Source organism: Macaca fascicularis, chromosome 5 (assembly GCF_037993035.2).
Source record: "Macaca fascicularis isolate 582-1 chromosome 5, T2T-MFA8v1.1".
Classification (NCBI taxonomy): Eukaryota; Metazoa; Chordata; class Mammalia; order Primates; family Cercopithecidae; genus Macaca; species Macaca fascicularis.
The window spans coordinates 65,501,906-65,562,853 of NC_088379.1; the positions used below are offsets into that span (position 1 = coordinate 65,501,906).

Genomic DNA, 60,948 nt, shown 5'->3' on the forward strand with positions numbered 1-60,948 from the left:
AACACACACACACACACACACAAAGAGAGAGAGAGAGAGAAAGGAGAAAAATTGTTTCCAAGCTGTGATATTTGTAAAATTTATCAGAATTTGATAATTCTGTCAAAAATATACAATGTCTTGAGCACCATTCCCAGAGTCAAATACATTGGTCTCGGGGGAACTTGGATTCTTTGTTTTAAATAATCATTTGCTGGTGGATTACTCTGTTAAACATGACCTGAGAAGTACATATGACAGAAATCAATCATTTCCAAAGAAGTTCTTGGGAGGTTTAGTATTTATGAATTTTCCTTCAAAAAAGGAAGGATGGTGACTGTCAGGCCTCTGAGCCTAAGCCTGCACTTATACATCCAGATGGCCTGAAGTAACTGAAGAATAACAAAAGAAGTGCAAATGGTGGGTTTCTGCCTTACCTGATGACATTACCTTGTGAAATTCCATCTCTTGGCTCAGAAGCTCCCCGACTGAGCACCTTGTGACCCCGCCCCGCCCCTGCCCGCCAGAGATTTAATTTTCCACTACCTACCCAAATCCTGTAAAACGGCCCCACCCCTATCTCCCTTCACTGACTCCTTTTTCGAACTCAGCCCACCTGCACCCAGGTGAAATAAACAGCCTTGTTGCTCACACAAAGCCTGTTTGGTGGTCTCTGCACATGGACACGCATGACAGTGGCAGTGAGACAAATGATTACACACTTGAGAGACATTATTTAGTGCCCAGTAAATGAACAATTTACATAAGATAGGTGAACATTTGAGGAAAAAAGGGAATAGAGGGAGCAGATGTCTCAGGGAAAGGTGAAGGAATTATTAATCTCATCTTACCTTTGTTCTATACCTGGGAAGACGAGTTAGCAATCTTTTGAAAAGGCTGATTTCTCTTTAGTTGATTTATTACCTAGTACAATGCTTTTGTGACATAGCTGAACTTCTACCTTGCTGTAACTTTGCTTATTTTTAGAAACAGGAAGGCATGCAGACAGAAGTTCCTCCTCAGGAGAATTAGTCAAAAACCAGTTAGAATCAAGATGGCTGACTGAGTGGCCTTAAAGAGATCTCAGACTTCATTATAATCCAATTTTCATGCTAAGTGACACTTCCAGCAGAGTCATGATAGTCAACAACCGCCATGACAATGACCAGAAGAAACCATAAAAGAACAACAACAAGGTTGGACTCTGGTTCTGATATCACTGCCCATTTCCAGAAAGGATATGAATATTCCTCCCCTCACTTTTAACGTCCAAGCCTTTCCTTAAAGAGACCCTACATTTTAACATCTCATCTCTCAGTAGGTGAGAAATTGATCTGTGAGCTATGTTTCTGTTTCTCCTTTCCATGGCCATCAAATAAAGCTAGATCCGCTTGTTCTCATTTTTGGTTTCATGAGTTGGCTCTGCAATACCAAACAAGGAAAGATCCCACTTTTGGGACTACCGAGTTTATTGGTAACACTTAGGGAAGAAAACCTAATGACAGTTAGCAAGGGAGGGGTTATGATGAGGCATGACTGAGCTCCCATCCCGTTGTGGTTGTGAATGCAGGTTTTCTCTGTGGTTCCCTTGGTCAAGAGGAAATCCAGTCAGTCAGTCGTGGGGGCTTAGAATTTTATTTTTATTTCTCAAGTCACAACTCTTTACTGACACAAAATTCTTTGAAATTTTTTCATAGAGAAAACTTACTAGTATGAAAGTGATTATTATATATCTGGCATTCACCTACAATGGTAGTTGTGAAAAAGAACTATCACAGCCTAGCACAGCTCTGAGCAAATGTACTGAGATTCTTGTAAATCAGAATTTTGTTATATTCATATCTATATCACTCAAAAGTATACATAGCTTTGAAATGAGGTTACCACCACGGCTGACAATGTAAGCTCATTTTTGTTCTCTGTTGATGAATCTCTGATACACTGAAAGATTCTAGTTTATCTGGCTGTGTTAGAATAAGAAATATGTTTGGCATTCTGGTTCCAGGCACAAAAGCTCTTAAAACCCTTGGAATTTTTGAGTGACAGAAGTTTCTTTTGTTATTCATAATGAGCTCCTTAGATTCCTGAGGCTGAGTAATTTGAGTGACCTTAGTTACCCAGTCAGTACAGCACCAAAGTGTTTGTATCTTCCCTTTATCTTCCCTTTTCGCCCCGATTCATTTATAAAGTACTATGCAAATACATATCAATAGGCAACCTTAACTTCCTTTGGTGCACAAATTCCGTATGGGCATATGGAGATGCCACTCCTGCAAAAAACAAGGTTCTAGAATTCCCAGGGGAACTAAGAAAATAAAATACTAACTCTCAGTTTGTTTGTTTTACTTTTTGAGCGAGGGAGTTTTGCAAAAATCAATTACAGAGTCATCTCAGTTAAGTCAGTAAAATTCTTGTTAGGTGACACGATCCAAAAGCATTAACAGCATAAGCATATCAAGCAAATACCACCTACATTGTTTCTACCTCTATTTTGTGGAAGCTGAATCCTGGTAGTTCCAAAGAGTAGAATGACCGACAGCTAGCTGTTCCTTACCGTTCTGTCATTTAAGGCAGACACAGCCATCAGCGAGCCATGACCTAGAAGGGACTGAGTGTTTCTCAAAGAGCAATAAAATTCCTCTGTAGATGGTTGCTAGTCAAAACAGCAGCCCACATTTTCTTCCCTGTCTCAGAGGTTGCTAGTGTTGCTTCCTTTTGCCTTCTCATCTCTATTTCTATGCATGCCTCTGACAGAAAAGACATTTATGTTCAATGACTCGAAAACTTTTTCAAAAAGTAATTTTGGTAGGCAAATGCCATAATTTTTTTTTCTTTCTTTCTTTTCTTTTTTGAGATGGAGTCTCGCTTTGTTGCCAGGCTAGAGTGCACTGTCGCGATCTCGGCTCTTTGCAACCTCCGCCTCCCGGGTTCAGATTCTACTGCCTCAGCATCCCTAGTAGCTGGGACTAAAGGCGTGCGCCATCACGCCCAGCTAATTTGCGTATTTTTAATAGAGACGGGGTTTCACCATGTTGGCCTGGATGACATTAAAAAGGTTTTCTTTAGTATAGATCTTTCTCAGTTGTTTTAGAGTAACTGGAATTACAAATGTTAAAATCCAGAGAAAATTCTCAGCTCTTCACTTAAACACTGTAGTCATATCCCTCTAAATTCTTTTTTTTTTTTTTGATTTATTTTTTTCTGTCCTTACACACCATCTAGTGGATACATGGGGTAATGACTAAAATGTAAGTGGTAAGAGCAAAAAGTCCTGAATCGTCAGTGAGCCAGTTTTTGAGTAATGAAATAATCCAAATAAGCTTTTACAACTGACCATTAGTTACTTAGTTTGGATTAAAATATGTTCCCTTTTTTCCCCAAATTTCATAATGAGAGGAATGCTGACATTTTAATCAACAATGAGAAATTTGTAATGAATGTAACACATCCTCTAATATTTTCTCAAGGTGCATCCTTTGCTAAAGATGATAGTACATTGATTAATTGGTTTTAAAATAGTAAGTTTAAATAAAATATTTTTCAGAAAAAAAAAACTGTAATACCTTTTAGTTCACATGACTTTACTTATGGATTTGGACTTTTGAGTTAATGAGTTAATGAGTTAAGACACTGGCGGACTGTTGGGAAGGCAAGATTGGTTTTAAATGTGAAAAGGACACGAGATTTGGGAGGGCACAGGCGTAGAATGATATAGTTTTGCTCTGTGTCCCTACCCAAATCCCATCTCTAATTGTAATCCCATGAGGTGGGAAGAACCTGGTGGAGGTGATTGGATCATGGGGCGGTTTCCCCTATGCTGTGCTCATGATTGTGAGAGAGTTCTCACAAGATCTCATGGTTTAAAAGTGGGTTTCCCCTGCATGCTCTGTCTCTCCTGACACCATGTGAGACGTGTTTTGATTCCCTTCAACCAGGATTGTAGTTTCCTGGAAGAACTGTGAGTCAATTAAACCTCTTTTCTTTATCTTAGGTAGTTCTTTATATCAGTGTGAAAACGGATGAATACAGAGAATTGGTACCAAGAGTGAGGTACTACTATAAAGATATTTGCAAATGTGAAAGCAACTTTGGAACTGGGTAAGGGGGAGAGGCTGGAACAGTTTGGAGGGGTCAGAAGAAGATAGGAAGATGTGGGAAAGTCTGGAACTTCCTCGAGACTTGTTGAATGGTTTTAACTAAAATGTTGATAGTGATATGGATAATAAAGCCAAGCTTAAGGTGGTCTCAGATGGAGATGAGAAGCATATTGGGAACTGGAGCACAGGTCACTCATACTATTTTTTTTTTTTAGCAAAGAGACAGGTGGCATTTTGTCTCTCCCCTAAAGATCTGTAGAACTTCGAACTTGAGAGAGATGATTTAGGGTACCCGGCAGAAGAAACTTCTAAGCAGCAAAGCATTCAAGATGTGACCTGGCTGATTCTGAAAGCGTTCAGTCATATGAGTTCACAAAGAGATGGTTTGAAATTGGAACCTATTTTTAAAAGGGAAGCAGAGCATAAAGGTTTGAAAAATTTGCAGCCTGATCATGAAGTAGATAAGAAAAATCCATTTTCTGGGAAGGAGTTTAAGCTGGCTGAAGACATTTGCATAAGTAACAAGGAGTTGAATGTTAAGAGCCAAGACAATGAGGAAAATGTCTCCAGGACATGTCAAAGATCCTCACAGCAGCCCCTTCCATCATAGGCCTGGAGGCCTAGGAAGGAAAATGGTTTCATGTGAACTGGGCTTAGGGTCCCACTGCTCTGTGCAGCCTTGGGACACAGTGCCCTGCATCTCGGCTGCTCCAGCCATCATATAGCTTGGGCCATTGCTGGAGAGGGTGCAGGCCCCAAGACTTAGTGGCTTCTATGTGATGTTGGGCCTGTGGGTGCACAGAAGACAAGAGTCAAGGTTTGGGAACCTCCATCTAGATTTCAGAGAATGTGTGAAAACACCTGGATGTCCATGCATAAGTCTGTTGCAGGGGCGGAGGCCTCATAGAGAACCTCTACTAATGCAATGCTGAGGGGAAACATGGGGTTGGAACCCTCACACAGGGTCCCCACTGGGGCACTGACTAGTGGAGCTGTGAGAAGAAGGCCACTGTCCTCTAGACCCCAGAATGATAGATCCACTGACAACTTGCATTGTGCATTTGGAAAAACCACAGGCACTCAACACCAGCCTGTGAAAGCAGGCACAGGAGCTGTACCCTCCAGCACCACTCAAGGCCATGGGAGCTCACCCCTTGCACCAGTGTGCCCTGGATATGAAATATGGAGTCAAAAGGGATTTTGGAGCTTTAAGATTTAATGAGTGCCCAGTTGGGTTTCAGACTAGCATGGGGCCTGTGGCCTCTTTGTTTTGGCCAATTTATCCCATTTGGAACGGGAACATTTACCCAATGCCTGTATCCCCATTGTGTCTTAGAAGTAACTGGCTTACTTTTGATTTTATAGGATTATAGGTGAAAGGGACTTGCCTTGTCTCAGATGAGACTTTGAACTTAGACTTTTGAGTTAATGCTGGAATGAGCTAAGACTTGGGGGACTGTTGGGAAGGCATGATTGGTTTTCAAATGTGAGGACATGAGATTTGGTGGGGGGACAGGGTCAGAATGATATGGTTTGGCTCTGTGTCCCCATCCAAATCTCATCTTAAATTGTAATCCCCACATGTCAAGGCAACCTCATGGGAGGTGACTGGCTAATGGAGTCAGTTTCCCCATGCTGTTCTTGTGATAGTGAGGGAGTTCTCAAGAGATCTGATGGTTTAAAAGTGGCAGTTTCCCCTGCATGCTCTCTCTCTCCTGACACCATTTAAGACGTGCCTTGCTTCCTCTTCTCCTTCCACCAAGATTGTACATTTCTTGAGGCCTCCACAGCCATGTGGAACTGTGAGTCAATTAAGCCTCTTTTGTTTATAAATTACTCAGTCTTGGGTAGTTCTTTATAGTAGTGTGAAATGGACTAATACATACATATATCTTTTAAAATAGTGCAACAGACATTTCTGGAATCCTTTAGTCAGTTACTGTTCCATATAACACAGAAACAAAGCAATGGTTAAGAGAAGTAGAAGTGAGAGCTGTCATATCTGAATAAAATAAAATAAGGAAACAAAAGAGGAATTGAGAAGTCAAAGAAAATAAAAACTAATCTTTTTTTATAGAAAGAATAAAATAAACTAGTAATTTTATAATGAATTACCTATACAATATCATGTTGCTCATGATATATATTCATCTCAATTTGTACTATGTGTAAGACACTATGTGTACTATGTGTAATTCTTACTTGGGGTACCACTAAATAGGAGTACGGAGCAGAATAGCATAAAGCCCCCAATCTTAAATACATTATTAATCTATCAGGAAAGATAAAATAATTGGTTGTTAACAACTCAGCGTATTGCAAAGGTAGCACCTGCTTAAGAAATCTAACAACAAAACTCTCCCAGCCCAGAAATTCTCTCCACAAAGGCAGTAGAGAAAGTAGGCTGGGCACGATGGATCATGCCTGTATTCCCAGCACTTTGGGAGGCCGAGGCGGGTGAATCACAAGACCAGGAGATCAAGAAAGTCCTGTCTAACATGGTGAAACCCTGTCTCTACTAAAAATACAAAAAATTAGCTGGGTGTGGTGGCATGCACCTATAGTCCCACCTACTTGGGAGACTGAGGCAGGAGAATTGCTTGAACCTGGGAGGTGGAGGTTGCAGTGAGCCGAGATCATGCCACTGCACTCCAGTGTGGGTGACAGAGGGAGACTTTGTCTCAAAAAAAACAAATAAATAAATAAATAAATAAACACTTTTTTAAATTTAAAAAGTATTAAACCAGAATGTGATGCACATCACAGGCAATCAATTAAGAAGTTGCAAAGACCAAGAGAAATCTCAATGTTTAATATAATTGATACAACCCATTACATACAAGTTTTAAAGATAAATAGTAACTAGTTCTGAAGTAAGTAAACTTAACACCACCATTTATTATGCATAGTTCATCCTAATGTCACATGGTAATTGCAGACCTTTAGTTGTCTGCTCAGTTCAGGAACTGACAATCTCACTCTATCCCCTCTGCCAGAAATGTTGGGGAAATATAATTAGAAAACAAATTGTCTCTCAACCAAGAAATCTCTCCACAAAGGTAACAGAGAAAGAAAACATTTTTATAATTGAATTAGCATTAAACTGAATGTGACATGTATCACAAGCAATCACTAAGGAGTTGGCAACCATTAAGAGGTTTCAAAGACAAAAAGGAACTTCACTGTCTTATAGAGCCAAACTGATACAACCCATACATACAAGTTTTCAGGATTAATCCTCAAGTAAGAGGACTTGACACCACCCTAGTTCATTCTAACTTTACCTGGTAATTATATGAGCACCTGTTTTAGCTAATTGGATTTACTCAGACAAAAATCAAACTTCTCACACCTTTATGGTAGGAGGTAGTTTTGTAACTTGTAGCAAGGTATCAACTGAGGTTAAGCTCATGTCCTTGCACAGAAATTGGGAGACAGGGGCACTATCTCCCATTAATTACATTTCAAAGAGGTGGCTCCCAGGTCTTGAGAAAGACATTCCCGGCTATTTAGTATTCATAAAGATTACATACATTTCAAAGAAAGATGAAAATACTTACAATTACTGTTTTTCTAAAATAAATGCTGAAAGAGGAAGAAAGGGAAATTTCTTCATTTTCCAGGGAGAATTAAGCCTCTTATTTTTAATTATTATTTGTCTTTACACACCTTACACTAGGATATGGGGCTAATATTTATTGTAATGTTCTCTCAGCTTTTGGGACTTTGGCCAAATTTGCACAGAGGAAACCTCACAAGTAGTTATGGTTAATATAAATGTTAATCAGAGTACTTTGCATTATTAATGTAAGTGCTGATTTGCAGTCATGAATATGTAATAGAAATAGATAAGTCTGCTCTTGGAGTTGACAAGCTAACCACTTTTTTTGCCAGCCTGTAGGTGACAGTCATCATCAGACACCAATTTTGGAAAACCTGACTGACTTTTGACTGGGAGGAGTTCTGTACAGCGCCCATGGCCATGGCAGGCCAATATATGACCGAGAAGCCAACACCACTGTGGAGCCTCTCTGATCAGCAGGCAGTGGCTGGTGAATGTAGCTTCTTGTTTTCTTGAGTAAATTTATAAGCTTGGCTCAAGTTCAGAAACATTGAGTATTAACCTAAACAGTACTCAACCCAAACCAGTTCTGTCTGTTGTACTAAAGCTAAAAGGCTAAATGTTAATTAGAGTTAAATGAAATTCACAAATGACCTCTTAATGGAAGAGCAGATAAAACATGTTGACTTGTTTTTATAAAAAAGATGAAGGAAGGTAAAGATGTAACCACCCAGTGGGTTTTTCTTCCCTGTTTCCCAGATAAAGTTGATTTATCAAGACAGGGGAATTGCAATAGAGAAAGAGTTTAATACACATAGAGCCAGCTAAATAGGAAAGCAGAATTTTCTTATTACTCAAATCAGCCTCCCCTCAAATTCAGATGCTAGGGTTTTTTACAGATACTTTGGCAGGCAGGAACTAAGAAATGGGGAATGTTGATTAGTTGGGTTGGGGATGTCCTCTTGTGCTGAGTCAGTTCCTGGGTAGGGGCCACAAGATCACATGAGCCAGTTTACCAGTCTGGGTGGTGCCAGCTGATCTATCAGAACATAGGGTCTAAAAAATATCTTGAACACCAATGTTCGGTTTTACAATAGTTATGTTATTTATAGGAACAACTGGGGAGGTTAGGAATCTTGTAGCCTCTAGCTGCATGAATTCTGAGTCATAATTTCTTATCTTGTGTCTCATTTTATGAATCTTGTGTCTGCTTTATGAAGGCAGTCTGGTCCCCCGAGCAAGAAGGGAATTTGTTTAGGGAAGCGCTATTATCACCTTTGCTCCAAAGTTAAATTATAAACTAAATTCCTACCAGAGTTAGTTTGGCCTATGCCCAAGAATGAACAAAGGCAGCTTGGAGGTTACAGGCAAGATGGAGTCAGTTAGATTAGATTTCTTTCACTGTCATAATTTTCTCACCATTATAATCTATGCAAAAGCTGTTGGCTCTCTTTGAATACACAATATGTAACACTTATGTGCCTGGAAATTTAGATATATCTTTTTAACTTCATCCTCACAATTGTCTATTTTTTAAAAACGAAAAACGAGACTCTGAGAGTTTAATTTGCTCAAGGTCATATAGAATGTAAACAACCCAGCTCAGATTTGCAACCAGATTTTCAAAGTGTATCTTCTTCCAATTTACCATATTTTCTTCTTCTCTAGGAATTTAGAATAATTACAATAGTAGAGCAGGCAATGGCAAGGACTCTGGAGCAGATCTTCTGGGTCTGAATTTCACCTGTCACATACTAATCACGAAATGCTTGGCAAGTTATTTAACCTCTTCATGCTTCAGTTTAACAATCTATAAAATAACAGGTAATAATACCTACCTCATAGGGTTGCTGTGAGAATTGAGTTGATATATGGAAGAATCACAGGCAGTTAAGGTGCTTAAAAATGTTTCTCTAAAAAGCTAAAATCTGAGCTAGATCTTGAAAAATGGGTAGGATTCATTGACAGGAAAAAAATAGGGTGTTTTATGAGAACTGTAAACTAAAAGTAATATCCTAAGCCACTCCCTTGGCCGAGGGGAGAAAAACCTTAAAAGCTGAATTCCTAGCCTGACTCAGTGACTCATGCCTGTAATTCCACAGGTGGATCACGAGGTCAACAATTCGAGACCAGCCTGGGTAACAAGGTGAAACCCTGTCTCTACTAAAAATACAAAAATTAGCCAGGTGTGGTGGCGGGAGCCTGTAATCCCAGCTACTTGGGAGGCTGAGGCAGGAGAATTGCTAGAACCCAGGAGGTGGAGGTTGCAGTGAGCCGAGATCACACCATTGCACTCCAGCCTGGGCAACAGAGTGAGACTCCATCCCAATATCAAAACAAAACAAAACAAAACAAAAATAAGACAAAACTGAATTCCTGGCTATGACGTGAAGGAAGGTCAGACATGCCACCTTATACTCTCTCCCTTTTGGAGTTTAGGCGTAACAATTGACTAGCATTAATGTTAAAATAGAGATCTTAAGACTGACATAACAGACACTTTGCTGCAGTAAGATAGTAAATTATAAACAAGACCAAACGCCATGCAAGGCAAGTGTGAAGCCTCACCCGCAGGCCATCAGTCTTGCCATATCCTTATCTTCTACATCTTTATCTTGACTTAAAACATTTAAAACACTCTGTTCTGCTGACTTTAAGTTTTAGACAGAGCCTTACTCCTTTAATCAATTGCAAATTAAAGAATCTTTGAATCCACCTATAAACTGTAAGCTGCTCCTCCTTCAAGATGTCCCACCATTTTTAGGTCAAACCAATGAATACCTTCCATGTATTGATTAATATCTTTGCCTGTAACTCCTGCCTCCTGAATATGTATGAAACCAAACTTTAACCACCTTGGGTGCACTTTCTCAGGACTTCTTGAGATTGTGTTTTCTCTGGGCTCATGGTCACTCAAATTACCTCAGAATAAACCTCTTTAAAATATTTTAGAGTTTGATTTTCCTGTTAACAGAAAAATAATAAGAACTTATAACAATGAGAAGTAAAATATAAAGTAAGTGAAGGAGAATAACAGTATCATATGTCTTAGGGACATTGAATAAAAATATCATCTTTTAATGAAGTAAAGTAGGTTTTTGTTGGAGAACTACTAATAAACATGATAGAAAAAGCAGGTTGTAGACAGTTATGGAGAACCTTGAATGCTATCCTAATGCATTTGCCCTCTGGAATATGAGGAACTTTTTTTTAAGTGAAAGCTAGTTTATTAAGAAAGTAAAGGAATAAAAGAATGTCTACTTCATAGAGCAGAAGTTTGGGATATTAGACTAAGGATACTTACAGTTATTTCTTGATTATTTGCTAAACAAGGGGTGTATTATTAGTGAGTTTTCTGAGAAAGAGGTAGGCAATTCCCAGAATTGAGGTTTTCTCCCCTTTTTAGACCATATAGGGTAACTTCCTGGTGTTGCCATGACATTTGGAAATTGTCATGGCACTGGTGGGAGTGTCTTTTAGCATGTCAATGCATTATCATATGTGTATAATGAGCAGTGAGGATGACCAGAGGTCACTCTCGTTGCCATCTTGGTTTTGGTGGGTTTTGGCTGGCTTCTTCATTGCAACCTGTTTTATCAGCAAAGTCTTTATGACCTGTATCTTGAGCGGACCTCCTATCTCATTCTGAGACTTAGAACGTCTTAACCTCCTGGGAATGCAGCCCAGTAGGTCTCTTAGCCTTATTTTACGCAGCTCCTATTCAAGATGAAGTTGGTCTGGTTCAAATGTCTCTGACATATTTCCCCCCTTCCCTTTTACAAGGGAATCCTTAATACTAAGGGTTGCAGAGGGATGAAGATTCACCTTCTGTAACTTCTTCACGGTGAACAGGGGCAATGACATTCCTACCTAACTACTAAGGTCTCTTGTATTCAGGGTAGAGAGCAACTCAGCTAGAAAACATCAGTATGTTAAGGGCCACTCATAACTCTTGAGTTCTAACAAAAGGTGATATCTGGAAGATTAATAAGTGTTTAGTTTAAGAAAACATTTGGTAAGCTTATCCTGCATTCCTACGCAGAGAGTAGAACAGCAGTATATTCCACAATAGTAAAGCAAAATAAGTAAAATTATCCCAAGTAAATGAAATAAGAAGGCTTATCATGAACTGGGCAATTGTTGAAACCAAGTTGATATGGGTTGCTAGCTGATTCCAACTGCCCAGAATTAGAATACTGATCCAGATTTTTACATTATGCATCTCTCCTGTTTCTCCTGAGCAGCCGCCAGAGATCACTGGTTGGTTCACAGGAAAAAGTAGGGTCAGTTTAAATCTCAGAAAAAAAACTCCAAAACAACTTATGAGACTAGGATCTAGTAACAGATGTACCACAATTTTTGAAACATGATTTTTTTATCTCTCCAGTTTCCCATTTTTACTAAAGACAAATCACGGTAAGACTGATTTGCTTTATTATACTTGGCCTGATTATTTATTTATTTATTTTTTTGAGATGGAGTCTGGCTCTGTTGCCTAGGCTGGAGTGCAGTGGCACCATCTCAGCTCACTGCAAGCTCTGCCTCCCGGGTTCATGCCATTCTCCTGCTTCAGCCTCCTGAGTAGCTGGGACTACAGGTGCCCGCCACCATGCCCAGCTAATTTTTTGTATTTTTTTTTTTTTAGTAGAGACGGGGTTTCACCATGTTAACCAGGATGGTCTCGATCTCCTGACCTCGTGATCCTCCCGCCTCGGCCTCCCAAAGTGCTAGGATTACAAGTGCGAGCCACTGTGCCTGGCCTTGGCCTGATTATTTGTATAAAGTTCACTAAATACTTTTTTTTTTTACATAGGCTTTAAAAAATTTGCTTTGATGGAAATCTGTTCCATAGACATAACCTCAGATAAGACTTTTAAAACCGAGCCCAGCCATGGGTTTGTACCCTCAAATACCCATGAGTTGGGTAAATTTCTCTCCTCTTGAGGTCCCAAGGTAATATGGGGCTTCTGAGCCTGTGAGAAAGTGACATTCTTGACTTACAATATGTTGCAGGAAGTCAGGGACCCTGAACGGAGGGACCAGCTGAAGCCGTGGCAGTAGAACATAAATTGTAAAGATTTCATGGACATTTATTAGTTCCCCAAATTAATAAAGTATTAATAAAGTATTAATTTGAGGGAACTAATAAATGTCCATGAAATCTTCTTTTATAATTTCTTATGCCTGTCTTTACTGAAATCTCTGAACATAAATTGTGAAGATTTCATGGACACTTATCAGTTCTCCAATCAATACCCTTGTGATTTCCTATGCCTGTCTTTACTTTAATCTCTTAATTCCGTCATCTTCCTAAACTGAGGAGGATGTATGTTGCCTCAGGACTCTGTGATGATTGCATTAACTGCACATATTGTTTGTAGAGCATGTATGTTTGAACAATATGAAATCTGGGCACCTTGAAAAAAGAACAGGAGAACAGCAATCTTCAGGGAACAAAGGAGATAAGACTTTGGAGTCTGACTGCTGGTGAGTTGGAAGGAACAGAGCCATATTTCTCTTCTTTCAAAGGCAAATAGGAGAAATATCACTGAATTCTTTTCCTCAGCAAGGAACATCCCTGAGAAAGAGAATGTACCCCTGAGAGTAGAGCTATGAACAGCCCCTGTTGGGGCGGCGTCTTTTACGGTCAAAGCCGAAAGGATGCAATAAGCTCCAGTCTCCCATAGTGCTCCCAGGCTTATTAGGACGAGGAAATTTCTGCCTAATAAATTGTGGTCAGACAGGTTACCTGCTCTCAAACCCTGTCTTCTGATAAGATGTTATCAATGACAATGCATGCCCGAAACTTCACTAGCAATTTTAATTTCACCCCATCCTGTGGTCCTGTAATCTCACCCTGCCTCCACTTGCTTTGTGATATTTTATTACCTTGTGAAGTATGTGATCTCTGTGACCCACACCCTATTCGTGCACTCCCTACCTTTTTGAAAATCGCTAATAAAGACTTGCTGGTTTTACGGCTCAGGGAGCATCATGGAACCTGCCGACATGTGACGTCTCCCCCGGAAACCTAGCTTTAAAATTTCTCTCTTTTGTACTCTTTTCCTTTATTTTTCAAACCAGCAGAGACGCTTAGGGAATAGAAAAGAACCCATGTTAATATCGGGGGTGGGGTTCCCCAATATCTGGCACGAACATGCTCTTTCTTTTTTCCTAAGTGCATGTGGGAACCTGATTCCCTTTGGTAGGTGTGGAGAAACAGCATTGGTATGGTCCATAGATACCCGTGTTCAACTCCCTGAAGACTGGTGAGTAGTCTGTGTGTGGTCCGGGTTAACTATTGGTCACACGGAGTATAAAAATTATACCTATCTCTTCTATATTAAACTCCGGTTAAAACAGGGAATGATTCAAGTGCCCATGGAAAATATGGCCACTCTATTTAGGGCAGTGGTAAAATTCTGTCTTTGCTCTCCTGAAAAAGGAACCTTAGATGTAGACCTGTCAAAACAGGGAAGGGTCCCAGTAACCATGGAAAATATGGTCACTCTATTTAGGGTGGTGGAAAAATACTGTCCTTGATTTCCTGAAAAAGGAACCGTATATGTACCAAAAGTACATATTACTTTCCTTACACATGTTGCATGTAAAACTGTTTTTATTTCCAAAAGATTGCTAAAGCCATGTGAACTAAAAGATTTTACAGTTTTTATTTTCTGATAGAGTATTTGATTTAAGCTCTTATTATTTTTAAACCAATTAATCAAAGCTCTTTCATGTCACATACACGACATATAAATACACAGACAGAAGAAGATTCAGTAGTTTTAAGTAGTTTTAAGAGCTTTCATTTCCTAGTTCTTTAACTGGATTATTGACTTCAGGGTGGAGCCCTTGGAGGAACAGGGCCAGGAAAGCATGAAGTTTCTATGGCCTTATAAGCAGGCACAACTGGAAGTTAAAACATATCTCCCAAAATTAAGGATCCCATTTTTTATATCATAACTTAAATCCCAAAACAAAAAAACTCTACAGAACAATACAGTGCAATGATTTTATTGCAAGGGAAACAAAATCCAATCAGCCCATTCTGTGATTAGCCCATCCTACATGGGAGTCTTTTCTCTCCTTGGGGGTTTGGGACATCTTTATACCTTCCAGGTAGCCAAGAGCATGCTTCTCTTATCCAAACATGCAAAGAGCTGAGGATCTCCAAAACTATCTTTTCTACCTAGTTATTACACATCAAAGTTATTAAACAAAATGCAAAGTGGTTTCAGATACCCCCAAGAGTAAAAACCATCATATAACGCATTGCAAAACAGAGCCTTACATTTTCAGAGGGATCTATCTACTTTTAATTAAACTGACTTTTAACCAAATTTCTTGATATAGTTTGGCTGTGTCCCCACCCAAAGCTCACCTTGAATTGTAATAATCCCCACATGTCAAGGGTAGGGCCAGGTGAAGATTATTGAATCATGGGGGCAGTTTCCCTCACACTGTTCTTGTGATAGTGAATAAGTCTCATGGGATCTGAGTTTTATAAAGAGAAGTTCTCCTGTACATGCCCTCTTGGCTGCCACCACTTAAGAAATGAGTTCTTTTATAGCAGCATGATAATAGGCTAATACAGTGTTCTTTAAAGAAAATAAATCCTTTTGAATTTCTTTATTACCCTTGGTTAGCCACACCAAACTGCCAACATTTCTGGCTTTTGAACTTTTCCAAAGGTATCCTCCCAGGTGCAAAAAAAAAAAAAAAAAAAAAAGCAAGATAGTTCATGGAGGGGAAGAGAATAAATAAATGGCAAAGTTCACACAGATATCAAACAGAAAGGACTCATGCTTTAAGTCAGGAATCGAACCCTGAACACATGCCGCCATTGTGAAAACACAAAGCCTTAGTTACTAAGCTACAGCACTGGGCAGTTCCCATTGCCCTTCCTAAAAGGAGCCTAGAGTGGCCAGTTTTGAGCTTGCAAAGGCTTTTAACTGCTCAAGATAGTTTTTAGGGCTAACTATGACATGAATTCCAAAATTCCTGTCTGCTGGATAGTGGAAACCAAGAGAAAGTACCACCATGTCTTTACAAGGTCAAGCTTCTAAGGACATGAAACAAAATGAAATGAAAACTTTATTCAATTTTTTTTTTTTTTTTTTGTCCAGGGATTTGCAGCAAAGTTTGTAACTGACCAGTTTACTGGGTTAATTTGAACAGCAGGCGTATAAGGTCCTAGCCCCGTGTTCTATCCTAAGGTACCCCTCTTTATGACAGAACAATACAGAAAGACAAATTTATGGCACAAGGTACACGAGATTTGCTACAGTAGCCACCCTGCTTACCACCCAATATCAAACTGGCATGACTCCAACATTCCCCCAGATGGCCCCTGTCATTCTTAGCCAGGAGGGACTGTACTGAGATGGGCCTTTAATCCCGTAAGCCTCAGGAAGGACTCTAACCTTCCTAAGTTGGGCCTCAAACCTAAGTTCAGTCAAGCGTACTTGCCTTTTATTAAGTGGGGCCTTTAACCCTCTCTGTCTTCGGAGTGACTCTAACTCATCTAAGTTGGGCCTCTAACCTAATCCCATCCTTTACCCAGGTATATGCACCCCACTTACCCAAAATCAGCCAATTAGTGCTGCAGTCTATTTCCTTTGGGTTGGGGGTCTCCTCTGAGTAGTCTCTTCACGGTTCACCAGGAAGGTGTTACCAGGAAGGGATGCCAATCTACATTTCAAGAGAAGGTTCTTGGATCTCATGCAAGAAAGGATTCAGGGCAAAGACTAAAGGGAAAGCAAGTTTTTTAAGAAAGTAAAGGAATAAAAGAATGCTTACTCCATAGGCACAGCAGCCGAGGAACTTTTGAGCAGGAGAGTGATAACTCTACAAATGAAGGTTAATAATACTGAAATCTAATGTAAACTCTTCCAGAAAGTAAGACAAAGCCTTCATAATGTGCTGAATTCCATGGTACTCTCTATCTAAAGGAAAAAGCTGAGACAAATTTAATATAAATAGGGACTTTATTTGGACCAAGTTTGGGGACTGCAACCTGGGAACATAGATTCAAGTTGCCTTGAATATACATTGTGATTAGCAGCAGTTACAAGTGGATTTTTAAAGAAAAAGAAGCTGTTCCTAAGTTGTTTACTAAGAATTTATATCATATTAATATAAGCTACAGAGTGGCTATATATTGCTCTTTGTATCACAAATTCCAAGAACATGAAGATAATGGATGAGGCAGTTAGTCAGAAACAAAATGCCTTAAACAATTGCTATGCTCGTGTCTTTCTGATCTCATTATGTTTTGCAGACCTCACAAAGCCCAGACTGCTCTGAGCTATTTTTCTTTTCTCAGTAAAGACTAATTTGAATTAGTCATACAAATTTCTTCTAGGAAGAATTCTTTCTCATATTGATGTGTTGGGTTTCTTTATATATTATGAATATTAATCCTCTTACATATTTAGTAAGTTTTTTCCCCCTAATTAGTCACTTGCTTTTAACTTTATATAAATGACATTTATCATATTGCAGTTTTACATTTTTTAAGTTGTCAAACTGATAGGTTTTGTGTCCTAATTCTTCCATACTCAATAATGTATAAAAAGCTTTCAACATTCTTTTCTATTCTTTACATTATTTTATGTTTTTAATGCTTAGCTTTTGGAAATTATTTGTGATGTGAGTGGGGCTTACACTTATCATCCAAGTGTTAAAAATATGTAGTTTAAAAATAATTAAGGTACTTTAGAAAAACTATACCTGAGACCAAAGTAAGAAAGATTAAAAGGTACCAGAAAAACTTTTACCTTGCAATTTTATTTCCCATATAACATGAAAACAAACAAAAATTCTAAAGTTAAAATGCCAGATTATTTTATTTTATTTTTTATTTTATTTATTTATTTATTTATTTATTTATTTATTTATTTATTTTTTTTTTTGAGACGGAGTCTTGCTCTGTAGCCCGGGCTGGAGTGCAGTGGCCGGATCTCAGCTCACTGCAAGCTCCGCCTCCCGGGTTTGCGCCATTCTCCTGCCTCAGCCTCCTGAGTAGCTGGGACTACAGGCGCCCGCCACCTCGCCCGGCTAGTTTTTTGTATTTTTAGTAGAGACGGGGTTTCACCGTGTTAGCCAGGATGGTCTCGATCTCCTGACCTCGTGATCCGCCCGTCTCGGCCTCCCAAAGTGCTGGGATTACAGGCTTGAGCCACCGCGCCCGGCCCAGATTATTTTAATAGAAGAAGGGAACGGATGCTAAAATTCTTCTCTTGTAGATACTATTAGCCCTAGATAATGATAGACAAATATGTTTAAATTTTTGTTAGAAACTGAAGGCATACATTGAAATAAGATAATTACATTGTTATCATTATATAAATTGAAAGAATATGCAATTTTTCAACTGCCAGAGATTACAAAAAATAAAGAAATATCCTTAATTCATTATAAAGAAGAAAATAACAATAAAAACAAATCAACATAAGTCATAAAATAAATGGTAGAAGCAAGTCTAAATATATGCATAATCATAATAAACATAAATGAGTTAGATTCATTTAAAAGCCAGAGATAATCTGCCATAAATTACCAGCAAATAGACTCTGTGACAGACATTTGCATATTGGGGTTTACTGAACAATGCTCACAGGAATAATACCTAGAAAAAGGTGAGGAAGCAAGATTTGGAAGAGGAAGAAGTTGCCACAAGGGCCTCAATCAATGTCACACAGAGCTCTGAAGCTGAGATGGCCTCTCAGACATGTCTGGAATCCAATCAAAGACCCTAGCTTTTAAAAATTTAATTTTTACTTTTTGTGTATTCAGAGGATACAAGTGCAGCTTTATTGCATGCATATATTGTATAGTGGTGAAGCCTGGGCTTTTATTATACCCGTCACCTCAATAGTGAACGTTGTACCCAATAGGTAATTTTTCAACCCTCATGCCTCTCCTACACTCCCACCTTTTGTAGTCTTTAGTGTTTATTATTACGCTCTATATTGTCCTTGTTTAGCTCCAATTTATAAGTGAGAATATGTGTTATTCGACTTAGTTTCTGAGTTATTTCACTTGATGCTCGGGCTTTAAAACCAACTTCCTCCCTCCCCAGTAATTAGTCATTGAATGATGGCTGCCGTTTTGGTTGGGCGCAATTTCTGTGTAGGGAATGAGCTGTAAACTACTACCTAGTACAATTCCTGGCAGCTAGAGGAATGACTGCTTTGATCTTGAAGGGGAACCTGGGCAGCACATCACTGTATCCCGTACATTCTGAGATTGTGATTTAAAAAAAAAACAAAACAGCCAGATTCTGTTCATGAGAGCCACACTAAAACAAAAATTGGCCAGGTATAAGTCATTGAGAAAATTATAATTGATTCCCTAGAGGAGAAATCTTACATGCCACGTTCTTTAACCACTAGAGAATTAGAAAGCATCCTTTCTCAAGAAACTCTGGTACTCCAAACATTTATGGACTGCTTAACTAATACTACATTTTTGTTTTGACTTATTTTAAAGGAGTAATTGGCAGAGAAATAAATACTGACCTAAAGAGTCTTTTAGAATGACCATTACATCATCTTTGTGGACAGGTGAGAAGGTTTATACTTGAAAAGATGGTCACAATCTAGTAGTTCAAATGTTGTATTAATATAAGTTAAAACATAGTATTATCCTCAAAATAAGAAGTTGGCCTATGAATCTCTTAAGTTGCATAGCTTAGAAAGTGTGACATTGGAGGAAGAAGATGGGAAGTACTCTTTGCTCATAATGGATCATAGCCTATCAGAAGTCAGAGAGAAGAAAAAAAATTGTAACTTAAAAAGTAAATACAAATAAATACCAAAAAGAAAATCCAAATAAGGAAAAAGTGACATATCATAAGTCATTCAATATATATTGATCAAACAGGTATGAAGGGCATGACTGTAATCTAGCTACTTTAAAAAAAAGAGTAAGACATCTCTCTGTCTCCCCTGCCTATAATCTAGCAAGGAAGACAGACATTGAATAATTTTAAAAACCACGTGAATAAAATTACTGTTGAAGTCATAATTGAAGCAAAGAAGGTCTCTAAGGGGACTTAACTTAGCTTGGAATATAGGGAGGAGGTGGCCCTGAAGAAGTGGCCTTTAAGATGAGACGTGAAGGGAAGAATGTTCTGGTCAAGAGTTTAGCTTATGAGATTAGCACGTGAGAAGGCCCAGAAGTGCATAACTTAACCATAGGAAAATTGTGAGGAAGGCCACAGTGACTTTAGCTTGAAGAGTGAGAAACAACAGCCTGAGATAAGACTGAGAAGTTGTCAGGGACTAGATTCTGTTAGGCCTGGTAGGTTGTGTTGAGGATTCTTTCATCCTAAACCTGATGGCCACTGGAATTAGGGGAAGGACCCAGTCAGGGTTGTGTTTCAGGGATCCTACCCTGTCTAGAGAAGAGTTGTTACATGCAAGGCAGCCAAGTGTGATGTGGAGAGCTCAGGTACAAAGCTTTTGCAGAAGTTCAGGTAGTAAACGATGGTGATATCAACAGGAGTAGTAGTAGAGGTAATAAAAGGAAGCAGATGAATTTTAAAAATACTCAGCAAGAAAATTTGGCCATGCAGACAACTGGTGGGTCATGGGAGTGGATGAGTGAGGAGTCTTTAAGAATGGACCCTCATTTCTGATATGCAAAATGAAACCCCCAAGGAGCTGTTTACTGAGATAGGAAAAGATGAATAAAGAGGAAGGGCTTGTTTTGGGGAAGAGATCACGAGCTTACTCTTGGATATATTCTTGAGATGTCTATGAAGAATGTGAAAGGAGCAGGTGAGTAGGGGGAGTTGAACAAGTAAATCTGGTACCAAAAATTGCAGTTTGATCTTAAGATATACATTTTATTATTGTTACCATATAGGTGGTATTTTAAGCTGGGTGAGTGGATAAGCTCCAGCAGAGAGAGATGGTAGAGCGAGAAGAGAGAAAACTTTGGACCAAACCTAAAAACTACAAAATTTAAAGTTCTTTTGAAAAAGTAAAGGAGATTAAGAAGATGTGTTCTTTATTATTATTATTATTATTATTATTATTATTATTATTATTTTACTTTAAGTTCTGGGATACATGTGCAGAACGTGTAAGTTTTTAACATAGGTATACACATGCCATGGTGGTTGGCTGCACCTATCAACTCATCATCTAGGTTTTAAGCCCCATATGCATTAGGTATTTGTCCTAATGCTCTCCCTCCCCTTGCCCTCCACCCCTCAACTGGCGCCAGTGTGTGATGTTCCCCTCCCTGTGTCCATGTGTTCTCATCGATCGACTCCCACTTATGAGTGAGAACATGCAGTGTTTGGTTTTCTGTTCCTGTGTTAGTTTGCTGAGAATGATGGTTTCCAGCTTCATCCATGTCCCTGCAAAGCATATGAACTCATTCTTCTTCATGGCTGCCAGAGATGTGTTCTTAAGAACATTGAGGAAGAAAGTATCTGGACAAAGAGAAAGTGGACAACTGCATTACAACTAATAAAGTAATTGAAAGAGTGAAACAGTTAAGCAATTAACACATTAAAAAGACTAAGAAAGAAAATGATGCATGAAAATAACTTAAAATAGAAGCAAGTTATTAAAGTTAAATTTTACCATTTTAAAACTTCACTTATTTAGACAAAAGTCTTTTTTCCCTGACTTGATTTTGGCTCTAGTGCCCACTACCTTTTATCTGGATGTCCTTAGACTGGCAGCATTTAGACTATTGAGAATAAGTACCACACTCTACAATTAATCTGTTTTTGTTTTGTTTTGTTTTTTCTTTTTTTGAGACAGGGTCTTGCCCAGGCTGGAGTGCAGTGGTATGATCATGGTTCACTGCAGTCTCGACCTCACAGGCTCAAGCCATCCTCCTGCCTCAGCCTCCTGAGTACGCAGGGCTACCAGTACATGACACCATGCCCAGCTAATTCTTGTATTTTTTTGTAGACACAGGGTTTTGTCATGTTGCCAGGCTGGTCTCAAACTCCTGGGCTCAAATGATCCACCTGTGTTGGCCTTCTACAGTGTCCCACCTAGATTTGATCTTTCAGCTTTAACCTTTAAATTTGAAATCACGTCATAAATTGCTGATCTCATACTGAATGCATTTTTTACTTACAGGTTAGAGAAATTATACATATAATTATCTCCTATGAGGAAAAACAAAAGTTTTGCTTACTGAAGAAAGTATCAGAATATTTTCTAGTGATAAATAACTTGTGGTGATAAATATTATACCACCAGCCAATAGACAAGGTACTTGAGAACTATCTGTTAGCTGCTATAAGTACAGATAAAGGCAAATCTAGAAAATGATGGTTCACAATCATATTATGTGAAGTCAAAGTAAATACTTTTTCCCTTAGGCCTGCAACACCTTATTCACAGTGCATTTTTTGAGTTCTCTCATTTCTCAATTAACATATCTGTCCTGAGTAGGGCTTCCTACAAAGTCACCTTCAAACAGAACTTCAAAAGTGTGGGAAATATGTTAGACATGGTGGCTCATGCCTGAATCTCAGCATTTTGGGAGACCAAGGCAGGAGAATCACTTGAGCTCGGGAGTTCAAGACCAGCCTGGGCAAAATAGCAAAAACCTGTCTCTACAAAAAAATACAAAAATTAGCTGGGTGTGGTGGTGTGTGCCTGTAGTCCAAGCTACTCAGGTGGTTGACAGAGGAGGATAGCTTGAACCTGGGAAATTGAGGCTGCAGTAAGCTGTGATCATGCCACTGCATTCCAGCCTGAGTAACAGATGTGAGACCCTGTTTCCAAAAAAAAAAAAAAAAAAAAAAAAAAGAATTATTTATTGTGCATTTCCAAATAACTAAAAGATGATAATTGGATTGTTTGTAACACAAAGAAAGGATAAATGCTTGCTGTGATGGATATCCCATTTACCCTGATGTGATTATTATGCGTTGTATGCTTCTATTGAAGTATCTCTTATACCCCATAAGTATATACTACTATGTACACAGAAAATTTAAAACTTAAACAAAACTAAAGTACCGTGGTCACATCACTCCGATCTCTGTGTTTACACTGCCTGCTCCTCTTTTGAGTATCTATTTATTGTCTCTTTACCTCTCCTTTATAAAGACACTTGTGATTGGATTTAGAGCCTACCAGAACAATCAAGAATAATCACTTTGAGTTAATTTTTGTGTGGTGAAAGGTAAGGATCCAGCTTCAATCTTCTGCATATGGCTAGCCAGCTATCCCAGGATCATTTATTGAATAGGAAGTCCTTTCCCCATTGCTTGTTTTTGTCAAAATTACAATGAGATGCCATCTCACACCAGTCAGAATGGCCATTTTTAAAAAGTCTAGACGACAGATGCTTACAAGAATGTGAAGAAAAAGGAAATCTAATACGCTGCTGGTGGGAATATAAATTATTCAGCCTCTATAGAAAGCAGTGTGGAGATTTCACAAAGAACTTAAATAGAGCTACCATTCGACCCAGCAATCTCACTACTGGTTATATATTCAAAGGAAAATTGATCATTACGCCAAAAAGACACATACACAGTATTCACAATAACAAAGATATGGAATCAACCTAGGTGCCCATCAGTGGTGGATTGGATAAAGAAAACGTGATACATATACATCATGGAATACTATGCAGCCATAAAAAGAATGAAATCATGTCATTTGAAGCAATATTAATGGAGCTGGAGGCTATAAATCTTAAGTGAATTAACACAAGAACAGAAAACCAAATACCTCATGTTCTCACTTTTAAGTAGAAGCTAAACATTGAGCACACACAGACATAAATATGGGAACAATAGACACTGTGGACTACTAGAGGGGGCAGGATGGTATGGTGGGTTGAAAAACTACCTATTGGGTACTATGCTCACTACCTGGGTTCAATATACTCATGTAACAAACCTGCATGTGTACTCTTGTATTTAAAATTTTTAAAAAAATTCTCTTTACATCAACATTCATAATCATATTTTCAAAGATTTTAAAATATATATATATATATAACACAGGTTCTAGGGATTAAGACCGGGTATCTATAGGTGGCCAATTTTTTTGTAGCATACTACACCTTCCATGTGAATCCAAAATACACCCCACCAGGTGAAGGCATAGTAGCGTACAATCTGATTTTAGAGAGCAGAGGTCTGGAAGTGGCACTGAGGACTGAGGAGTGCATGCACTCCACCTATAGGGACAGCAGTAGAAGGAGTGGTGGGTAAATAGTAGGCACCTTATAAGAGGGAGGTGATGAAATCTGCATACTGGAGGAAAGGCAGGTTCTAGTTTGAGCAAGAATATGGAGTGGATGTTTGGAGAAGAGACTGAAGTCCTAAAGAAGTTGCAGAAAGCATACTGTGACTTCCAGAGACCGTCATATAGTAGGGTTTAGAGAGCTAGTGAAAGGAGTGAGAAGGTCTCATATTGAAGAATGGGACTGCCATGAAGTGGGAGTGTAGAGGTTCCTGAGGTAAGTGATATGAACAGAGAAAAAGGGCAAAATGGGATTTGTCCTGAAGGCCTCCAAGGCAAGTTGTGGTGGGGGGTCTGTGAGAGTAGGATGTCAGGGAGAAGGGTGGGAAGCTTCCCAGGCATATAGGCACGTAGGAACCAAAGTAGGAAAATATCCAGATAAACTCAGTCAAATCCTTACTAAAACTATATGGGAAAGAATAAGTTCTTTTGCAATTGTAAGTACTTATATATACCCTATGAATTTAGCAGTTTTGTTTTATTTTGATTTTTTTAAATTCATGATACTCTCTATACAAAGGAGTTCTATATTTAAAAATAAATATGAAGGCAGTACTATATAAATTCCATTTGTGCCATGAAAAATTGACTCTTTCGATAGGGAAATATATAGGTAGGATTCTAGATGGTGCTACTAATGTGGAAATCAGAGCTTAAACCAGGAAAAACCTACTGCTTTAAGGCAGGTAATTCTGAGAGGTTATTAGGATATCTATTTAAACAATAATTATTAAGTGAACCAATGTTGGTTCAAAGTAATAATTGCAGTCTTTTTAGATTTTTTTTTAGTCTTTTTAGATTTGCCCAGTCATACTTTTAGGAATTTATTGTGGCTTTTTTTCCCCTCAAAATTGATATCAGGCTCAGTGTCAAATGGTTTTCTTTCTTTCTTTCTTTCTTTTTTTTTGAGACCGAATTTCGCTCTTGTTGCCCAGGCTGGAGTGCAATGGCGCAATCTCGGCTCACTGCAACCTCCACCTCCCAGATTCAAGCATTTCTCCTGCCTCAGCCTCACAAGTTGCTGGGATTACAGCCACCTGCCACCATGCCCAGCTAATTTTTTAAAAAATTTTTAGTAGAGATGGGGTTTCGCCATGTTGAGCAGGCTGATCTCGAACTTCTGACCTCAGGTGATCTACCCCCCTTGGCCTCCCAAAGTGCTGGGATTACAGGTGTGAGCCACCTTGCCCGGCCTATGGTTTTCAATACTAACTTTTCCCAGTTAAAAAATAAAGTATTATCTCCATTCTCATATTTCTCTCATGTAAATAATCATCAAAGTTCTGTAAACAGCTGTAATACTTCAGCAGTTTCATTTGTAAATATTCTTAGTACCTTAGGAGGTAATTAATTTTAAAAAGAGACTGAAACTCATGAAACAGCAACTTAGTCTCTTACAATCAAAAGATTTTTATTAACGTTCATTATATTTACAAGGATTCTCAAAGCATGTCAATCTTCCCTTAATTTCCTTAGCACGAGCAGTTTATACAATCATCTGAAGCTAAAGTGACTGTTAAAAAAAAAAAAATTATATATTCAAGTTATATTTTCAGTAACAAAAATTACCAATGTGTAAAAATGATGTTTTAATCTAAAAGGATTATAGAAGTGGGCAGTTACATTCCAGAATACTTGGATTTGACATATACGTATTACTTGTAAAATCTCATGCTTATTGAGAAGGAAACCCAGGTTCCTGGAGAGTTTTCTTCTTATGTATCATGCATTCCATAAGCAGGAAATAGGTACCTCCCATTTTAACTAAACGACATCTTGGTTTGCAAGATATGTCTCATGAGTCTGAAAAATGTGAAGTAATTCCCTAGAGCTGGGTCATGATAGACAGTACCGATAAGTTTGAGCTTCTGATTTTGATCTTTTGAGAAGTAGATCCTATTAGAAGTGAGTGTACCAAGGAACAGTGTAGTAAAAACGGCCTCTTGGTTATTTATTAGGGCAGTGAAACTACTCCGTATGATACTATAATGGTAGATACATGCCATTATACATTTGTCCAAACTCATAGCATGTACAATACCAAGAGTGAACCTTAATGTAAATTATGGAGTATGGGTGATAATGATATGTCAATTTAGGTTCATTAGTTGTAACAAATGTACCACTCTGATGGGGGATGTTGATAAACAGAGAGGCTAAGCATGTGTGGGGGCAGAGGGCATGTATGGAAAATCTTTGTATCTACCACTTAATTTTGCAGTGAACCTAAAACCGCTTTACAAAATGAAGTCTATTATATATAATGAATAAATAAGCAAATAAATAAATAAGTAAAAGATGTCTGAGGATGAAAAAAGGCTTCTGTTACTTTGCCAGCCAATCTAACTCAAAATATTATTGCAAATGAAAAGAAAATAATGCTAATAAGAACCAAATACTATGTAGAAATAAACAGGGGAGGAGAAAGGGTCTTTCTTTCTCTTCCATGTTGTAAAGATTGAATAATTAACCTGTCACTGCTTACTAAGAACATGGAAGGTATGGAAACTAGTATAAAACATAAACCCTACACTCCAGGAATTTATAATCTATTTGGGGAAACAAATATGACACAAGTAGAAGAATATGTAATAATTAGTTATTATGAGATATATGCAATTTGATCTCAGAAAACTATAAAATGGATGTGGGCCAGGGTTACTGTAGAAGATTCAGTTGTAAGTCTTAAGGTTGGTTTGAATAATTTTGAAGTATATCTACATGTGAATGACATGGTAAAGCTTTTAAAGAAACAGAAACCCAGGAAGAGGAAGTGCTGTCATGAGGTGGATAATCCCAGTTGCTACAGAGCAGTTGATTAATTCTTACCCAAGCTGACATCGAGACTTCAGGTTCAATTGAAACTGAGACATGCAGTCTGTGGGAGTGTCCTTGGAACAAATGTATGTTTACTAACTCATTCATTTAAAGAATGATGATTCAATGAGACCATAAGCACAACGTGATGTATGTGCTTCTCCTTCATAACTGACAAATCGTTTGTGGCTACGAAGCTATAGGGAGAAAATGGCATAAACACTGACATTTTAGGCTTTGTTCAAGATGGAAGAAAGAATCATCCTGTTTCAGCAGCAACACTGCTCGCCCGTGGAAAGTTAGAGAACCTCATCAGTCCACAGTGGCTATTTCTGATATTAGAGCAAATCAAAAGGAAGAATGAATGCATGTGAAATGATTGAGATTTAATACAAACACATTATATATCAGTTTAAAATATTTAAGTTTTTTTAAGGTGTTTAAAAAAGTTAATTGACTATAAACATCAAATAGGATCTTTATTAGTTATAGATATTTGTATTATCTGTTTCAACAGATAAATTCTCAAATCTTGATGGGCTTGTAAAAGAAAAGTTTATTTCAAGTTTATGCAAAGTCCAAAATGTGGTATCCCTGAAGGGTGGGTAGCTCTCCTTATAATGGTACCATATTAGTTTTGGCAACCTGCCTTTTTTTTATATATATGTACCTTTTCAAATAATTTGCAGTAAAATAGTTACTTTCCCGTTTGTTTTATAAGGCTAACATAATCTCAGCTGTGAAACTTAACAATGAAAATAAAAGACAGGAAAACTATGTGTCATTGTCTCTCAGAAGTATATATCAAAAAATCTTAAACAAAATATTAGCATCTGAAACTCAGTGGTATATAAAATGTGTCATAAATTGCAATCAACTTGAGGTTATTCCAGAAATGTGAGGTTGGTTTAACATTTGAATATGAGTCAACGTAGATCACGACATTCATAAGATAAAAGTAGACATGATTATCTCTATAGATGCAGACAAAAGGATTTGGTCAAATTCAAACTCTATTTATTATAAAAACTTAGCAAACAAAAAACAAGAGAATTTCCTTAATTTGATAAAGTGACTGAAAACATTCTACTTAGTGGTGAAATACTAAAAGTCTTTCTCTGAAATTGGGAAAATAGAAAAGAATCCCTGCTATCACCATTCCATTCAGTAGTGAACTGGAATTCTATGCCATAAACAACAACAACAAAAAAAAAAAAAAAAAAAAAAAAATCATTTAATCAAACAAATCAAAATAAAAAATATAAACAAAGGAAAAGAAGTAACACTGTTTTTATGCAGTTTTTATGCAGATGACAAGATGATGTACATGTATACGAAAAATTTCAAAAGATGTCCAAACAAAAAATTAATAAATTAATCCATTTTCAATTGTTATATAAAAATCAATTGTATCTCAATATTCTGGCAACAAATGTAACACAAAATTCAAGGAATAATACTATTTATAATAGGACAGAAAAATATGAAGCCCATAAATTAATTCTAGGGAAACATGTATGACTTCTATCCAGATATTGAGAAAAATTAAAGAAAATCTAAATGGACGAATGTATACAAGTTCATGGATTGAAAGCTTTACTATTTTAAGAAACCAATTATCCTCCAATTTATCTGCACATTCAGTGCAATATCAACAAAATTCTAGAGATTTCTCTTTAGAAATTGATCAGATAGTGTTAAGATGTATAAGTAATTGCAATGAACTGAAAATAGCCAAAACAACATTGAACAAGGAAAATAAATATGGACTTATATTACCAGTCATCAAGACTTTTTATAATTTCAATAATTAAAGCAGTGTGATATGGCAAAATAATGGCAAAATTAAAAGCCAATAAAAATAAGTACACCTTTACTCCCACTTCATCATGTACACAAAAGTAAATTCTAGGTGAATTATTAATCTAAGTGCAAATGGTAACTCATTAAAGTTTCTAGAACAAAGCATGAGAGAATGTCTTTGTGAAAAGCAAATAATTCATAGACCACATAAAACACTAAACTTAGAAAAGATTGATAAATTTTAAATTAAAATTAATAAATTCCATTCTTTAAAAGTTACTGTTAAAGCATTCCGGTAATGGCAAACTACCTTACATTGAGGCCTTCTAGAGTTAATAATTATAAACTTAGGAAAATAATATAAAAATTAACCATATGAAGGCAGTGGACAGTGACAAAAAATATCAGAAACTAAAGGAAAGCCAATCCAAGAAAGGAAGGGACTGCACTGAATGATATTTGGAAATCTTAATATTTATAGACAACATAATCATCCATATAGAAAATTCAAAGAATCTAAAGACAGCTATTAATTTTAAAAGTAACTAAAATTTGCTGGGCATGCTACCTACTAATACCAATCAGTAACGTTCCTATACACTAGCAATAAATAATCAGAAAATTTAATAGGAAAAATATTAATGACTATGAGAAAAACTTCAAACAGAGGAATAAATATAAAAAGATGTGCCTTATATCACTTTATGAGTAAAATGACAAAACAAAATTAATGAATAAATAGAAAGATGTGTCATGCTGATAAACAGTTAACAATATAAGATGTTGAATCTTTCCAAACTATTCTGTGAGATAAACAGAATTTCTATCGAAGTCTCAAAATCTCAAATTATCTTCTTGGGACTTAATAATGGGAATTAATAAGCTGATCCAGTAAGCATATGGCAGAATAGAAGGTGAAGAATTACCAATATAAATTTGAAGAAGTGTTTGAGAAAACATATGCTCTCAGAAATCATGACCTACTGTAATCTGTAGCAGGGGTTGGAAAACTACAACGCATGGACCTGGCTCACCACTTGCTTTCATAAGTAAATACTGGAAAACAGCCATGGCTGCATGCATTTTTTTTTTTTTTTTGAGACGGAGTCTCGCTCTGTCACCCAGGCTGGAGTGCAGTGGCAAGATCTCTGCTCACTGCAAGCTCCGCCTCCCGGGTTCACCCCATTCTCCTGCCCCAGCCTCACGAGTAGCTGGGACTACAGGCGCCCGCCACCACGCCCAGCTAATTTTTTGTACTTTTAGTAGAGACGGGGTTTCACCGTGTTAACTAGGATGGTCTCGGTCCCCTGACTTCGTGATCCACCCGCCTCGGCCTCCCAAAGTGCTGGGATTGCAGGCGTGAGCCACTGTGCCCGACCTGCATTTTTTTGCTTAGCATTTTTGGCTGTTTTTGTGTTGCAGTGGCAAAATTTAACAGTTGCAATTAAGACCATATGGCCTACAGAGCCTCAAACGTTTACTGTCTAGTGCTTTACAGAAAATGCTTGCTGACTCCTGATCTATAGTAACTAAAACTATTTAGTATTGACAGAAGATAAGGTAAATAGACCAATAGACCAGAACAGAGAGTTAAGAAACACGCAGGTTTTGTATATGGCATAGGAGGCCTTACACATCCGTAGAGAAAAGATGAACTCTGCCATAAAAAAGACTTGGAAAACAGGTCATTAGTAAGAAAAAATAATTCCAAATTAATACAATATAAAATTAAATTATCATTTCATGTCATTACAAAAGTAAATTGATTCTTAAAGTTTTTAAAGAACTGAAATCTCTTTACATAATGAAATGTTAAGTTGCACCCTGGAGACAAGTAATTAATAAATAGGTGAACATAACAGGTTAATATCCAGTATAATAATATATTAATATCCAGATCATATAAGGAACTCACGTATAACTATAAGAAAAAAAGATTAGCAACCCATTTTGTTTTTACCATCTGCTGCCTGTTGACGAAAAGCTAAACTTATGAACAGGATTCTCAAAAGTGAAAATACAAATTCCCTCAAAATATGTGAAATGATTATTCTCACAGGTAATTAAGGAAAAGCAAATGCAAGCCACAATGAAATAGAATTTCATCTGCGTGAGAATGATGGCAATATTTGCCATATTAAAATTGACATATTGTAGAAAGACATTTATTGGAAACTTTTAACTAGTTATAGTTAGTTTCAATTGAGAAGGGACAAGGTAGTATAATGGAATTGGTAAAATACAGAGTGAGGATTATCCCTATATACTCCAAAGCTATTTCCTGGTTGTACATCTTAGGTGACCAAACTGGACTGTAATTTTTTCTGAATCGCCAAGTCAAGGAAATTTGTCATTCTTGGGGTGACTCCTATCTTAAAACTATAGAAATACGACTGTCATTAACACTAGTCAGACAAGTTTCATCTTAGTTGTTCGCTACATCTTTCCCAGCCCATAAAAACCAAGCTGCAACACTAGATGTAGCACATAAGTCAAAAGCTACATCAGAAGATTCTAACTTTTATCATCACTATTACCAGCATCATCACTGTTATCGTTATCTTCATCATCATCATTACCACCATTATACCTGATACTGCCACAACATCAGAACATTATGTACAGGTAAAGGGGATTTCACTGGGGAGAGTAAGTCTGCAAAGTTTAGCAAGTTGCCATTAAGTGGGTTCTAGTTTTTTGTTAATTGATTGCTTTTTATAATTCAGTTTTTATTTCTGGACACTGTCAAGAAACATGCTATTGTCTGAGGTCTACAGGCCCTTTGACATCTCTGGGAAAGTTTTCAAAAGTTAAAAAGAAAAATAATAATTCAGCAAAATTTTGCTTACTGGGAAAGAATATAAATATATAATTGACCTGAAATCTTAAGGAAATGAGGCATAAGATTTCTTTTATAATCACTCATAAAAACACTACCATTTCTGTTCTCTAGTAATGTAATTGAAATCAAATTTTCTAATATTAATAGGTTTTCTTAGGAATAATGAAAAATATGAATGCCATTATAGATTTTGGAATAATGTACTTTCCAATATAGATTTTGAATTAGCAACCAGCAAACTGCAGGTTCTCAAAACTTCATAAATTTTCAAATGACTTCCTTTTGTAGACTCTCTTTTTTCCAAAGTTCCAGGAGAAAGTGAAGATAGAGGCCATTACCCATTTGATCATTACACTTCTCTGCTCCTTATGCACAATTCTCACCCTCATGATTTAAAGTTTTCTATGGAAAAAGGTTTATTTATTCTCAGAAAGCCTGAGCTACCAGACTGTTATAACTAGCTAATGCAAAACAAACTTAAGACCTTACTGTCACAGTGCACTTTTATAGTCATTAAAAGAAACATGTTATCAAATATTAATAAAGTTATAAATACTGTATTAAAAATGCTATGCCTGAGTAGGCTTTTTTATCTGAGGCTGATATTAAACAACAGAATTCTGGTATGAAAAACTACATGAAATGTGTCTGAAAGAAGGAGTTTCTTTGAAGAGCTTTGACAATGTTGGTTCTGGGAAACACTAATTAACAAGTCATCAAAAGAGATAAAGAGGTATAAGGAAGAGGTAGGATTAAGAATGTAGAACAGAGTGAAAAGGAAACAAGTTTAGGTGGAGTTGCACAGTTGTATAAGGTAATGCTAAAAAAACAGAAACAAAGATGTATCTACCTAAAAGTCAGTTGGTCCTGGATGGGATGAGAATGAAAAGGTTCACATATTCACAGGAAATATGTAATTCACCAAATATGTTCCCTGATTGCAAACTCTTCTCTTTTGCAAGGTTTATTTAGAATGATACAGAATAGAGATTGAAGAAGCAGCTGAGGATGTTTTGAATTTGAAATCATGAATGTTTATGTTACAGCCCTTCCTCCAATGGACAATTATATAACATAATCTCTCAAGATATGAAAAATAACTAGGGTTCAAACTTCATGTAGATTAAGCTTAATGTGGCCATACAATGTAACTGTAACCATACACTGCTTTATCTGTATGATGCAGAACCACCATATTTTCTAATTCTCTTTCATCTAATTGATTGACTTTGATGATAAAACAACTAACTGATCTATTAATTTATATTATGCAAATAATTTACATTTGTTGGAGAAACATTATAGAAAATAGGCCAGGGGTGGTGGCTCATGCTTGTAATTCCAACACTTTGGGAGGCCAAGATGGGCAGATCGCTTGAGCTTAGCAGTTTGAGACTAGCCTGGGCAACATGGTGAGACCACTGACTCTATTAAAAAGATACAAAAAAAAATAGCTGGGTAGGGTGGTGCACCCCTGTGGTTCCAGATATTCAGGAGGCTGAGGTGGGAGGATCACTTGAATCCAGTGGGGCAGAGGTTGCAGTGAGCTGAGATTGTACTACTGCACTCCAGCATGGGTGACAGAGTGAGGCTCTGTCTCAAAAAAGAAAAAAAAAAAAAAGAAAGAAAATAAAAAAAAGAAAAATTAGAAAATATAGTTAAAAGTAAACAAAAAATCTATAATTTTATTACATAGAGATTACTGCAGTTGACATCATGGTGTTTCCATCTGCATTTATCAAACCTATAATTAAAACTTGTTATATTATGTATTTAATTGTGTCTATAAGTCTTTATATGTCCCTGTGCATGATATGGCTGTAGTTTACAAAAATACAATCAGACTACAACTAATGTTTTGCAACCTGCTTCAGTTTTTTAAAAAAGCAAGTCAATTTCTCTTTGGCAACATGAGGACAGAAATCATGTCTATTTTGCTTATCGATATATTTCCAGTAGCTAACCTGGGCTCAATAATGATTTGTTAAGTGAATGAGCATTATGGTCTATCCTCTTTGAGGCATTTGAGGTTTCTAGGTTTTCAAGTAACATAAAGGACCAATGTATAAATTACAATTCATGTACTATGAGTTGAAGGAGAGGCAGGTAGATTTTGATTGTTATTATCTGATTTGAACCAATTCTTTCCTCTTTCATAGGCACAGCATATCTTCCCAAAGATCTTGGCCACTGTGGACTACGATCTTTACGTTTCTTGGAGTGGCAGCAATCTTGGGAGTAACTATTGGTCTTCTTGTTCATTTTCTGGCAGTTGGTCAGTATAGATTATTTTCAATTTTCATCCTTGCTATAAATCTTTTAGTTTTAAAAATTGAAAAAAAAACCATGAACATTAAATTTCTTCTTGGGAGTTTTCTTATTTACTTACTATTTTATTTCAACACAGTTTATTATAATACAGAAGTTTATAAAATTTTTTGACTCAGAGGCCTCCTTGTAAATTATATCACCAACTATGGGGGCAGGAGCAAGACAAATGTTCAATGCTTTGATGTCAATATTCCTTGTCATTAAAGGAGCTTATAGTAGGCTTGTAGTTGAATTGTTACATCCTGTAGTAAATACATCTCACACTTTAGAGATTCCTTCTCTTCTTGGCTCAATTCTGCTATTGGTTATTAAGATATGATGAATAAGTAACAATGAAAAATCTACAAATCTACAAATAACTCTTTTAATAGTAGATAGTCAACCATGGTTGAATGGCTAAATGTTTGCACAAACATGGTTTTAGTTTTAAAACTTTTATTAACAGTATACTCACAAAGCTTAGTTTCCAATTTATTTTTACCTTTCTGAAAAATAAGTCCTTAAACTTGTGTAGTTATTTAATGTTTGAAAATAAACTTGACATCCATTGTTCCACTTTATCTTCCCAATAATCCTGTGAGCTAGGGATGACAGATTTTACCACTATCCTTATTTTCACATACAGTACACTGGGGCTCAGAAAAGTAAAATGACTTACTTGATATCACAAGCTTTTAAGTAGCATATTAATATACTTAATAGTTTAAGTAATTATACCACTTTATCATGATTTTTCTGAGCTTTATATCTCTGAAATATGTAACCCTATACAATAATGCAATGTCAACAAATTTTGGCTGACTTAGCAAAAATGACATTTTTTTCTTTCAACCTGGCTTCTTTTCCTTTGTTTCTCCTCAGTCCTCTTAAGACTTGTCTTTCAGAAGGATAATGGGTGCTCAATCTCCTGTCTGCCATATCTATCTATGAAATTTTCTTTCCCTCTACTCATTAAAAAATAACATTCTTCACAAAATTTCCTTAAAGACAGCACTCTGAGTTTTCAAAATCAAGCCCTTGTGAATAAATCCAGTTTTTCAATATACACTTTGCATCTTAACAGGTCCCCTTTCCTGGGGAAGCAGTGTCTTAATGGAAAGGAGTGGTGCAAAGGGGAACTACAGCACCCTGGCTGGAGCAGGAGGTGCATGGGACGAGAATTCACCCTTGAATGCCTCTACATGGTCAACCACCTACTATTTCAGATATAAGGCTAGAGTAGCTTAAATTGCTTAAAGTTGAATTACTTGAACTGCACTCCTTGTGAAGTAAAAATGGATACAAACTCTGCGGTAAAAGTTGTTTGAAGTCAGTTTGAAAGATGGGTTTTTGCTCTAGGACTCTGTCTTAGGAACGAATATAATATTTATTAATATTGAGAACAACTTAAGCTGGATAACAGATATTGTAATCTTTCATTTAAGTGGTATGAAATTAGCTGATTGGCAGCTATTGTAATCCCTCATTGAAGTAGTATGAAATTAGTTTCCCTGTCTAAATACATCTATTATTTCTCAATCAATTTTTTTTAAACTTTTGAGTTTCCACTTTTTCGATTAACTCAGAAATAAGTATTTCATGAAGATCATTATTCTAGAATGACTTTGGTTCATCTCTTTCTCAACCGTTTTACTTAACAATGTTATTTCCAAAAGATTATATACACATGTATAACCAATTTCATAATTCTTCAGATAGTTTATCTAATAGTTCCAAACCCTACCTTCTTCTCAGAATCAGCTGTCGAGCGCTTTTGAAGTAGTGTTTATTCCCTAGGGCCTACCCTTAGGTTAGCTGATTCAGCTGGACCAGGGCAGGACCTACCCATGCATGCCTTTTGGAAAGTCTGTAGTGATTATGATATATAGGTGGTGTTACAATCTATTAGTATAAAACAGTGTTTTAGAGAAGTAATAAAATAATGTCTATCTTAAGAAAAAAGACTTTATAAACTTTGAAATGGAGGGCAGTTTACCATGTAAAGATTAATGTTTCTATGTCTGTAAAACTGAAAATCACTGACCACAGTATAGAATATGGAATAGACTTCCATTCAGTTTATCTAAATAATTATATTAGCTCAAGCTGCCATATCAAAATCCACAGACTGGCTAGGTTAAACAACAGACATTTTTCACAATCCTGGAGACTGGACTTTTAAGACCAATATGCTGGTTGGTTTCCGAGGAGACCTCTTTTCTGGCTTGCAAATAGCTGGATTCTTACTGTGCCTTCCTGTGGCCTTTACTCTGTGTGTATTTTGGGAGATGGCATGAAGTGAGTGAGAGAGAGAGAGAGAGAGAGAGCATGCACGAGAGAGAGATGTGGTCTCTCTTTCTTTTCTTATAAGGAGACTAGTCCTATTGGATTCATGTCTCAACCTTATGACGTCATTTAACCATAATTCCCCCTTAAAGATCATGTCTCCAAATACAGTTACATTGGTGTTTAGGCCTTCAACATACGAATTTTGGAGAGGACACAATTCAATCCATAATAATAATCAAGTGAAAATTAATTGTAAAATGGTACCTTGAACTGATAGAATTCTCCAGTAAAATCATAACTGGAATCAGAAATCTAACCATAATGGTTTCTTGGAATCTGGGCATGATGTATGAGACTTTTGACAAATTAATCTAACTACTTGTAAATACCCTGGTTCAGCATTCTGGGTGTAACACAAAGTTAGCAGATTCTAATTATTTACTTTAATTCATTTGGTGACAAACTTCACAGACAAAATGATAAAATAGTAGAAAGAAGAGGGTGTTAGAGTTTATTGTAATTTAGTTTTTGTTTGTTTTTGTGTTTTTGTTTTTTGGAGATGGAGTCTCACTCTATTGCCAAGGCTGGAATGCAGTGGCACGATTTCAGCTAACTGCCACCTCCACCTCCCAGATTCAAACGATTCTCCTGCCTCATCCTGCCAAGTAGCTGGGACTACAGGCATGCACCAACACTCCCAGTTAATTTTTTCTTTTTTTTTTTTTTTTCGTAGAGATGGGGTTTCACCATGATGGCTAGGCTGGTCTTGAACTCCTGACCTCAAGTAATCCTTCCGCCTCTGCCTGGGATCTCTGTTCTGGGATTACAGTCGTGAGCCACTGCACCAGGCTCCAATTTAGTTTTTGTAATTAATAAAGAAAATCCCAGCGGGTTAAATACACCAAGACAGCACAACTGATTTGTGATGGGGCTGGAACTAGCTCCTCTAGCTTCATATGCATTTGTCTTTTCAGGAAACTTCTCAGACAGACTTTGGCATTGGGGCTTTTGTATGTACTGGTTACCATAAGGAAAAATATAGGAATCTATGGAAATATAGGAAACCAGTTTTTATTTTATTTTATTTTATTTTAAAGTTATTTCTAACTTATAGCATAACAAATTATTTCAGCTCAGGAGATCATACTTTTCAGTCACTTAGCGACTACATGGTGTATGGTAAAGGTGGATCAAAAGCACAAGTGCTCTCAAAATACAGGAATGGCTAATTACTTAAACAAAACAGGGCATTGTTTCATATTAGTTCCTGTTTTTTTTGAGATGGGGGTCTCACTCTGTCACCAAGTCTGGAGTGCAGTGGTGCAATCACAGCTCACTGTAGCCTTGAACTCCTGGGCTCAGGCAATTCTCCCACTTTAGCCTCCTCAGTAGCATGACTACAGGCGTGTGCCACCATGCCTGGTAATTTTAAAATTTTTTTGTAGAGTCAGGGTCTCACTATGTTGCCCAGGCTGGTCTTGAACTCCTGGACTCAAGCAATCCTCCCACCTCGACTTCAAAAAGTGCTAGGACTATAGGTATAATCCACCACATCTGGGCAGTTCCTATTTTTAAAAGATTTGTCTTGTTTTAAATTGTGGTGACCTAATGTACCAGGTGAAACAGTTTATATTTGGGGAAAGGAAAAGATGGAGATATGAGACCTTGTGACACACAGCAAGCACCAGTTATCATATGCTGTAGAGAAATAAAAGGGCACCATGCTTTTACACTGTTGGTGGGAGAGTAAATTAGTTCAACCATTGTGGAAGACAGTGAGGTGATTCCTCAAGGATCTAGAACCAGAAATACCATTTGACCCAGCAATCCCATTACTGGGTATATACCCAAAGGATTATAAATCATTCTCCTATAAAGATACATGCACCCTTATGTTTATTGCAGCACTGTTCACAATAGCAAAGACTTGGAACCAACCCAAATGCCCATCAATGATAGACTGGATAAAGAAAATATGGCACGTATACACCATGGAGTACTAGCCAGCTACAAAAAGGATGAGTCCATATCCTTTGCAGGGACATGGATGAAGCTGGAAACCATCATTCTCAGCAAACTAACACAGGAACAGAAAATCAAACACCGCATGTTCTCACTCATAAGTGGGAATTGAATAATGAAAACACATGGACACAGGGAGGGGAACATCAGACACCGGGGCCTGTTGGGAGGTGGGGGTCTAGGGGAGGGATAGCATTAGGATAAATACCTAATGTAGGTGACAGGTTGATGGGTGCAGCAAACCACCATGGCACGTGTAAACCTATGTGACAAATCTGCACGTTCTGCACATGTATCCCAGAACTTAAAGTATACTCCTACTACTACTACTACTACTACTACTACTACTACTACTACTAATAATAATAATATAATAATGGCACTATGGAGTCCTCCAGGAATAACATCAAGGAATAGAAACCAGGCCAGCAGGCAAAGGGCATGCAAAAGGGTGCAAGACAGGGTATATCATCCAGAAAGTGAAGGATGACTGATGCTTGTATGTTTCCTTTATTAAAATTGCTTAGAAAGATTAATTGGGTAATTGCTAGGCTGAGTTTAGACTATACATGTAAAAGATGTTTTATCTCTAGTGCATACTCAGGTGGATTGTTAGTGATTGCAGGCATTGCTGTTTTGAGAAGGGTGCTGAGGGTATATCTGGACTTGGCAGGACAGTAATGTCTATTATCACATAAAGGGAAAGGTGGGGTCATTGAATGAATGATACGGATTTGCCATTTCTGGAATAAACTATTGTTCACTCCTCTCCTTTTATTTTTCTCCCTCCCTTGGATTTTTTCTAAACTTGGGTTGAATGTTGAGGTAGAGGTATAAATGGTTAAGGCAGAGGTATAAATGTTGCGGCAGAGGTATAAATGGATTATTTCTAAAGCTGGGTTGAATGTTGAGGCAGAGGTATAAATTGCTTTAAAGTCACTTTCCACTTTAAAATTCATTGAGGTTTTTTTTTTTTTCCTTAATTTTGTAGAGAAGACTTACTATTATCAAGGTGATTTTCATATTTCTGGAGTCACGTACAATGACAATTGTGAAAATGTAGCTTCACAAGCCAGCACAAATCTAAGCAAAGATATTGAGACTAAGGTAAATCAGAGATTTTTAAAGTTAATTTTATCATAAATTTGATTGAAATATATATGGTGACTCTTTTTTTTCTCTTGTCAGATGTTAAATGCATTTCAAAATTCCAGTATATATAAGGAATATATCAAATCTGAGGTCATCAAACTTCTGTAAGTACAAGTTCATTCAAGATTTTATGAAAGGAAAGTAGGTGATATATCATACAACCTTGATTTTAGATAACAATAACACCAAAAAACAAACATAAAGAAAAACAGAAACAAAGGAACAGAAAGAAAGGAAGGAACGAAGGAAACAGAAAAAAGAAAAAGAAAAAGAAAAATCAAGTTCTCCATGAATGAAAGTATCACTGTATCTAGCAAATTTCTGTTCTAGGCAAGAGTCGTTATACACAAATCTTTAATCTTCATACCTGCAAAAGAATTATAAGGTTATTGGTGGTGGTCAGTCCTAACTGACTGTTATGATGAAAGAAAATTATAACTCCATGGAAAACAAATAATTCAACTGGTTTGTTTTTAGCCCATACCTTCCCTAAAAACATCCTATTTAGTTTCCTTAATAATTTTCTTTTTTTTTTTTTTTTTTTTTTTGAGACAGAGTCTCGCTCTGTCACCCAGGCTGGAGTGCAGTGGCCGGATCTCAGCTCACTACAAGCTCTGCCTCCCAGGTTTACGCCATTCTCCTGCCTCAGCCTCCCAAATAGCTGGGACTACAGGCGCCCGCCACCTCGCCCGGCTAGTTTTTTGTATTTTTAGTAGAGACGGGGTTTCACCGTGTTAGCCAGGCTGGTCTCGATCTCCTGACCTCGTGATCCGCCCGTCTCGGCCTCCCAAAGTGCTGGGATTACAGGCTTGAGCCACCGTGCCCGGCCAATAATTTTCATTCTTGCAATGACTGTGGAACAAAGACAATATTTTAAGATAACATCTGTATAGACATACCTATGAAGGATGCCTGAAGATAGTGGTGGTAGGGAGGGATGCAGGGAGGAAGGTATGGTGTATGGGGGAAGAGTAATGAGGGTAGAGCTCACTTGTAATTGGTAATTGTTAATATCTATTCTGGAGAATTCTGAACTCTCAAAACAAAACAAACAAAAAATCCAGCTGACCTAACCAACCTACTTACCTACAGATAAACAAAAACCTTCAAAGACCCTATAATTGATCATGATTATTTGAAAGTGAAATTATGGATATTTTCAAAAATTCTGATTGATATGGTTTGGTTTGAAAGTCTTCCAAAATGAAGTAATCTCTTTTCCTGATTAATAAAAATAGTGTACTGAATATATAATCGAGATGTTCTTCATGCTTTAGAGTTCTCTTTCTGAGCTTTCTCATTGCATAAATCTGTTGTGGGCATACTGGTTATGTATAAAAAAACCATGGGAAGAAGTTTAGCACTGGCTTCTAAACACATGCTGGAAATTATGTTTTGAATGCTTCCCTGCCCTACCTTTACTTTCTCATTGATCTCTTTCTCTAAAATGAAGTTATTAGAGAAATTCTGTATGAGAGCACTGGTTTTTATTGTATTATAGTAAGACTTCATGCCAATCATGTCTTGGCCAGTATTCCGTTTCCTGTATGTGTTTGAAATATTCTGATTTTAGTTTGTGGTCTATATTTTCTTCCTTGAATAGTATGTCTGAACTAGACATACTAGAAGATTTTTTACGTATCTTTGCATTTTATACATGTTTAGATAGTATCTGTATATTTTTCTTTAATATATGTAAAGAAAATGTGATAATTAAAATGCGTGAAATTTAATATGTTCACAAAACCTCTAAAAGATCAAGAAACAGTACATTAAAAAATGTCTGTTGTTTCTAGGCCTAATGCCAATGGTTCAACTGTACAGTTACAGCTGAAATTCAAGTTTCCTCCAGCAGAGAGAGTTAGCATGAGGACTAAAATCAAGGCTATATTACATCGGATGTTGAAAAACAACATGGCATCCTGGAACGCAGTTCCCGCTTCCATTAAACTCAAGGGTATTTGACTTATTTCCATTATTTTCTATTACATAGGTTTTTTTCTGTATTTTTTTTTTAAAGTACTAAAAAGTGAACTAAGAGTTTTAGTAATTTGGGAAAAAAATATGCGTACCTAACTCCGTCACCCCTAGCAATGACTTGGTAGTGGAAAGGGCAGTGCCAAGGAATCATTGTCTCAAGAATGATAGGAATGAGGGTTACATTGCAAGCATGGATGTAAGTTTGGAAGGGTTTGGCTATTATGCATGGGAAAGGGGGTGAAGGGTTCTAACTGAAGTATCTTTTTTTTTTTTTTTTGAGATGGAGTCTTGCTCTGTTGCCCAGGCTGGAGTGCAACGGCACGATCTCGGCTCACTGCAACCTCTGCCTCCCAGGTTCAAGCAATTCTCCACCTCAGTCTGGTACTACAGGCGTCTGCCACCATGCCTGGCTAATTTTTTTGTATTTTTGGTAGAGAGGGGGTTTTATCATGTTAGTCAGGCTGGTCTCAATCTCTTGACCTTGTGATCCGCTCGCCTAGGCCTCCCAGAGTGCTGGGATTACAGGCGTGAGCCACGGAGCCCAGGCAAAGTATTTTTCTTTTCTTCTCCCTACTTTTGCCAGGATCTCATGACAGAAAGCAGATTTAGGGCTTTCTTGGTGTTTCAGTAAGGAGACTGCAGGAGTAAGAACAATGTTGGGGATGCGAGTTCTTACCGATTCTTGTGAGAAAACTGGAGTAATACCACTTTTTTTTTTTTTTTTTTTTTTTTTTTTTAGACGGAGTCTCGCTCTGTCGCCCAGGCTGGAGTGCAGTGGCCGGATCTCAGCTCACTGCAAGCTCCGCCTCGCGGGTTCGGGCCATTCTCCTGTCTCAGCCTCCCGAGTAGCTGGGACTACAGGCGCCCGCCACCTCGCCCGGCTAGTTTTTTGTATTTTTTAGTAGAGACGGGGTTTCACCGTGTTAGCCAGGATGGTCTCGATCTCCTGACCTAGTGATCCGCCCGTCTCGGCCTCCCAAAGTGCTGGGATTACATGCTTGAGCCACCGCGCCCGGCCTTAATACCACTTTTAAAGAAAAAAAAAATTGTCTGGAAAATTCCCTAGAAAATAAAGGAAGAAAATGTTAAGATTTTGCCTCCTTACAGAAAGTGAAGTTTGTAAAGATCGTGAAGGTTCTGCAAAGGTCTTGAAACTGTCACTTGGATTGTTAAAAGGCCAGCTAGGTGATAAGCACGTGGTTTCAGAGTCCAGTTTCATGGTTCTTGCAGCCAGACTATTAATCCTAGCGTCCTTGAGGACTTGAAAGGCCAGCAACATCTGCCAGTTACTGCTCCTTTGCCACACAAGAAAGATCCTGTTACCAGTGAATCACTAGTAAGAAGTGAACCTGAGGTATAACTTTTCAAAAGAGCAATAAAATTTTTCTGTGAGTAGCTTTTGGGAAAGAGGGATACATTGTTTACTCTCTTTCTGTGTCCCATAGAGTATAGTCATCATTTTCTGGTGTTTCTTTAGCTTCCTCCTCTTCTCCTTCTCTCTGAAGTCTTTTATCAATAGGACAAAGATTTAAATTTAAGTTCTCAAAATTTCATGATTCATTCTTAGTAAGGAGATTTCCCTAAAAAGCAGGATAGGCCCGATGAAGTATAATTTTAATTGGCACATTTTCCCTTAAAATATATATAATTCTTGGCATTTCAGAGTAAAGAGAATTATCATGGGGAAGAAATCCCTGCCAAGATCTCTTAAAAATATTTGTAAGGGTGCCAGCTTCTTACAGCACTGAATATTTTACTTCAATAATCATAAGACTGATTTTTGTTTTTTATTCCTTTTTCTCTTTTTCTAGGCTACCTAGCAGAGATATGGAGAGATGGCTGTAATATAACAAATAAGAGTCAGAGGGGCTGAAAATACCTGAACTACTCCAAATAGTTAAATGTTGGACAATATTGGGTTAGGAAAGTTAGCATTTATGTTCTTAGGTTGAAGTCAATTGCTTGGTGGTATTTGGTCAATTTTATATTTTGTTTTGTGTTTCACTTTCAGAAATCAGCAAGGCTGCTTCTGAAATGCTTACCAACAACTGTAAGTTAAGGACCTTTTTATTATAAATTTGATGAACTCACAGGTATTTTCTCATTATTTTTCTATTAAAAATATTTGAAATATATCATGTGGAAATCCCATAACACACTTTCCAAATTACTGGATATACTAGATATTGACTTAGAATTTCTCTTTGAAAAACAGTGGTCTATTAATTTTAACATTTATTTAAACATATATAAAAAGTTAAATAAGAATTGATTCCAAATAATAAAATTGTGAGTGAAAAGTATCATATTTAAATATGTTAAAATGAGAAAGACTGAAGGAAATGACAATTTAGGATAAGAAGAAAATATAAAACCTGGCTATATAAAATATATTTATTAAAGATAAAAACAGTTCTGCATCTTAAACATTATTATTATTTTTTGCTTTAGAGGTGGGATGTTGCTATGTTGTGTGGGCTGTAGTGCAATTCACAGGTGCAATTATAGTGGACTAGCCTGGAACTCTTGGGCTCAAGTAATCCTCCTGCCTCAGCCTCCCAATTAGCTGGGCCTAATGGGAGCACATCACTGTCCGGTTACATCTTTTAAATACATTCTCTTTAGAGTATCATGTTGTCCACAAGGTACATTCATGCATTCATTCACTCCATGGATATTTATGGAGTATCTTTTGTTCACATGGTGTCTTACAGACAGCAGTGCATATACTATGCAAGATGTAGACACCAATGAGGCAAAGTCTCCACCTTCAAGAATCTGCTTAGAGACAAGAGTTGTAACACGTAGACACAACAAAAGATAGTGGTTGAAAGATGTTTGAGACTGGAAAAGAGAATAAGTAAGAACCACTCAAACCAAGATAGAATACAGAACCAACACAGGAATATCTTGTAGGAAAGAAACATCATCAATTAGAAGATGTTGAATAATCACTGAAGGTTTCAAGTAATTTTTAATGATATATTTTTTATAATGCATAATCAAAGATACCTGCTCTTGTGTAAATTAATCCTTTCTCTAGGTTGTGGGAGACAACTAGCCAACAGTATCATAACTGACAACAGAATTGTGAATGGAAAAAATGCCCTTTTGGGGGCATGGCCATGGCAGGCCAGCATGCAATGGAAAGGCCATCACTACTGTGGAGCCTCTCTGATCAGCAGCAGGTGGCTATTATCTGCAGCTCACTGCTTTGCTAAGTAAGTTTGAACATTTGACTAAATGAAGGATGCTGGGTGCAAAACTATTTTGGATAGTATGTAGGGGTTAACTTACTGTGTCAAGGTTCACCAAGACCATATAAAATTTACAATCATATAGAACATTTACGATCACCTGCATAATTAAAGAGCAGGAAAAGCATTTAAATTAGGGAAGGAGAAAAAAGTGAATGGAAGTATTAACATTTTCCAAATAGGTACCTTGGCCTGACATTAAGTGCTTTACTTAACATCATTTCATTTAATCACAACATTCAATTCTGTATGGAAGGTATAGTTTAAACTATTTGAAGACGAGGAAACCAAGGCTCACTCAGGAAAGGTGACAAATCTTGCCTAAGATCACTCAGCTCTTTTGTTTGTTTGTTTGTTTGTTTGTTTTTTGAGATGTAGTCTCACTCTGTTGCCCAGGCTGGAGTGCAATGGCGCGATCTCAGCTCACTGCAACCTCTCCCTCCTGGGTTCAAATGATTCTCCTGCCTCAGCCTCCTGAGTAGCTGGGATTACAGGCACGTGCCACCGTGTCCAGCTAATTCTTGTATTTTTAGTAGAGATTGGGTTTTACCATGTTAGTCGGACTGGCCTTTTTTGTTTTGTTTTGTTTTTGTTTTTGTTTTAGTCAGACTGGTCTTGAACTCCTGACCTCGGGTGACCCGCCTGCCTCAGCCTCCCAAATTGCTGGGATTATAGGCATGAGCCGCCGTGCCCAGCCTAGCTCTTAAATAATAGAAATTGAATGTGAATTTAAGTATGTCTGACTCCAGTTACTAGGTGCTTCCTTGTCTTGCCATCCAGAAATTTATAATCTAGTTGAAAAAATTTAAATGTCATATATTAAAAGTACAAGGCTGCATAGTGTTGTAAACATAACATGTATTACAAAGATAGTAAGTACTATGGAAATTTGAAGAAGAAAGACAGCATATCCATCTGATGTAAAATTTAACCTGGACCCAAAAATTGAGTATATCCAAAGGAAGATAAATTGTTCTACGAAAAAGACATATGCACTTGTATGTACACCACAGTTGTATTTACAATAACAAAAACATTAATTCAACCTAGATGTCCAGCAATGGTGAACTGGATAAAGAAAATGTGGATAATATACCCCATGGAATACTATGCAGCCAAAAAAAAGAATAAAATCATGGACTTTGCAGGAACATGGATGCAGTTGCAGGCTATTATCCTAACTAAATGAATTAACGCTGGAACAGAAAATTAAATACCACAGTTCTCCCTTATAAGTGAGAGCTAAACATTGAGTACATATGGATACAAGGAAGGTAACAATAGATATTAGGGCCTACTTGAGGGTGGTAGAAGGGTGAGGGTCAAAAAAGTAGCTATTGAAACCGAGGGTATGTGGCAATAAGACTAATTTTGGACTCCATCCACTTATGGGATTGAGGATGCTTATGTGATTCCTGACCAAATTAAATGTTTAGAAACTGGATGGAACTGAAGAAGCAGGGGAAAACATCAGTGACTCTACTTGAAAGGATCGGCAGAAATCTGACAAGTCAGAGTCCTCAGCATTATTTTTATGTGACTGCAACATCTACAACAGCTCCATGTCAAAGATATTTTTCCAAATAGAATTTCAGTGGGTTATAGTGTTGTTTGGAAACCTCATGCCTTAAATTTGTGAGATAATCACCACTACGAACACTGTTGTGACCCAGAAACTGAGTGTATTCTAATTACATTGTGTCCTCTAGGAAAAATAATTCAAAAGATTGGACTGTCAACTTTGGAATTGTAGTAAATAAACCATATATGACACGGAAAGTCCAAAACATTATTTTTCATGAAAATTATAGCAGTCCTGGGCTTCATGATGATATTGCCCTTGTGCAGCTTGCTGAAGAAGTTTCTTTTACGAAGTACGTTCGCAGGATTTGTCTTCCTGAAGCCAAAATGAAGCTCTCAGAAAATGACAGTGTTGTTGTTACAGGATGGGGAACACTTAACATGAATGGTGAGTTTTTTTTATAAAATCATAATAGCTGCATGGGAATAACTGTTTAATCAATCAATCATCCCCTCATGCCATTAATCAATCAGTAAATATACTGAAAAGAAAACCAAGTGGTAGGACAAAAAGCATGATGTCAAATTGTCTTCACTTTCTAAAATATCTCTAGGAATAGGAATTGGAAAAATTGAAATTATGTTAGGCAGCCAACAATTACAAACACCTGAAAGAGACTAATCTAACCTGGGACTGGCCTGACTCTTGGTGACTAAGAGAATCTGCTTTATCCTGTAGATATTCTTTGTCCCAGCAAAGTCTAAGATCTGCATAATATGCAGTACTTATTGCTTTTAGGTTCATTGCCAGTGATACTTCAAGAAGCCTTTTTGAAGATTATTGACAACAAAATTTGCAATGCCCCGTATGCATACTCTGGCTTTGTGACTGATACAATGTTATGTGCTGGATTTATGTCAGGAGAAGCTGATGCATGTCAGGTATGTCTAGTTACATTAACCAATTGTTTTCTCCCAAACAGTTAATCAAATGGAAGTTTTTATCCACATAAATTTTTTTTTGTGTTAGTGATATTGACATAGTAGCTTTGTATTTCAATACACTAAAATCTATTAGTATGTTAATCCCATTTATGTACCAGACACTAGCCTACATGCTAGGGATGTGGAGGTGAACACACTCCTGCCCTCGTGAAGTTTCCAATCTAGGAATTCATACAAAGAATAATACTTAGAAGATGCTTGCAAGGTGAATTTTGTCCTACTTTCCAGGCAACCTGCAGGCCTAGAATGTTGTCTTCTCTTTATCCAGAGATGCATCAGGAGTCTGGGCATGTGCCTATGCTACTCGTTCCTCAAAGGCTTCATCATAGAGACTTAAGCTCAGTGCAAGTAGCTAAGTCACCTTCTCCATATTCAAGCTGCACTCATTATATAAGTCAAACTCTGGTTTGCTCAAGTCAACATTTGGCAGTTTTAGGCCATATACTCTGGTTTGTAGCTGTCTTGTGTTTAAAAAAAATCTGAAGGGTTTCAGAGTTCTAAGCCCAAAGAGAGTGAACTGGTTTCAGTGCTCAGGAGGTATTGACAACTCCACAGGACAGGTAAAAGGAAAGTTTTTGTTAAGACAAGAAACATTTTTTTCTTTTCTTCTTCTAGAATGATTCTGGTGGACCACTAGCTTACCCTGATTCCAGAAATATCTGGCATCTTGTTGGAATAGTAAGCTGGGGTGATGAATGTGGTAAAAAGAATAAGCCAGGTGTCTATACTCGAGTGACTTCTTATCACAATTGGATTTTATCCAAGACTAGACTCTGAAAGAAAAGGAATTATACAAAGGAACATAAAGACAACTGCAGGCTATCCTTATCTGTGGCTTCGGGATATCTTTATTTTGATTGTTGGTAAACTAATTGTTTTATTATATATAAAAATATAAATGTCTTTATTAATATTTTGTTATAGCTAAAACACTGTCCTTGCATTTATTAATCTTTTAAATTAATGTAAGAGATAGGAAGAGGCTGGGTGTAGTGCCTTATGCCTATGATCCTAGCACTTTGGGAGGCCAAGATAGGCGGATTGCTTGAGCCCAGTAGTTTGAGGGCAGCCTGGGAAACATGACTAAATCCGTGTTCAAAAAAATACAAAAATTAACTAGGCATGGTGGCGTGCACCTGTAGTCCCAACTATTCAGGAGGCTGAGGTGGGAGGATTGCTTGAGCCCAGCAGGTCGAGGCTGTGATGATTTGTGATTGCGCCACCACTGCACTCCAGCCTGGGCAACAGAGTGAGACCCTGTCTCAAAAAAAAAAAAAAAAAAAAAAAAAAAAAGAAGAAAATAAAAAAGGCTAAAAGGCTAATATATAATTTTTCTTAATAACTGAATTGTGATTCATTTTACCATTATATTCAGAATTGACTTTAATTTGTTTTCCAGAATCAAAAGAAAATAAAATATCAATTTTGAAAGTATGAGAACATATATAGGGGATTTATCAAATGAGTTACTTTTTATTATATCAATTATAATTTCATTTTGTTAAACTGGAATATGTGCGACAGTGTAAATTAATTTTTTACTTATATGTGAAATGATTCATGTACCTCATAAAATCATGCAATCTTGCAGTGAAGAAGGAGTATCAGAGGTCCAACTAGACTGAGTCTTTCAATTTACAGATCAAGAAACTGAAGACCAGAGAAGAGAAATGATTTGCTTAAAGTCACTCTCCATCATCTGTGATAAGTTGATAAATTTATCCTTACACAAATTTGTCCTCATTGAGTTTAGATCCAAAATTTGTCAGGAATTAAAGAATGACTTTTGAGTGGCAATTATTTATACAACATTTTCTTCATATTCATCTTTTGTCATTTGCTTTTGCTTACAGCAAAATAATATGAGGTCATCAAGGGCAGAGAACTGTGTGGCATCTCCTTATAGTAAAAGTGCAATCATATGGATGGTTAACTTTGTAATCTCTACAAATAATTTACCTTATGTAATTTTCCAAATGTAAAAGTCACCAAAAATTTAAAGGCCATTAAAATAAACTAAAAAAATACTCCTTTCTTCAGTTGTTTGTAGAGTTACTATTTTATTCTTTATTATAAAATATGGCTCAAATGACATGCATATTGACATCAAGCAAATCTATAACCAACTGTAACAAGATGATTTCTTTCTCTCCTCACTTCTGTTTCGGGCCAGCCACACACATTTATTGAGTCCCTAATGTGTTTCAGGAAATGTCAGGTATAGATACAATGTCTTCCTTCAAGGATACCACATTTAGGGAATAAAGATAGGCACTAAACACATAAATAAGATAATTTTACATTATGATAAATGTTATAAAGGAAATAAAAAGTAATGTGATAGAAAATGATGGAGCAGATAAGCTATACTTTAGATTGGGAAGTCTGAATGACATCTCTGAGGGGGTAGCCATTTGAGCTGTACCTAAAGAATGAAAAGCCAAGCCGGGCGCGGTGGCTCAAGCCTGTAATCCCAGCACTTTGGGAGGCCAAGGCGGGTGGATCACAAGGTCAGGAGTTTGAGACCAGCCTGGCCAAGATGGTGAAACCCCGTCTCTACTAAAAATAAAAAATTAGCCGGGCGTGGTGGCACGTGCCTGTAGTTTCAGCTACTTGGGAGGCTGAGGCAGGAGAATCCCTTGAACCTGGGAGGTGGAGTTTGCAGTGAGCCGAGATCACACCACTGCACTCTAGCCCGGGTGACAGAGCGAGACTCCATCTCAAAAAAAAAAAAAAAAAAAAAAAAAAAAGAATGAAAAGCCAAAACATAGAAAACATATGAAAGAAAAGATATCCAAAGGGAACAAGTATAAGATCCAGAGAGAGAGAGAAAAGTGAGATGGATATGTGGGGCAGAAAGAAGGCCAATGTGATTGAAACCCCGTGGATAAATGAGAGACGGTAGGAAAGAAGATGGAAGAGGTAGCTGGGGGCCAAGTCAAGTACCACTTGGTAAGCCATGGTAAAGACCTTGGATTTTCATTCTAACTGCAATGGGACGCCCAGGAGTTTTCTGAGCAAAGGGAGTGAGATAATCTAATACATACTTTGAAAAGATTACTTAACTTTGATGAAGACAATTGGCTGGAGTGGGGGTGAAGAGCACAGAATGAGATACAGGCAGACAGTCTAGAAAGCTACTGCAGCTGTCCTAGTAAGAAATGAACACATATTCACCGTTTTCCTTGGGCTAGGAATATACCTTGGTAAGATAACAGAAGACGTCCTTTTATAGTGCAACTCAAAGTAGAACAAACTTTAGTATTACTAAGAGGCCAAAGGTATTGCAGGCTGTGTAATGATTTCCTTGTCTTGAGGATAGTTAATTCAGAGGTCAGACGTTACAAACATTTAATTTATCCCCAACATTATGAGTTGAATCACAGTCTGTCCCTTGCTTCTTCCAGAGGGAAAACAAATGGAACTGAATGAGTAATAACCCCAATATGGAAGAAAGAGGAAAGTGATTGGAAGGAAAGGGTAGACGGGAATTTGAAGGAGGGTGGGAGATTGGTGGAGGAAGAGAAGTTGTGAGACTAAGGGGTCCATGAGAAAGAAATGAAGAGTGAAGATTTCTCAAGATTGAGGCTCTCTGGTTGAACAAGCAGGGAAATGATAGCATGAGTGGCCAATCTCTAGGCTTGGTGTAGGTAAGGAGCAAGTGGCGCAAATTATATAAGGTAAAGCAGTTATTATTCAGCGAAAGGTGGATTCTTTATGGGGTGCAATAGCAGCCTTTACTTCAGTCTTAAGAACTTAGAATCTTTACATTCATATGGACTCTATGTGTGATGGATCAGCTAAAAGTAAGTGTTTTTTCTTTCTTTCTGGTAGTAATAAACTGCACCCTCCTGGCCTTCTGATGTTAACAGCACATTGAGAAGTTCACACAAGCAAAGAATTAGAGGTCTGCCTTGAGAAATAAAACCAACGACACTAATCACAATGCATGAAAATTAAAATGCTAAATTGACAAAAGTGTCATTATTTGCATTACAAAATTAGTCACCATTTTATTAAAAAGTAAAAGATTTTCTTAAAATGCTTTTACAACTCATAAGTGGTATGGAAAAGAAACCAGAGATGAATGATTAAGGAGGTATCTTATGCTCCCCTCATCCCCCAGCTAAGCAGGAAAAAACAAAACAAAATAAAGCAAAAAACAACTTGGTCTAATTTAATTCTTTCTTCCTGTTTTTAAGTAGGGGAAGTTGAAGTCCATTTTGAAGGAATTCACTGAGCAAGAATTTGACAAAGAGCATACCATTACTGACTAGCGGGACCACAACTATTAGTAAATGTCCATATGTTCTTGAGAAACATAAAAATTTATGTGTTTGAAATATGAAACTCTTTGTGATATAAGATACGGATATCTTGGCTATGAAGCATAAGCCAAGATCTTTTTGTGAATGTAGTGCTAATTAAAATGGCATTTTTTTAAAGATTAAAAAAAATTAATGCCATATATGATAGCACAAAGTTGACAAGGTTGTTCCCTCCTTCTTGCAAAGCCTCCAATTAACCAACTAGTTTTGGCTTTAATAAGGAATTTTTGAAAGTGACTTCCTTGTTCAAGGATTGTGTCTACTGTAGAAACACCTCCAACTTATCAGTGGATGAGAACTCTTTTTTAACTCATAAGGCAGTATTTTGTTATGCAACACAGACTTTTCTATTAATGCATTCAAGGAATACTTTCACTGAAAAATAAATCAGAAGAGACAAAGTGATAACAAGTATCTAAAAATGTTTTTAAGTTTATTTTAAAAAATTTGGTCTTAGAGGCAGGGTGCAGTGGCTCACGTCTGTAATCCCAGCACTTTGTGAGGCCCAGGCGGGCGGATCAGAGGTCAGGAGATCAAGACCATCCTGCCTAACACAGTGAAATTCCGTCTCTACTAAAAAATACAAAAAATTAGCCGGGTGTGGTGGCGGGCGCTTGTAGTCCCAGCTACTTGGGAGACTGAGGCAGGAGAATGGCGTGAATCCCGGAGGTGGAGCTTGCAGTGAGCCGAGATCATGCCATTGCACTCCAGCCTGGGAGACAGAACGAGACTTCGTCTCAAAAAAAAAAAAAAAAAAAAAAAAAAAAGTTGGTCTTAGATATTGGTCTAATGGCTCAAAGCCTGCTAGAAGCTTTTCTCCATTGACTAGAATTTTTATTTTTATTTTTTGGCATACCCGCAAATATCTTCATGTTCTCCTCATTGAGCTTGTCATTTACCATTTGTCATGACTTAAATACTGTGATCAGTCATGACATCTACATTCACTGTCCCTGCCCCTATCTCCCCATTCACTATCTAGCTCGGCAAAAACACAAACACGGTTTAATCCAACTCTTCAACTTTTTAGTGCATGTACCATAGTTGTTGATTTTAGCTGGAGAAAAACACACATCATGCTGACTACTCTTTAAAATCATAGTCATAAACCTCAGCTAGATCCTTAATGCTCTCTGAAAATCCTTTTGCACTTCCTTAACCAAAACGCTCTCTTATTCTCCTAAATAACTCATTCACTTCTCTCCTACCCTTAACTCCAACACTGTCTTTTTCTCCTCCTTACACTCACCAGATGATCATGCTCGTTATTTCACCAAGAAAACAAGAGGAACAAGATGAGAGTTTCTACTGGCACTTACCATAAAAATCTGCAAATCTATTTGCTTCTCAAAGGGCAGTATAGGGAACTGAACTTGAACTAAACAGCCTTTGTGCAAATGCTGGCTTTGCCATGTACAAGATGGGTGACTTTGGGCAAATTATTTGAAATCACTATGTCTCAGTTTCTTTGATGTGATATGGGGATAAGAATGATATCTGCTTTATGGTGTTGTTTGGGGGTATTCAAGGAGTTAAAAGTAATGTACTTAGAACACATAGCAAATGCAAGATAGGCATTAGGTGTTTTTGCTGTCTATCCTCCTTTTTGTTACAGTGGATTAACTGTTTGTACACCACTCTAAGGCCAAACTCCGCCCTTGTGCTAAGAACCCATCTGTACTCACCTTCTCAAAGATTTTATTTCTGTAACTGTTCCCCACCCCTGTTTATGTCATCAATTTTACCTTCTATACTGGATCATTTCCACAGACACAGTAACCTTTGCAATATCTTCCAGATAAAAACATACTCATTTTTTAATCCTACATCTTCACCTGTTATATTTCTTTGTGAAACTAGTTCAAAGTGCTGTCTTTTTTTCTTTTCCATTCATTCCCTCTCAAACTCACTTCAAATATTGACTCAGATGTTCCTCCAAAACTGCATTAGTCATGGTCACCAATGAGTTTCGTGTTGCAACTCCAATGCTCAATTCTCAATTCTTCCTTTAATTAATCTATCAGTAATATTTAGCATTGTTGATCATTTTTTATGGAAACACTTTCTTTATCTGGCTTCTAGGAAAAAAAAAACATATTTTATGGCAATCTTTCTATGTCATTAGCAATTTCTTCTCAGTTTTTCTGCTGGATCTTCCACATCTTCCCCAACTTTAGATGTTGGACTGTCCCGGAGCTCAGGCTCGTATCTCTCCTCTTCTCTACTTACACTCATACCCTAGGTGATCTTATCCAGTTCAATGGCTTTCTTTTTAGACAGAGTTTCACTCTTGTTGCCCAGGCTGGAGTGCAATGGTATGATCTTGGCTCATTGCAATCTCTGTCTCCTGGGTTCAAGTGATTCTCATGCCTTAGCCTCCTGAGTAGCTGGGATTACAGGTGCCCACCACCATGCCTGGCTAATTTTTTGTATTTTTTTGTAGAGACAGGATTTTACTATGTTGGCCAGGGTGGTCTTGAACTCCTGACCTCAGGTGATCCACCCACTGGCCTCCCAAAGTGCTGGGATTAGAGGCCTGAGCCACCACACATGCCTGTTCAATGGCTTTCAATGCCAACTCTATGCTTCCACTTCCAAGTGTTTTAATTGTAGCTTTAGAAATCACTGTTTTGCCATCCCCCTGAACCTTCAGTGGCATATCTCTAAAAATTTCCTCTTGAAAATCTAATAGGCAGTTTTTATTAGTATGTCAAAATAGAATTGCTCATCTTTTCTCAGTCTTCTACATTTCAAAAGCATGAACCTGAAATCATCTTGGGTAACATATATTTGAGGCATTATTTTTTGTTAATTTCATTATTGGATTTTGTATAAGATAGACTTAATATACAGCTGGACTGGGAAAACTCTATCCTTTTCTTTGGGAATACTTTTCTTTGGGAATACTTTTCTTTGGGAAAAAAGTTGCTTAGCTTTGACTCTTGGCCAGAGTAAGTCCAGTGAGATTTAAGTGAGGTTTAAAGTCTGAAGCTCTCCTAGCAACCTCTGGGCCATTTTGTTTTGCAGACCCAAGATCCTGCTGAGAACTTCTGCCTTGAGTGTTCATGAAGTTAAGATTCATCACATTGATTTTGGTGGTTCAATCTGGAGACAAAATGTGTGTATGTGTGAGTAGGGACCATGGGGCATTTGCACCTGTATATCTCTTGGCTCCCCTAATACTTGCCTACACTCTCTCTCTTGCTGCTTTGCATTCTTTATTTATTTTTACATTTTTAATTGATATATAATAGTTTCTACATATTTTGGGAGTACATGTGCTATTTTGATACATGTGCACAGTGTATAATTATCATATACTTTTTTTTTTATTTTTTTGAGACGGAGTCTCACTCTGTCGCCCGGGCTGGAGTGCAGTGGCCAAATCTCAGCTCACTGCAAGCTCCGCCTCCCGGGTTTACACCATTCTCCTGCCTCAGCCTCCCGAGTAGCTGGGACTACAGGCGCCCGCCATCTCGCCCAGCTAGCTTTTTGTATTTTTTAGTAGAGACGGGGTTTCACCGTGTTAGTCAGGATGGTCTCGATCTCCTGACTTCGTGATCTGCCCGTCTCGGCCTCCCAAAGTGCTGGGATTACAGGCTTGAGCCACCGCGCCCGGCCATATACTTGTATATAAAAGCTTTATGGGAGTACTCTGTGCGGAGTTTTATAAGTCCTTTCAAAAATTCAAACTTGTGAAGTATTTGTAAATTTTAATAGTTAAAGTGAAGCAATGATGTGCTGAATCTGGCTTGCAGCAATGTACAAGAATTGAGTGTTAAAACTTCAAGAATCATATAAGCTAGTAGTGAAACAGCGATAGTTAAAAATTAAAGGTAGTAAATACTCAAAATGCATGATGTCTTCATTATTTTAAATTTTGTTAGTATTCATGGTCTTGAGATTATTTGCATATGTTGTATCTATATGCTGGCGATATATAATAGAATGCTACTGCTCATCCTTGCCTAAATCCATAGTGATGTCATGTATATAGCTTGAAATTGGCCATGGTGTATTTATACTGTGGAAATTGGCAAATGTTTTTAATTAGCTCCCTCCCACCGGTATCAAGACCTTGTTGTTAGACACTAACCCCACACCACTGAATGTAATTATTTCTCATTTATGTTTTTGAAAGAAATTTTCACTAGATGATGCAACTGGGGCACAATTTCTGTTTGATAACATTACAAACGAGCTTTTGGCCACTGTGCCAGGTATGTTGTTAAATGCCCTAAGTATTGCCTGCCACTGATGGTGGTAAGTAAAGTCTCTTACTGGTTTTTATTTTTCATAATTTCAATGCAAGAGAAAGTTTCAGAAGAATCTGTTTTTGAAACATTTCATGATGATATGTGTTAAGGGCATTTCAGACTTACAGTTTATAGTGATTAATGGGTTTCAAAATAACCCAATTATATTAGAATATGTTGTTGTCCTGCATAATTATTATACTTTATTGTGAAAATTAGATAATTATATTACACTTTATTTTTAAAAATTATTTTATTTTACTTTATTTTATTTTTTGAGATGGAGTTTTGCTTTTCTTGACCAGGCTGGAGTGCAATGGTTTAATCTCAGCTCATTGCAGCCTCCACCTCCCAGGTTCAAGTGATTTTCCTGTCTCAGCCTCTTGAGTAGCTGGGATTACAGGTGTGCGCCAACATGCTCGGCTAATTTTATATTTTTAGTAGAGACAGGGTTCACTATGATGGCCAGGTTGGTCTTGAACGCCTGACCTCAGGTGATCCACCTGCCTTGGCTTCCCAAAGTGCTGGGATTACAGGCGTGAGTGAGCCACTGCACTTGACCAATATATTATACTTTCTTGTGTTGTTGCCTTAAAAATTAATTATCTTCATTTAAAATTTGTCACAATAGACACTCATGGTTGTAAAAACAAAACTTTATTTTCACTAAATATAGGAATACATGTTATACAAGAATCCATTAAATAACCACCTCAGGTTTTATAAATTTAGATTTATGCTCTTTAAGTCAGATTTATCTCATCTGCTAAAGACAACATTCAATGAGACAGAAATCACTAACCAGAGTAATGAGAGAGCATTCCCACATTACCTTTCCCAGGCATTTGATTAAAAAAGAGAAGATTTTAAAAAATCAAACCAAGCCATCATCAGAGAAGGTACTTAAGAGCCAGAGAGGTGCTATGTTGTAAATTAATCTGGCATTTTTTAAAAAAAGAAAATGTGGCATGCCATCTGAATCGTTAGTCCTCCTACCTATCTTTAATGTACTATAATGGCATTCTTCAAGAACAATCATCTTAATGATCATGGAGAATTAGTCTGGCAGCACTTCTATCTCCTGCTTAAAATCCTATTCCTCCCCTTACCTCCCTGTCTTACCGCGCTTAGAAAATAAAACCCATATTCTTTATTATGACTTGCAAATCCATAAAAAGCTTGACTTACTCTTCCTATTCATTATTTAAAACACAGTTCAGGTGTAACTCCCACCAGGCAGCCTTTCCTTACATCCCCAGGATGGTGGCTTCAGGTTGCCCCAGGCTTACACCTGTCACTACACTTTCCACAGATGTAAAAATTATGCATCTGAATCTCCTACTAGACTGTGAGCCCCTCAAGAGCTCTTTCTCATCTCTGTGGTCCTGGACTGGTGGCTAGCTTCATGGAGGTAGTCGTGGTGTCCAGCTGAACAAAAATGAGATGCACTATCAGGATCTGGCTGCTACATGCTTCTTTTTCATGTCCCATCATGTCCTTGCATGTTGCCTATGTTTCAACCCCTCAATTAGTTGGGATTTATAGAACATGCTGTTATGTGTCTTTCCAAGTGGTGTACTCCAAGTCTGGGAAGCCCTTCTCTGACATTTTTTTTCTTGATATATTCTTACTATGCTTTAAAAACTAGTTCACACTTTTTGTGAGACTTTTTATCCACTGTATTCTCATAGATTGTGCCTATTGCTTTAAGACACCATCTCAGTCTGGAAAGTTTCACGAAGTCAACAAATACAGTTCATTTTTAGTTTATATTAATTTTGTCCTGACATCCCCAAAAGCTAAATTTTATTGCTAATTCTATCTTTTTTCCCTACTCAGATCCATATACAAGATACGCTTTTATTTCAATTCAATAAGTATTCTAATTGTTTTTTAATTACATATGAAATATATGAATACATTATGTTTGTGAAGAAAATGAACCCATTATAGATCAGGCTAATATTTTTCCAATCATCATTTCCAATTCTGGTCTCTTTCCTTCTCTGAGGTAATTCTTATTTTGTGAATCCTTCCAGATATTTTTGGATATTTATTTATGTCTTTATAAACATGTACATGAATTTAAATACATTTATTAGCACCCATTAAAAATGTGCAATTTTATGTAGTGTTTCTTTTCTTTTTTGTGGTATTATATTGAATTACCATATTCACTTAGTAAAACAGCTCTTGACTAAATAATTCCATTTCCTATAAAGAATTTCTAAACCAGAACTATTTCTTACTCTAAAACCTCCCTCCCTCTGTAAATCAGTTTCTGCAAAAGTATATGCAGAGCCTCACTGAGAATTTTTGGATTAAGCATGTTTCAAATGAGTAACGCTGTGGCAGAATAATTGTATCAAATAAAGACAATTTGCATTTAAGTTATTTGTCAAAGACATCTCTGTTAGATAGTTGGTTTTTCTGGGGAGGAGCTCTATGCCATGAAAGGATGGATGGAACTTGAGTCAGAACACAGACTCACCAATCTGTGGTGGTATTTTGAGGGTGGACCTCTCAGAAGACCCATCCGAGTAATATCTATTTTTTTTTTCTAAATATCCAACTCAAAGGGGATTTACATTTCTTCCTTTAAATCACAGATCCATAGCTGTCATCACACTTGTTAAACAAGTTTCCTTTTATTTGTTTTTTGCTGTTTTACCCAGCCCTCAAAATCTCAACTGTCATTGTGGTTAGCACATTTACCAGAGAAGAACTGATCACGACAAAAGAAGCGCAGAAGTTTTCTTTATTTACTTGAACAGCCATTATATCAGCACATTATGTATAGGTAAGTGGAGATTTGCTTGCTTAAAATTCTGACATCAATAGAATTAACACTATCTCCCCAATATGACCCCCATCCAAAGATTGCGGTAAAATAGCTGAGTTTGGGTAAGAAACTTGTAGTTTTTCCACAGCATTTTTGGTTTCCTGCATGGAGACAACCCTATCACACTTGTGTTTGCAATTTATAGTTTTTTTGTAATGATTTGAAGAGTGCTTTAGAAAAGTGATGTGCAGCTAAACCTCCTGTGAATGAAAAATAATATGAATGTGTCACTATTGTAGAGAGCAGGTAGCAGAGGGAACATTTTCTTTTCTTATAAAACAAATGATAAATTGTTATTGATAGTGATGAGGATTAGGATTTCCTTGTATTTGTTTAATAACTTTTGCTTTCTAAAGGCTTTCATGAATAATATATTGAATCTCACAGTATCATTGCTTCATAAGTATTCTCTGTTGAAACATATGTAAATGCACATATTTTACTTGTTAAATATTCATGAACCAGAATCGTACAATTATGTATTTACACATGCATCTATTTTTAAAGTATCTAACTAGATAATTATCACAATAAGTGAACAGTGATCATTAATGGCAAAATTTTAAGAACATACTTTCAGCTCACAAGGACTTTTCATCTACATATATAAAATATAGCAAAATTAACTGAATTTAACTTATAACACTTAATGTTTGGATAACTGTGAAATATAAGTACATACCTTACACAAATAATTTTCTAAAATGTGTATTTTAAGTCAATATTTGAACCCTTTAAGATATGTGTGTATGTGTTTATATATATATGTTCACAATATCAGTATTCATATGAAAATGTGATTTGACAGGGAACATTCATTGTGATAGAATATACTAAGAATTTTTCTTGAACTAAAGTAAAAAGGTTTTTGTTGTGTGACTATTTCTTTTTTATTAAGGATACTATTTTATTCATAACCCTGATGTTTTCTTATTACCAACACTTCTGATCTATCAATAAAAGAGTGATCAAACACATTTAAAAGTGGAAAAGAAACAGCATGATTGTTTTGTTTTGTTTTGCCTGCCAGGGAGTCATCACCTTTATGCTGAGTGGATATTGTTTCCTTTAAGGCACCTCCTCATTTTCTTTCATCATGTTGACACTCGTGAGAAGTTCTAACCTAAAAGATTTCAAAAGATAAAGCCATTCTTTCGAATAAGTCCTTGTTACCTGGGAAAGGTTCAAGCTTTAATTCAGGGATTAGCTTCTCATAATGAGGCATTAATCTGATTACACAGCAGAACATGGAAGGATTTAGAAATATAGCTTACTTGCATGTACATTTGAGAAGATCTTAGTGAACTTTGTGCTTGCATGTGGGTGTCTGATGAATAGTTAAGAGAAAGAAAAAAAAATACCGGAAGTGGAAATAAAGAATTCGAAACCACATTTTATCAATTTCAAATTTTTTCTTAGAGTTAGTCCTATTAAATAGAATGAGGAACATCTCAGAAGAAGGCAATGTTTTAGATTTTTGCAAAGAAGTATTGAGAAGTTTACATCCAGGAGTTTTTTTTTTATGGCAAAATATAATTTATATTCTGTGTCCCCTCCGAGTAATTCCTTATGTGATTTTCCAGAAGAATTTGTTGTATGGACTACCAGAAATTGGTTAATAGCTGATATTCTTCCTGCTTGAGAAGTCTCTGCCATTTTTAGGCAGCTATTTAACCTAGTCACTGTCATGAAGTCTTTAGGTTACAAATTAAAGGTAGCTACAACCCAGAGAATCATTTGTGTTGTGACAAGAGATAATCAATATGGAAAAGGGAATAAGGAATGAAAATATTAAATCCAATAGCAATTCTAATGACATAAAGTTGAAAATTAGGACGTCATTTCAGTTTTTCACCTTTAATCCACAGTGTCTGGGTGAATTCTAAAACATCTTATTTGATTACAATTTAATAAATTTAGGTTTTTTTGTTCTCATAGAATACAACTTCTGAAAACAAACTGTAGACATAAAACAAAAGATTTGCCCAAAATATATGCAAAGACCTGTTCTGAATTAAAAACTTAACAATAAAATGAGCCAAAATAAGAAATGTACAAATGTATCCTCATTTAAACAATGATTAAGGAAAAAAAGTAATTAGTAAGAGTTCACAGGAGACAGAAAAGTGATTAGAGAACCAACCAGTGAGTAAGGTAGTTTTGGTGGAGCTGAATGCTTATGAGATGAACTAAGTGTTGACACATCATTAAAAGATCAGCAATATTTTAAATTTGACAATGAGGAAAAAAAATGCTCATTATTTAAAGGCTTTTGAGAGATAGTAAAGAATAAGACTGTGACATTTAGGGAGGGTATAAAAAATTTGAGATAATTAGCCATCATTGGAATGAAAACAAATGTTTGCCTTGGAAAAAGAAATACTAATTTTGTCTAATTTTTAATATAATAAGCCATCTGACACACTGATACAGTTTCACAGCCTTGATTCTCTCTTGTTTTTAGATAACTTCTAAATTTATACTTCCAAGTGTCAGTCCTCATTTAACTAAGAGTCTGACATCTCCAATTGTTTCCTGAAAATTTCAATGCTCCTCAAACTCAAAATATGAAAAATTTACAATTTTTTCTCCCCAAATTATCTCTTCTAGATTTCATTTCATTCTCCCCTTCCTCTTGAGGG

The 60,948-nt window shown here is 37.0% G+C and overlaps 1 protein-coding gene across 1 annotated transcript; it reads left to right on the forward strand.

Annotated features, from left to right (window-relative positions):
• Positions 1 to 30,984: 30,984 nt before the first annotated feature.
• On the forward strand, positions 30,985 to 49,209 carry LOC102131517 (transmembrane protease serine 11B). Its single transcript, XM_005555183.4, has 10 exons — positions 30,985 to 31,127; positions 33,504 to 33,619; positions 38,957 to 39,072; positions 39,154 to 39,221; positions 40,914 to 41,074; positions 43,109 to 43,147; positions 44,141 to 44,318; positions 46,064 to 46,323; positions 46,675 to 46,817; positions 47,496 to 49,209. Exons 1-10 carry the CDS (start codon positions 31,120 to 31,122, stop codon positions 47,655 to 47,657), a joined length of 1,251 nt encoding a protein of 416 aa, XP_005555240.2. The 5' UTR covers positions 30,985 to 31,119; the 3' UTR covers positions 47,658 to 49,209.
• Positions 49,210 to 60,948: the final 11,739 nt, after the last annotated feature.

What these genes read in the sequence shown, in the direction of transcription:
- LOC102131517 (XM_005555183.4), top strand. An exon ending in CGCTTCCATTAAACTCAAGG is followed by an intron (nt 41,075 to 43,108) that starts GTATTTGACTTA and finishes TTTCACTTTCAG; the next exon opens with AAATCAGCAAGGCTGCTTCT. An exon ending in GGGAACACTTAACATGAATG is followed by an intron (nt 46,324 to 46,674) that starts GTGAGTTTTTTT and finishes TATTGCTTTTAG; the next exon opens with GTTCATTGCCAGTGATACTT.